Source organism: Rutidosis leptorrhynchoides, chromosome 5, assembly GCF_046630445.1.
Source record: "Rutidosis leptorrhynchoides isolate AG116_Rl617_1_P2 chromosome 5, CSIRO_AGI_Rlap_v1, whole genome shotgun sequence".
NCBI classification, from domain to species: domain Eukaryota; kingdom Viridiplantae; phylum Streptophyta; class Magnoliopsida; order Asterales; family Asteraceae; genus Rutidosis; species Rutidosis leptorrhynchoides.
Window position 1 is genome coordinate 399,293,104 of NC_092337.1, and position 72,089 is coordinate 399,365,192.

General features: G+C 34.1%; 3 protein-coding genes across 5 annotated transcripts; all 3 read right to left on the reverse strand.

The window, feature by feature from the left end:
- Window positions 1-27,242: 27,242 nt before the first annotated feature.
- Window positions 27,243-35,871, reverse strand: LOC139849865 (serine/threonine-protein kinase TIO-like). The gene is made up of 12 exons (XM_071839483.1): window positions 34,945-35,871; window positions 34,703-34,804; window positions 33,574-33,671; window positions 32,806-32,974; window positions 32,436-32,534; window positions 31,838-32,359; window positions 30,007-31,056; window positions 29,194-29,424; window positions 28,096-28,239; window positions 27,889-27,969; window positions 27,599-27,787; window positions 27,243-27,488 (listed from the first exon to the last, which is right to left on the reverse strand). The coding sequence occupies exons 1-12, from the start codon at window positions 35,869-35,871 to the stop codon at window positions 27,243-27,245; spliced, it is 3,858 nt and encodes a 1,285-aa protein (XP_071695584.1).
- A 4,612-nt stretch (window positions 35,872-40,483) lies between these two features.
- On the reverse strand, window positions 40,484-43,055 carry LOC139849866 (uncharacterized). The gene is made up of 12 exons (XM_071839484.1): window positions 43,022-43,055; window positions 42,879-42,955; window positions 42,566-42,760; window positions 42,347-42,436; window positions 41,830-41,970; window positions 41,675-41,725; window positions 41,519-41,592; window positions 41,319-41,433; window positions 41,135-41,223; window positions 40,866-40,946; window positions 40,803-40,828; window positions 40,484-40,643 (listed from the first exon to the last, which is right to left on the reverse strand). The coding sequence occupies exons 1-12, from the start codon at window positions 43,053-43,055 to the stop codon at window positions 40,615-40,617; spliced, it is 1,002 nt and encodes a 333-aa protein (XP_071695585.1). The 3' UTR covers window positions 40,484-40,614.
- A 25-nt stretch (window positions 43,056-43,080) lies between these two features.
- LOC139847685 (uncharacterized) lies at window positions 43,081-47,324 on the reverse strand. Of its 3 annotated transcripts, none has more exons than XM_071837407.1 (9): window positions 47,183-47,324; window positions 47,022-47,064; window positions 46,187-46,260; window positions 45,719-45,805; window positions 44,593-44,670; window positions 44,400-44,507; window positions 44,200-44,280; window positions 43,324-43,482; window positions 43,081-43,218 (listed from the first exon to the last, which is right to left on the reverse strand). In XM_071837407.1, the coding sequence occupies exons 1-9, from the start codon at window positions 47,213-47,215 to the stop codon at window positions 43,090-43,092; spliced, it is 792 nt and encodes a 263-aa protein (XP_071693508.1). In that variant the 5' UTR covers window positions 47,216-47,324; the 3' UTR covers window positions 43,081-43,089. The 3 variants fall into 3 exon arrangements, with proteins under 3 accessions (XP_071693508.1, XP_071693510.1, XP_071693509.1); XM_071837409.1 differs by having other exon boundaries at window positions 44,593-44,686; window positions 47,183-47,277; XM_071837408.1 differs by lacking the exons at window positions 46,187-46,260; window positions 47,022-47,064; window positions 47,183-47,324 and having other exon boundaries at window positions 44,593-44,686; window positions 45,719-45,940.
- Window positions 47,325-72,089: the final 24,765 nt, after the last annotated feature.

Sequence of the window (72,089 nt, forward strand, 5' to 3'; positions counted from 1 at the left end):
TATTTGTATTTTTAGCTCATATTTAATTTTAAACTTAGTTTTCGCTATAGTCATTTTTACTCCTAGATTTTTAGGCTTTGCCGTAGAATTCCTTAAGTGCTTTTTCTTTAGACTAAGATTTAGGTGCTTTAGAATTTTGCGATGCCTTTTTAAGTTTTAGTTTCTTTTTAAGTTATTTCCATTTGGGATTTAGTTTCTCCTGTAAGCTTTAATATTTTTAGACCGTTTACTATGTATCAATTATCATTCCAATTAGTAATTTCAATTTGCGATTATAATTTTAAGTTAGTTGTAGTAATAAGGTTAAATTAGTTAAGTATTTTTAAGTTTTGATAAGTTTCTTTTATTTTTCCGTCACCTTTTATTTTTCAACCATTTTTTTTTCTTTTTCGACCTTTTTCGACGAACTCTTTTTCTTTCTTATTTCTCGCTATTCTAGTTTTTAGGACTTAGAATTTTTTCTACTTCTTATCTAAATTTCTTAAAATTACGAAAATTTATTTTAAGTGGTTAAATTAATAGACATCAAAATTTTCTGGTTCGTAGTAATAGTTGGATTTGTACGTGGACCGGGTTATTGGAGCCAAACAGTCCTCAATTATATTGAGACCAAACGAATCCTGCCCCTCTGCTGCATCTTTTGGCTATTCGAAACGTGGGCAAAATCAGAAAAGTCTATTGATTGGATAACTTATTATAATTTTTCTTTCCTTTTTAAAAACTAATAGGATATTCAGTGAATGCACCGAGCAAGACGTTCATCACCTTTTGTACGTTCACCACCTGTAACTAGATCAAGACATCGTTTAACAAATATAACCGCCGTTGATTTTTCTTTAGAATCGTCATCCAGTCGACCAAGTGCTTCAGTTCAAATTTCCGATAATCCAATTTTTGAAACAAACCTCACAATTGAGAATCCAGAAAATATTCAGGAACGGTTCATAGATCCTGAACCATTAAACTTTCCTCCGGAACCACCAATCATTCAAACAGAGATTGTTGAGGAACGAACCATTAAATCAGAATCATCTAGTGATACCGATTCAACAAATTCAATTATGGAGAATCTGGAACCTTTAAGTATGGAAGACCGAATGAGAGCTAAACGCACTGGCCAAGGTCACGCAATTACTCATCCAGACATTAATGCGCCAGATTATGAAATCAAAGGACAAATTTTACACATGGTGACTAATCAATGCCAATTTAGTGGTGCGCTGAAGGAAGATCCAAATGAACATCTACGTACCTTTAATAGGATCTGCACACTATTTAAAATACGAGAAGTGGAGGATGAACAAATATATCTCATGTTATTTCCCTGGACTTTAAAGGGAGAAGCCAAAGATTGGTTGGAATCGTTACCTGAAGGGGCGATCGATACATGGGATGTTTTAATCGACAAATTTCTTAAACAATTTTTTCCTGCATCTAAAGCCGTAAGACTTCAAGCAGAAATTGTTACGTTCACACAGAAGCCAAATGAAACTCTATATGAGGCGTGGACAAGATATGGAAAGTTGTTAAGAGGATGTCCGCAACATGGTTTAGACACCTGTCAAATAGTACAAATATTCTACCAAGGATGCGACATCACTACAAGAAAAGACATAGATATAGCAGCTGGTGGTTCGATTATGAAGAAAACCGAAACTGATGCTTACAAAATTATTGATAACACTGCTTCCCACTCACATGAGTGGCACCAAGAAAAAGATATCATTAGATCATCTAAAGCAGCTAGAGCCGATTCTAGCCATGACTTAGATTCCATTTCCGCAAAGATAGACGCTGTGGAGAGACGAATGGAAAAGATGACTAAGGATATTCACTCAATACGAATTAGTTGTGAGCAGTGTGGAGGACCACATTTGACAAAAGATTGTCTAAGTATTGAATTAACAATGGAACAAAGAGAGAATATTTCATACATAAACCAAAGGCCTGGAAATAATTATCAGAATAATTATCAACCGCCAAGACCGATTTACAATCAAAACCAGAATTATAACCGAAATATTCCATACAACAACCAACAAGGTCCTAGCAATCAACAATTATCCAATAATACTTACAATCAGCAAAGACCGAATTTTCAAAATAAACCACCACAACAAACCGATGATAAAAAGCCAAATTTAGAAGATATGATGACGAAGCTAGTTGAAACTCAAACGCAGTTTTTCACATCTCAAAAACAAACTAATGAACAAAATGCTCAAGCATTTAGAAATCAACAAGCTTCTATTCAAAATCTGGAACAAGAAGTAAGTAACCTAGCAAGGTTAATAGGTGAAAGAAAAACGGGAAGTTTACCTAGTGATACAAATGCTAACCCCCGGAATGAAACAGCTAAAGCTATTACCACAAGAAGTGGTACAACACTTAAACCACCTGAAATACCTGTAACTTCTGATGAAACTATTCCTACTACACAAGAACCACAACCTGATCAAGATAAGGAAAAAGAACCGGTAGTTGAAAAGGTTAATGAAGATAACACAGTTAAGGATAAACCTTATGTTAAACCATACCAACCACCACTTCCTTATCCGAGTAAAATGAAGAAAGAGAAACTTGAAGCCGAGCAATCCAAATTCTTGGATATGTTTAAACAGATAAATGTAAATCTTCCTTTCATTGATGTGATTTCAGGAATGCCAAGGTATGCTAAATTCTTGAAAGATCTAATCACAAATAGAAAGAAAATGGAAGAACTCTCGGCTGTTACTATGAATGCCAATTGTTCAGCAGTGCTGTTGAATAAGATACCAGAAAAATTATCTGATCCAGGAAGTTTCACAATTCCATGTTTTCTGGGTAGTCTTAGTTCAATAGAAGCATTGGCTGATTTAGGTGCTAGTATAAATCTAATGCCGTATTCACTATACGCTAAACTAGACCTTGGAGAATTAAAACCAACCAGAATAAGCATACAACTAGCCGATAGATCAATAAAATATCCTAGAGGGATAATGGAGAACATGCTAGTTAAAGTTGGTACTTTAGTATTTCCAGTAGATTTTGTTGTTCTAGACATGGAAGAAGATTCTCAAGTTCCTCTCATATTAGGAAGACCATTCTTAAACACGGCTAAAGCAATGATAGACGTGTTCGGTAAGAAACTGACCCTAAGTATAGAGGATGAGAGTGTTACCTTTTCAGTTGATAGAGCAATGCAACAACCACAATCTGCAGATGATACATGTTATTATATTCAAACTATAGATGCACATGCAGAATTATTAGAAGAATTTCCAGAACTACAAGGAACAGGAGAATGTTCTTTAGGAGAAGTTAATGAACCAATTGATGAAGCTGAAATGTTAGCTACACTTATAGCTAATGGATATGAACCAACAACAGAAGAAATTCAAATGCTAAAAGAAGAAGACAGATATCGATATAAATCATCGATAGAAGAACCTCCGAAATTAGAGTTAAAGCCACTTCCAAACCATTTGGAATACGCTTATTTACATGGTGAATCTGAATTACCTGTAATAATATCGTCTTCTCTTACTGAAAATGAGAAATCACAACTCATTTCTGTGTTGAAAGCTCATAAACCAGCCATTGCATGGAAGATTCATGATATTAAAGGAATAAGTCCTTCGTATTGCACACATAAAATCCTTATGGAAGAAGGTCATAAAACGTATGTGCAACGCCAACGAAGACTAAATCCTAATATGCAAGATGTAGTTAAAAAAGAGATTATTAAACTGCTAGATGCAGGTTTAATTTATCCAATCTCTGATAGTCCATGGGTAAGCCCAGTTCAATGCGTGCCTAAGAAGGGTGGCATGACTGTCATCACAAATGAGAAAAATGAGCTTATTCCTACTAGGACTGTAACAGGATGGCGTGTATGTATTGATTATAGAAAATTAAATGACGCCACCAGAAAAGATCACTTTCCCTTACCTTTCATAGATCAAATGTTGGAAAGATTAGCCGGAAATAGTTACTATTGTTTTCTAGATGGATTTTCCGGATATTTTCAAATTCCAATAGCACCCGAAGACCAAGAGAAAACCACATTCACGTGCCCTTATGGTACTTTTGCTTACAAACGCATGCCATTTGGACTTTGTAACGCCCCTGCAACCTTTCAAAGGTGCATGATGGCGATTTTTCACGACATGATAGAAGAATGCATGGAAGTATTCATGGATGACTTTTCAGTCTTCGGTAATACATTTAAATCATGTCTAGTTAATCTGGAACGAATGCTAATTAGATGCGAAAAATCAAATCTAGTACTTAATTGGGAGAAATGCCATTTCATGGTTAAAGAAGGCATCGTTCTTGGACATAAAATTTCAAAAGAAGGAATTGAAGTGGATAGAGCTAAAGTAGATGTAATTGCTAAACTTCCACATCCCACCAATGTTAGAGGAGTTAGGAGTTTTCTAGGGCATGCCGGTTTTTACCGACGTTTCATAAAAGATTTTTCTAAAATTGCCACTCCTATGAATAAACTCCTAGAAAAGGATGCGCCATTCATCTTTTCAGATGAATGTATCAAATCTTTTAATATTCTTAAAGAAAAACTCACTAATGCACCGATCATGATAACACCAAATTGGAATCTACCATTTGAACTAATGTGCGATGCAAGTGATTTTGCAATGGGAGCCGTTTTAGGACAAAGGATTGAAAAACGATTTCAACCTATATATTATGCTAGTAAGACATTACAAGGAGCACAAACGAACTATACAACTACTGAAAAAGAACTCCTTGCTATTGTCTTTGCTTTTGACAAATTTCGATCATATCTCGTTCTAGCAAAAACGGTGGTCTATACCGACCATTCTGCTCTTAGATACCTATTTTCAAAACAAGATGCTAAACCAAGATTAATCCGTTGGATTTTACTCTTACAAGAGTTTGATATTGAAATCCGAGATAAAAAAGGAGCAGAAAATCTCGCCGCTGATCATCTTTCTCGTCTTGAAAATCCCGAATTAGAAGTTCTGAATGAATCGGCCATACAAGACAACTTTCCTGATGAATATCTATTGAAGATAGATTATAAAGAAATCCCATGGTTTGCAGACTATGCAAACTACTTAGTTTGTGGATTCCTTGAAAAAGGATTATCGTACCAAAGACGAAAGAAATTCTTCAGTGATATAAAACACTATTTCTGGGAAGATCCACATCTGTTTAAAAGTTGTCCCGATGGAATAATACGCCGATGTGTATTTGGAGATGAAGCGAGTAAAATTTTAAACCATTGTCACACAGGACCAACAGGAGGGCATTATGGGCCTCAACTAACAGCAAGAAAAGTTTATGAAGCTGGATTCTATTGGCCTACAATTTACAAAGACGCACACCTTCTTTGCAAATCCTGTGATGCATGTCAAAGGGCCGGAAAAATAAGTCAACGTGATGAAATGCCACAAAATGTCATCCAAGTATGTGAAGTATTTGACATTTGGGGTATTGACTTTATGGGTCCATTTCCAAAATCTCATAATAATTTATATATACTCGTAGCCATTGATTATGTATCTAAATGGGCGGAAGCACAAGCTCTCCCAACTAACGATGCACGAGTTGTAGTCAACTTTTTAAAACGTCTTTTTGCAAGGTTTGGAACACCGAAAGCTTTAATAAGTGATCGGGGTACTCATTTCTGTAATAATCAACTTGAGAAAGTTCTTAAAAGATATGGAGTAACTCATAAAATCTCCACCGCATATCATCCACAAACAAGTGGACAAGTTGAAAATACAAACCGAGCTTTAAAACGTATTCTTGAGAAAACCGTAGGATCAAATTCGAAGGAATGGTCCATTAAATTGGAGGATGCACTCTGGGCTTTTAGAACAGCCTACAAAACTCCAATTGGAACCACACCTTTTAGACTTGTGTATGGAAAAGCATGTCATCTTCCAGTAGAAATTGAACACAAAGCATTTTGGGCTTTGAAGACATGTAATCTTGATTTACATGAAGCCGGACGTCTACGATTAAGTCAACTAAACGAATTAGAAGAATTAAGACATGAAGCATACGAAAATTCGTTAATCTATAAAGAAAGAACGAAGAAATGGCATGATAAAAGAATCAGAAGATCAAAAGAATTCAAAGAAGGAGACAGAGTTCTTCTTTTCAATTCACGATTCAAGCTATTTCCTGGAAAATTGAAATCAAGATGGTCTGGACCATTTATAGTCAAAAGAGTTTTCCCATACGGAACGATAGAATTGATAAATTCAAATGGGATTGAATTTAAAGTTAATGGTCACAGAGTTAAACATTACATACATGGTCCGATGGAAGTCGACAACGAAGTTAATCACAATTTCGACACCACAGCTAACTAAGTGTGGGGAGAATCAAGTCTTTAAAGGATAATATATATTTCTGTTAGAGTTAGATTGTCTGTTTTCGTGTAGTTCTCGAAAATGGAACACGTATGGTCTTTCCCTAGCAGACCCTAAAGAACTAGTCTTCTCCCCCCATTCTGAATTTTTATTTTTTTTAGGTTTTTACGAAATGAAGACTGCCTGTGAACTAAACCATGGTCTAATGCTACACGCTTTGATCACTAAAAGAAATAATGACATACTACCGAGTGAATTAGTATCAGTAATCAGAGAAAGAATGGACGGAGTTAGAAAAGGATCCAGATGCGAAGATAATAAGTTACAATTTGGTAAAGGAAAATCAAAATCCGCAGCAAAAAGAAGAGCACGACACCTAGAAAAATGTCACAAATGCGGAAAATGGTCACATGGAGGTAAATGTTCAAATAATCAAACCTATTCAAATACCGAATTTGTTACTTTATGCAGAGACGGACCGTTCATATGTTTAGAAGAAAAGACAATGAATGCTCGAGGTTACGCCTATGCAGCCATGGAAGACCAACTAAACCGACTATCTTATGAATATAATAGGTCATATAACTAAGAAATCTATTTCACAGGTATGTCTGTACAGTTTTTATTTTTATTTTTATTTTTAACCTTTTGATAATAAACGCTAATTTGTTCGCTAAAAAGTATTAAATTGGTATTAAATAAAATTAGGTTTGGCGACCGAAATTATTGATATCGTTCAAAAATTTATTACATCACTGCGAAATTTAACGTTTATTCTTAAGGTATAAATATCTTTAATCAATCAAACCAAAATATTTCAAAAATTCGTCATGAGTTAAATTAGGTCTTGGAACCGAAATTACTTTACCGAAAAGAGGGGCGCATATTTTTGATAATATTTGATTGATTAAAGTGGGATAAAAAGACAAAAAGATTTTTAATTTTATTTTTACCATATTTTTAAAAATTAATATTTAAATCTTAAATTAATATTGTAAACTTTGTAAAAACAATATATTTAAATATTTGAAAAATTAATATAAGTTTGATATGAATTTATGAATTTTTAAATTAAGTTTGGTGTGAATTTTTAATTTTTAAAATATGAATTTTAATTTTATGCATTTCAAATTTTAAGTTTGGTGTGAATTTTTAATTTTTAATTTTTTAATTTTGAATTTTATATTTAAGTTGTGTGAATTTAAAAACAAAAATTTACTTTATCTCATTAAGTTAAAAATATGATTTTTAAAATTCGTCGTAAGTTGAAGACTAGGTCTTTGAACCGAAATTGCTTTACCCGAGGGAGGGACGAGAAATTTTATTATCATTATTTTTAATCTTATTGATTTAAAGTATGCCAAAAACATTAAAAAACCCAAAAATCTTAGCTTTTAAAACAATCACTACAAAAAGACAAATTTTAAAATTTTGTCGAGGGACGGACTAGGGCATCGTCCCGAAACGACTTCGTCTTAAAAAGAAACAAAATTTTTAAAATTTTATTTAATTATATGTTTTAAAAGTATAAGGTTTATAAAAAAAAAAAAAAAAAAAAAAAAAAAAAAAAAAAAAAAACAAAAAAATTCTGGAAAATACCCCCATGCGAGTCGCATGGGGGAAAGGCTTAAGCCATGCGACTCGCATGGCTGTTAAAAACTGGACAGGATCAAAAAGGCAGCCGAGTTCTGCTTCTTTCACAACACACACACATATACACGAAAACTCTCCCAAATCCTCTCAAAAATCCGCCATTTTTCACCAAATTTCTTGCAAAACTTCACAATAATCATGCCTAGATTCAGTAGTCTCAACCCCTTCAGGAGAAAGGTAAAGATTTCACCCCTAATCTCTTTAAATTCGAATTTTTGTGTTCTTGAGCTAGAAAATTTATATTTTGATTTTGTTAAATTTAGGTGTAATTAGAGCTAAATTGTTGTTATATTATGCATGTATATCCTAGATAGAAGCTATTTAACATAAATTGAAGCTAAAAACTTCAAATTTTTAAGAATCTAGGGTTTGTGTTCTTGAGCAATTTGGGGCTTTTTGTTATAAACAGGTTATGGCCGATTTTTGTCATGAATTGTTGCTAAATTAAGTAGTGTAACATGTTTAGGTAGTTAATTGATCCAAACTTTGAGCCTAAACATGTTTTTGAGAATTAAAGTGGACTTTTTAAGTCCAAAAATTCATGAACTTGGATAATTTGATATAAAGGCTATATGAAACTTGTTTCATTGCTAGTAGTGATTATTTTGGCATGTTATTTGAGATAAATGCTTATGAACTTGATTTACATTTTTCGTATAGGCTTATTTGACAAAGTGTAGACTTGACAAAAATATGAAAATGAACACTAGTTTGATTTGAATGCCATGTAACAAGTGTTTAATTGCTATAATGATTATTGTTGACATGTTTAAGAGTTTAAATGTGATAAAACATTGTACACATTTTCGTATGTAAAAGTGTAGAATTGTTATTGTTAAGAAAATGTGTATAAAATGTGTTATGAATTGAACAGGTCATCATAATTGTTTCAAGTTATTATTTTGCTAACACTAATGCATATTTGGATGCACAAATTTTGTGTTTAATGTGTTTTGCAGAAAGCCGATACTGGAGGTTCAGGAGCATCATCGTCCAGGCAACCAGAGCCCGAACCGGAAATGTTTCATGAACAGGAACAACATATGCAACAAGAAGAAGAAGAACAGGAGGAGCAACATATTCCTTATCACGATCAAGATCAATTATTCGTGAATCAGTTTCGTCAATTCGCTCCACATCAAAGGATTCTGAGTTTAGACATTAATGAAGATCAGTTACACCCAAATCTGAGATTTGATAGATGTTGGATAGAGTATCCAGATTATCAAAAGAACATGCACATTCTCTACTTTAAGGTTGTTGAAATGCCAAGGGCAATTGACTGGGTACCTTTGGAAACAGTTGACCTTGCCGAACCGATTCGGCAATTATTGGTGCAAAGGTATGGTAATTCTCAGTTTAACGATTGGATGCGCCTATTTTCCATTCGTAGAACCATATATAGGGAATGGTGTATAGAATTACTTAGTACTATTAAGTTAAACAGTGATGTTAGGAGGATAGATGATAGAAGCTTTATTAGGTTTCTGTTAGGTGGACGAATGTACAGAATGTCCATGATAGATTTAGCAAGGGCCTTACAGATTTACACCCCTGCTGAACTTTTGAGCCCCGACTGTAATAGCCTGATTGCCCAAGGAGAAAGGGTAGATAGGGAATTTGATGTTAACGCTGTCTGGAGGCGTATGTCACACTTTAATGAATTTCACGCCAGTGGAAATCATACATACTTAGATATAGACAGAGCTGAACTCCGGGTGATTCATAGATTCTTAGCAAACACAATTACACAAAGGGGTAGGAATAAGGAGAAATTGACCGTAAACGATTTGTTCTACCTTAAGTGTATTAGAGACCCGAGGAGTTTCGTTAACATTCCCTATTGTGTTGGTTATTATCTCGCTAATGTAGTTTCGGGGATGAAATCGGGGAGTATTATAGGTGGTGGTATTTTCATTACTCTCATTGGAGAGTATTTAGGTGTAGATAAGCACCAAGGGGGTCCAATGAACGAAATAGAGGATGGAGGTGAAACCATAAGTTCAAACCTTTATCACGGTGCAAGGGTATTATTGATGAGACGTGGTCGGGTATATCGATACGAGGGACCTCAGCGACAGGTAGAGAGAGGTTCGGATGACGAGATGGAGGAGGCGAACAACATTATAGGAGTTGTTCGGGAGACTGCTCTTGATTTAGGTATTCGTATGGAGGATGAATACATGACGAACTATGATAGGCATATGCAGTACGAGGCATGGCAACGCCGGAATGACTACGAGCATTCCCGGCAACGAGAGCATGGCCGATGGGATTATCATCAGCGCCAAATTATAAGCCAGTTGCAGCCTGGTGAGATGTATTATCCGACCCGACCCGCATACTATCCCGCACATCAGCCAGAGATGAGACCACCCTATGATTCATATGATTATGACGCAGCATACCAGTACACCTATAATCAGCCATGGAACCCGGACGCGAACATGAATTGGGATCCATATCCTAATTTTCCTCCTAACCCACCTCCTGATCAGTAGAGATAAGTGGTAATTTTTATTTTTATTTTAAACACTTAACATTTTATTATGTTTATGTAATGTTGGATATTTTATTATTATTGTGTACTAATATTTTTCTTATAGTTTTAAAGTGGGATGCCAAAGTTCCATTTCAAATTGCATGTATGATTATATTTGTATTGTATGTATTCTATTTTATGCACAAAACAGGGTAAAACAACGCGTTTTCAAAGACTGGCATTAAGTTCAGCAAAAGCAAGTAATTTTGACGACAATGATGCAAAATGTATGTGAAATAACAACAAGACGGAATGAACAAATGACGTGCACCATTTATCATTCAGCAAACAAACGCCAATATATTTGGAAACTTTGGTAAAAATTTAATCATTTTCACACAAATCACCCTCAATAATTTAAATTGTTACTGATTTCTTGCATATGAGGGCATTGCAAGATCTTAAGTGTGGGAAGGGGTTAAATTCTTTCGGATTTTAAAATTTTTATATTAAACACTTGGTTACCATTAAAAATACTAGTAAAGCAGTAGTTGTATTAGAATCTAGTGCTCTCTGATAAAAAAGAACAGCCCTAGTCTTATATACTGACTACCCAATTCTAGTAAAATTTTTCAAAATTTTCAATTAAATAAATTCAAAATCATGTTTATACATATTTATGAACGATAAAACTAGGTTTTAACACCGAAATTATTGTTACCTCGGAAAGGACATAAATTGAGAAACAAACTAAAATGTTAAAATTCATTTAAAATGGAATAGAGGACGATAAAAAGGAAAATAAAAGCCAAGTGTGGGAAAATTTACCAAGTTATTTTAAACATATGTCACATATATTTGTAACAAATAACTGAAAATACTTTTGCTTTGGACTAAACTAAACTGTTTTACCCGATGAAAGAAAAGAAGAGATGGATCTACACGATGAATCAATTCCATCATTAAAAGGAAGTAAAGTCTTCCGAAAAAGACACGCGCTTCTTGATTTAGGTCATGAAGTTGTCGCTCAGACCAGCTGTAGGTTGACGAAAAATCTAGAAAAGTCATCACTAAAATCAGCAGGAAATCCACGGACCTCAGCATTAAACAGGGTCGCCAAGTGGTCAGATTTATCCTAACCATGAGAAGGATTTATCTCGTACAATGGGGAGGCACCGTGCAAATTAGCTGGATAAGACTAATGAATCAGATCCCCAGAAAGGATAATCTCCTTAAAGATTAAAAATCAGCTTTTAAGACTGATATTACTCAATCCTAGAGATTGACCTTAAAGATTGAGAATTACAAACTCATGGAATTCGATGATATCTAAACTCGAGCTTGAACGAGAAAATATTTTGATCAAAATTATAAACCGATTTGTTTTCTGAAAAACCCATTTTCAATGCGTTCATTACCATTGAACGTAAAATCCTAGGAATTCACCTGGAATTCATTAGGTCACCTGAACTAAATCGGGTGTCAACCGTAAGAACGGTGGTTGCATAGCACGGTCAAAGACAGGACCTTGTGTCAAACCGAAAAATTATAAGGGTGAGCTTTACTATTGCTCCTACCAAGGATAGTAATTGCGTCCAACACGTTATAGACCATAATCAAAAGCATGTCACGGGACATTGCCTTAAACAGTTGCTTGTTCAACGCTTTCCTTTACAACCGGACGGTAGTTTGCCGAAAGGTAATATACGGGACAAGTAAACTGGACGTGTTGCTTTCCAAATACAAGGTTAGCAAGTGGGTGACACAAAACCGCAAGTTTTGAGCTAAAATTTTCAAATTTGAAACCCACCAAACCCACAAAAATATTTTGCAAACACCGGTAAAGGGTTATTCCGGAAAACTTATCTAGGGTAAAAACTAGATTTAATTTTCAAAAGATCAAATGTTTTCATAAAAGATCCAATTTCCTTAATGGATCTAAATTTTTATAGTCATGTGGGACTGTAAACCATATCGTCACTACCATTGTTTATACCGCCGTATAGAAATCACTGATGTACAAAGTATGAAGAATAAAGAAGTGATTCTAGTATTTCAAGACAATATTGCTTGAGGACAAGCAACGCTCAAGTGTGGGAATATTTGATAATGCTAAAAACGAACATATATTTCATAGCATTATTCCTCAAGAAAGACAAGCTTTTAGTTGCAATTGTTCTATTTACAAGTGATATTCGTTTAAATAATAAAAGGTGAAGACAAAAGGCAGATTCGACAAATTGAAGACAAAAAGGTCCAAAGAGCTAAAAAGTACAAGATACAATCAAAAAGGTTCAAAATATTGATGAGGAACGTCTCAAAATGACAAGAGTACAAGTTACAAGACGCAAAGTACACGATATAAAATAATACGCGAGGACGTCCGAAAATCCGGAACCGGGACCTGAGCCAAGAAGAAACGCCCGACGCAACGGACCAAAAATATCTAGTCTACTATGCACAAGAATATAATATAATATATATATAATTATATATAATTATATATTATATATATTATTATTATTATATTACGTCGGCAAGAAGAAAACAAAAGTAGTTGGCTGAATCCAGGGTGGCCATGCGACTCGCATGGCCAGAAGCACAAAACCATGCGAGTCGCATGGTGTGAGATTGCTGGTCAGGTCCTATAAATAGCCAGTTTTCTGACGAGTTTTAATTAATTTTTTTTTTCTTCTCTTCATACGAAGTAATATATTTATATTTATAATTTATATTTTAATTTTAATTATAATTCTAATAATAAGGGTATGTTAGCGAATGTTGTAAGGGTGTAAGTCGAAATTCTGTCCGTGTAACGCTACGCTATTTTTAATCATTGTAAGTTATGTTCAACCTTTTTATATTAATGTCTCGTAGCTAAGTTATTATTATGCTTATTTAAAACGAAGTAATCATGATGTTGGGCTAATTACTAAAATTGGGTAATTGGGCTTTGTACCATAATTGGGGTTTGGACAAAAGAACGACACTTGTAGAAACTAGACTATGGGCTATTAATGGGCTTTATATTTGTTTAACTAAATGAAAGTTTGTTAATGTTAATATAAAGATTTACAATTGGGCGTCCCTATAAATTACCATATACACTCGATCGGACACGATGGGCGGGGTATTTATATGTACGAATAATCGTTCATTTAACCGGACACGGGAATGGATTAATAGCCACTAGAATAATTGAAACAGGGGTGAAATTACATTCAAGGGTAATTGGTGTAATTGTTAACAAAGTAGTAAAACCTTGGTTTACACGCAGTCGATAACCTGGTGTATTCATTAAACAAAGTATTAAAACCTTGTTACAATTCGAATCCCCAATTAGTTGGAATATTTATCTTCGGGTATAATAATAATTTGACAAGGACACTTGCAATTTATATTTATGACTGATGGACTGTTATGGACAAAAACCAGACGGACATATTGAATAATCCAGGACAAAGGACAATTAACCCATGGGCATAGAACTAAAATCAACACGTCAAACATCATGATTACGGAAGTTTAAATAAGCATAATTCTTTTATTTCATATTTAATTTCCTTTATTTTATATTTAATTGCACTTCTAATTATCGCACTTTTATTTATTGTTATTTTATTTAATCGCACTTTTAATTATCGTACTTTTTAATTATCGCAATTTAATTTTATCGCATTTTTATTATTCGTAATTTCATTATCATTATTTACTTTAAGCTTTAATTTAAGTCTTGTATTTATTTTATATTTTACATTAGGTTTTAACTGCGACTAAAGTTTTAAAATCGACAAACCGGTCATTAAACGGTAAAAACCCCCCTTTATAATAATAATATTACTTATATATATATTTGTATTTTTATAAAAGTAAACTAATATAGCGTTGAGCTTTGTTTAAAGATTTCCCTGTGGAACGAACCGGACTTACTAAAAACTACACTACTGTACGATTAGGTACACTGCCTATAAGTGTTGTAGCAAGGTTTAAGTATATCCATTCTATAAATAAATAAATATCTTGTGTAAAATTGTATCGTATTTAATAGTATTTTCTGCTAAAATTTAATAGTATTTTATACCCCTCTGCTTTGACATCAATGTACCAAGTTATTCAATTAAAAACTATCTATCACATGTTTTTGTAAAGTTATTACAGGTGCTTTTACTTTGGACTAAATTAACTGGTTTACCCGATTTACTGTAAGAAAGATGGATCTACACGATGAATTAATTCCATCATTAAAAGGAAGTAAAGTCTTCCGAAAAAGAAACGCGCTTCTTAATTTAGGTCATGAAGTTGTCGTCCAGACCAGCTGTAGGTTGACGAAAAATCTAGAAAAGTCATCTCTAAAATCAGCAGGAAATCCACGGACCTCAGCATCAAACAGGGTCGCCATGTGGTCAGATTTATCCTAACCATGAGAAGGATTTATCTCGCACAATGGGGGGGGCACCGTGCAAATTAGCTTGATAAGACTAATGAATCAAATTCCCAGAAAGGATAATCTCCTTAAAGATCAAAAATCAGCTTTTAAGACTGATATTACTCAATCCTAGAGATTGACCTTAAAGATTGAGAATTACAAACTCATGGAATTCAATGATATCTAAACTCGAGCTTGAACGAGAAAATATTTTGATCAAAAATAAAACCGATTTGTTTTCTGAAAACCTATTTTCAATGCGTTCATTACCATTGAACGTAAAATTCTGAGAATTCATTAGGTCACCTGAACCAAATCGGGTGTCAACCGTAAGAAACGGTGGTTGCATAGCATGGTCGGAGACAGGACCTTGTGTCAGACCGAAAAATCATAGGATGATCTTTACTATTGCTCCTACAAAGGATAGTACTAGCATCCAACACGTTTTAAGACCATAATCATATGCATGTCATTAGACATTGCCTTAACAGTTTCTTGTTCATCGCTTTCCTTTACAACCGGACGGTAGTTTACCGAAAGGTAATATACGGAACAAGTAAACTGAACGTGTTGCTTTCCCAATACAAGGTTAGCAAGTGGGTAACACAAAACCACAAGTGTTGAGCTAAAATTTTCAAATCTGAAACCCACACAACCCACAAAAATATTTTGCAAACACCGGTGAAGGGTTATTCCGGAAAACTTATCTAGGGTAAAAGCTAGATTAAATTTTCAAAAAGATCAAATGTTTTCATAAAGATCCAATTTTCTTAAGGATCTACATTTTCATAGTCATGTGAGACTGTAAACCACCTTTCAAATGTGCACTTTGCTTTGGAAACCGAAAGTAAATCGTCTATTTGATTGCAAGTGTCGTTGACCTAAACCCGAGGCAACTGTGGATGACACACCCACCTTTAACCATGGTTCTATCGTTACTATCATTGTTTATACCACCATATCAAAATCACTAATGTACAAAGTGTGATGAATAAAAAAGTGATTCATGTATGTTTTTATTTCAAGTTCTGTATTGCTTGAGGACAAGCAACGCTCAAGTGTGGGGATATTTGATAAGGCTAAAAAGAAACATATATTTCATAGCAATATCCCTTCTAAATAATAGGTTTTCATATGTAATTATATTATATTTTCATTGTAATTGTTTAAATAAATAAGTGCGAAGACAAAAGGCGAAAACGAAGATTTGAAGACACAAACGTCCAAAAAGCTCAAATGTATAAGATACAATTCAAAAGGTTCAATTTATTGATGAGAAACGTCTAAAAATGACAAGAGTACAAGTTACAAAACGCAAAGTACAAGATATTAAATTATACGAAAGGACGTTCGAAAATTCGGAACCGGTACCCGAGCCAACTATCAACGCTCGACGCAACGGAGCTGAAAGTACAAGTCAACTATGCACAAGAATATAATATAATATTTAAATAATTCATAATAAGAATAATAATAAATAATAAAAAGTTGTTAATTGAGCATAGTTAAGGGGTCATAAGTGAAAATTTCAATTCAATATTTGCCTATAAAAGGCAATTCATTTGATCGATTTATGTACACCTTTTCTTCTTTCTTTCTCTTTACATGTAATATATATATATATTTATAATTATAATTATAATTTTAGTTTAAGTTTAATAATAATTGGGTTATTGTAAGGAATGTTTTACGGGTTTTAAAGTCGAAACTCTGTCCGTGTAACGCTACACGATTAATAATCACTGTAAGTTATGTTCTTCCTTTTTAAATTAATGTTTCGTAACTAAGTTATTATTATGCTTATTTAAGCCGAAGTAATCGTGATGTTTGACTAAATATTAAGACGGGGTTATTGGATTTTGTACCATAATTAAGGTTTGGGCAAAAGACCGACACTTGTGAAAATTGGACTATTGACTATTAATAGATGGGGGGTATTGTCTAATTGAGTGACAACTCATTGGAGTCTGTCGAACCTATCTTCAAATTAATTATCCTAATAATTAATAATGATTATGGTTGTCCTATTTAGTGACGTTCATATGGAATCTATTATAATCATTTAATTAATTATTCGGGTTGGGTAATTGATTATTCAAACTGATCAAGTGGGTAAATTAATATTCATATCTAATCAAAACAGGGGTGGATTACATACAGTGATAACTGGTGTAATTGTTGACAGAAGTGATAACTGCATCACAGTTTAAATCCTTAATTAGTTGGAATATTTGACTTCGGGTATAAGGGTAATTTGACGAGGACACTCGCACTTTATATTTATGACCGATGGACTATTATGGATAAAAACCAGATAGGTATCAAATAAACCATGACAAAGGACAATTAACCCGAGTAACAATTAATTAAAATCAAAACGTTAAACATCATGATTACGGAAGTTTAAATAAGAATAATCTTTTTATTTCATATTCTATCGCAATTTTATTTATTGTTATTTTATTTATCGTCATTTATATATTTTACGCACTTTAATTATTGTCATTTATCTTTACGCTTAAAAATATAAAATCGACAAACCGGTCATTAAACGGTAAAAAACCCCCTTTTATAATAATATTACTACTTATATATATATATATATATATATATATATATATATATATATATATATATATATATATATATATATATATATATTTATATAAATATAGTTTTATAAAAATATAGTACGTAATCACTAGCTCCCTGTGGAACGAACCGGACTTACTAAAAACTACACTACTCTACGATTAGGTACACTGCCTATAGTGTTGTAGCAAGGTTTAGGTATATCCCATCCGTAAATTAATAAAACTTGTGTCATATTTTGTAGTATTTTGTATTAAAAATAATACTATTTCGTACCCTCACGCTACATCATCAATTTGATACCAATCAAATTGGGAAGTTTTGATGTGATCGTCGGTATGGATTGGTTGAGCAAGATAAGGGCCGATATTATCTGTGGGGATAAAGCTCTTCGTATACCACAAGGAGAAGGTGAGCCACTGGTTATCTACGGAGAGAGATGTACCTCGAAGTTGAACCTCATTAGTTGCGTGAAAGCGCAAAAGATTATGAAGAAGGGACGTCTTGCTGTCCTAGCGCATGTGAAAACAGTAGAAACTGAGGTGAAGAGCGTGAACGACGTTCGAATTGTGAACGAATTTTTCGATGTCTTCCCTGAAGAATTGCCTGGATTACCGCCGCCAAGAGCAGTAGAGTTTCAAATCGATTTAGTACAAGGAGCTGCACCTGTAGCTCGCGCACCTTATAGACTCGCACCTTCCGAGATGCAAGAATTACAAAGCCAACTACAAGAACTACTTGACCGTGGATTTATCCAACCAAGTTTCTCGCCTTGGGGTGCACCCGTGCTGTTTGTGAAGAAGAAGGATGGATCCTTCCGTATGTGTATCGACTACCGTGAACTCAACAAATTGACTATCAAGAATCGGTATCCTCTTCCACGAATTGATGATCTTTTTGATCAACTACAAGGATTGAGCATTTACTCAAAGATCGATTTACGATCCGGTTATCACCAGTTGAGGGTGAAGGAAAGTGACGTGATGAAAACTGCATTCAGGACCCGTTATGGTCATTATGAGTTTCTCGTGATGCCATTCGGATTAACCAATGCACCTGCCTTGTTCATGGATCTCATGAATCGTGTCTGCAAGCCGTACTTGGATAAGTTTGTTATCGTCTTCATAGATGATATCCTCATCTACTCTAAGAGCGAAGAAGAGCATGAGCAACACCTCCGACTAGTACTTGAACTCCTGAGACAAGAGCAACTTTACGCCAAATTCTCCAAGTGTGAATTTTGGTTGAAGGAAGTACAATTTCTGGGTCATGTTGTGAGCGACCAGGGTATCAAAGTTGACCCCGTCAAGATTGAAGCTATCAGCAAGTGGGAGACCCCCACTACTCCAACGCATATTCGCCAATTCCTAGGTCTCGCCGGTTACTACCGAAGGTTCATTGAAGGATTTTCTCTGATTGCGCGTCCTTTGACCGCGCTGACTCACAAGGGCAAGAAGTTCATTTGGGAACCCGCACACGAATCAACATTTCAAACTTTGAAGAAGAAGTTAACCACCGCACCTATCCTATCACTTCCTGAGGGCAGCGACGACTTTGTTGTTTATTGTGATGCATCGAAGAGCGGTTTTGGTTGTGTACTGATGCAACGCTCAAAGGTAATCGCTTATGCCTCCCGACAATTGAAGATTCACGAACGGAATTACAATACTCACGACCTTGAACTTGGAGCCGTTGTCTTTGCACTTAAATTGTGGAGACACTATTTGTATGGAACTAAGAGTACTATCTTTACCGACCACAAAAGCCTCCAACACATCTTCGATCAGAAGCAACTAAATATGAGACAGCGTCGATGGATCGAGAAGCTCAACGACTACGATTGTGAACTTCGTTATCATCCTGGCAAGGCCAATGTTGTAGCTGACGCTTTAAGCTGAAAGGAGAGGATGGCACCTCTTCGTGTTAGGGCTCTGAACATCACCATTCATTCGAATCTCAACAGTCAGATCAGAGTAGCCCAAGATGAGGCTCTCAAGAAGGAGAATATAACTCATGAACATTTGAACATACTTGTCTCTCGATTCGAGGTTAGGGATACTGGACTCCGATGTTATGCCGGAAGAATGTGGGTACCTCTTTATGGAGATCTACGGAACCTTATACTTGATGAAGCACACAAATCGAGATATTCGATTCATCCTGGAGCGGGCAAAATGTACCACAATCTTAAAGAACAGTATTGGTGGCCGAATCTTAAGAAGGACATTGCAACTTATGTTGGGAAGTGTTTGACTTGCTCGAAGGTTAAATCCGAGCATCAGAGACCTTCTGGTTTACTTCAACAGCCGGAAATCCCGCAATGGAAGTGGGAAAGGATCACAATGGATTTCATTACCAAGCTGCCAAAGACGGTGGGCGGATACGATACCATTTGGGTTATTGTTGACCGCCTAACTAAATTTGCACACTTCCTAGCGATGAAGGAGACGGATACAATGGAGAGACTTGCTCAACTGTACATTAAGGAGGTTGTATCTCGTCATGGTGTACCTTTATCGATCATCTCCGATCGCGATTCCCGTTTTGCTTCTAGATTTTGGCGTTCTTTGTAAGAAGCCATGGGAACTCGTCTTGACATGAGTACTGCTTATCACCCTCAGACTGACGGGCAAAGTGAACGAACGATTCAGACCTTGGAGGACATGTTATGTGCATGTGTCATTGACTTTGGAAAAGCCTGGGAAAGGTATTTTCCACTAGCCGGATTCTCGTACAACAACAGTTAGCACTCGAGCATTAATGCCGCACCTTTTGAAGCATTGTATGGCCGCAAGTGCTAATCTCCTATTTGTTGGGCCAAAGTAGGCGAAAAGCAAATCACCGGACCCGAGGTAGTCCATGAAACGACGGAGAAGATTGCTCAGATTCAAGCTAGACTTAAGACTGTCCGTGATCGCCAAAAGAGTTATGCCGATCTTAAACGTAAAGACTTTGAATTCAACGTTGGTGATCGTGTAATGTTGAAGGTTGCACCTTGGAAAGGTGTGACCCATTTTGGAAAACGTGGAAAGTTAAACCCACGATACATTGGTCCTTTTGAAATTTTGGAGCGTGTTGGACCCGTTGCTTACCGTTTGGATCTACCAGCACAGTTGAGCTCAGTTCATCCTACCTTCCACGTGTCAAACTTGAAGAAGTGTCTTGCTGCACCTGAACTTATCATACCACTTGAAGAACTTACAATTGATGACAAACTCCACTTTGTGGAAGAACCTGTTGAAATTATGGATCGTGAGATCAAAACTTTGAAATGCAACAAGATTCCGATCGTCCAAGTACGATGGAATGCCAAACGAGGACCTGAGTTTACTTGGGAACGAGAGGATTAAATGATGCGGGAGTATCCTCACCTTTTCCCGACTCCTTCATCTACCTCAGCTTAAAATTTCGGGATGAAATTTTCTTTAACAGGTGGGTAATGTAACGACCCTGGATTTTCCAACGTTTATTTATTAATAATTATTATTATTAATACTTGTGATTAAACGAATGTATGTTATTACATTTACATGTTGCCATGATTAACCGTACATGACTTTTGAATGCCCGACACGTCTTTGTAACACACGAACTTACACGAATAATATTTTTAGAATATTATTTGCATTCATGATTAGTTTATTAATCATTTTAATTAACTAAGGTTATTAGTTAATTACTTGGGCTTTATTTGGACTTACTTGTTAATCACTTGAACTTGGGCTTTGATTAGTGTTATTGGGCTTATAAGCCCACCCTACTTCTTTAATGGACTATTTAGCCCATGTCTTTCATGTGTAAGTATCACTTAGAATGGAACTAGTTTGTTAGTTGCTTAAGAATCTTGTTACAACATAATCCCCATGCACATACCTCCATTAACCAACTTTTGTAACGCTTTTCATGCATGAGACTAGTGTGTAAAACTCTCCTCCCTCCCCCACTAGCAAACCGTCAGCCAAGGGTATTCAAAGGGATTCAAAAATCTTTTTTTCATTACTTGTTTACTCACATTCTCTCATTCTCAAAAACACTCTCAAACTTGCAACTTTCTTTCTCACTTTTTCTCTCATCTTGTAAGCAACTTGAACTTGTTCTTCTTCTTCTTCTTTTCTTTAACAAAACCGTAGCCCTTGGCTACACTCTCATCATCATCATCTTTTGTTCTTTGTTGTTTAATGACTTGTAATTGTTAGTTGTAGTTGTTTGTTACTTACTTACTTGGTTTCAAGAATCAAACTTACTAGTTTCATTCTTCTTTTATCTTGTAATTACAAGAACACTCAAGAACATAAACTTACTAGTTTATGATTCTACCTTATTTGTTTTAAAAGATTTAGAGTTCATGTATTGTAAAGCATACTTGTAATCCATGTTAGTAAACTTTAAAGTTTACTTTCTTAAAGATCAAACTTTGGTTTGAATCTTTAAAGTATGAACCACCATGAATTATTTACTTGTTTACTTAGTTTATTACTTCATATTATGCACTTTAAATTCATTTTGTTGTTGGTTAATATTGGTCAAATGTTACTAGTTAACTTTGATCTCATTAATCTTGAACTAAAGTTAACTTTAAAAGTTCAAGAACATGTAAGTAAGATTTCTTTAATTATAACTTTGTACACTTATGTTAGATCTAGACTTTTGAGTCTTGGATCTTCAAGATCAAACTAAGAACTATGTTCTACATCTTAAGATCTTGATTTCATAAGTTCATTTTCAAGTTTGTAACTTATTATTAGTTTTAAAGTTCATGTATGTGTTAGATCTAAGACTTTGATGTAACTTTGGTTTATCAAAACACTTGCAACACTTAAGTGAGTCGTGCTTCATGTCTTAGACTTACACTTGGGTTATGATGGTCAAACCTTGGTAAAAATGATGCAAACACATCAACGAGTTGTACACTTGAAGCTATATGCATCAAGGATGAGAACCATGATAAGCATCGAGCACCAAGAACCACCAGAACCTACTGACCCTACTATTTTACTGTTTCTGTGTCTGACCCGTATGACCTGGGCTACTGTAATTATGATTTTCAGATATCTCTGTTCGATTAGATAACTTTTCATATAGGACCCGTCTTAATCCGAGTTACGGTTTAGGATTTATGGCCCTCCGATCGTCACTACGTCCATTTACCGTTGTGCTGAAAATTCAGACCTACTCGCACTTAGACCGTCGCCACGGTCAAACGAAGATGAGTTTACTTCTGTAATATTTACCACACTTAAAGGACTCATAGACGGAGCCATGGCCACTGGTCTCACCTTATTTCAGTAGGTATAGAGGCCGTGGTGACTGACCAAACTCAGCCTTTGTTTTAAACTACTTTCATGAACGAAACTTTCTTTACACCTTTTGTTTGATGATGAATGATGATGACCCTTAAAACCTTATTTACATTTTAAACCTATTCGGACGATTTACTGACTTAGTACTATTTGACTTAGGTTGAGGACCCGTTTGGACAACCTTCATTACTTGCTTACTTTTCGAGTCATACTTTACCGCTACATTATCATTGTGAGTTATAGCATTTCCTTTTTACTTTAACTTATTTTGGGAACTGAGAATACATGCGGATTTTATGTTTTACATACTAGACACGAGTACTTAAACTTATATATGTGTGGATTATACAACGGCATAAACATTCCCTTTAGCTCGGTAACGTTTAATCATTGGTTTTTGAACCGTGAACGCGAATCTTAGATATGGATCCATAGGGTTTGACATCCCCACTTGGGCTAGTAGCGCTAGCATTTAATGAGTGTTTAATACTTCATAAACATACGCACTTGCCAAGTGTACTTTCAGGGGGTATAAACGTTAAGTTAGTTACCAAGTGTCCACGGTTAACATATACTTTATCATACTGTTTTGAAACGCTCTTTGTAGCACTGAAATCTCGTGGCCTACCTTACTTACTGGTATACTTAAACTATAGCTCACCAACCTTTGTGTTGACATTTTTAAGCATGTTTTTCTCAGGTGCTTAAGGTTATTTGCTTCCACTGTCGTGCTAGTCTTGCCGTAGACACCCGCTGCTCTAGTGTTATCACCGCATGAACTGTTTATCTTGCATTCAAACTTTAATACTTTGAACTATGTTTTGTAACGACCTAAGGGTCACATACATTTATTCATGCTTGCTATTCGTAGAAGCATACTGTTGGTGTAAAACAATTGACGTCGGTTATGATGTCATCTTTTTATCGTGAATGCAACTTCTTTTATTACAGCATGTAGTACTTAACCTTGTAATGATCCTGTTGTTGATGATTCGTACACGATGGTTTTGTACGGGGCATCACATTCTTACCTTGCCATTCTTCCTCGGGAATTCGGAAACTCAACGGTGTTGAGGGTCCCCTATTTATCAAATAAGCCACCGTGTTAACCGCATCCGCCCAAAACGTTTTAGGCAAACCGGCATGTAGTCTCATACTCTTAGCCCTTTCATTTAACGTACGATTCATACGTTCGGAGACCCCATTGTGTTGCGGTGTCTCCGGTACCGTTTTCAACATTCTAATACCGAGCTTTGCACAATGGTCTTTAAACTCAAGACTACCATATTCCCCTCCATTATCCGACTTCAAGCACTTGACCTTCAAGTTAGTCTCATTTTCTACCATAGCTTTCCACTTCACAAAAGTATTAAATACATCAGATTTAGATTTAAGAAAATAAACCCATACCTTTCGAGTGGAGTCGTCAATGAAGGTGACATAATAGCGAGAACCTCCATGTGATTCTACATTGGTTGGACCAAACACATCCGTATGAACGAGCTCCAATTTCTCCAACTTAGGTGCATTCCCTGATTTCCCAAAAGTCACCTTCTTTTGCTTCCCATATACACATGGTTCGCAAAACCCAAGTTCTACCTTTTTCAAATCCGGAATTCTCCCACTCGAAACAAGCATCTTCATACCCTTCTCACTCATATGCCCGAGTCTTCGGTGCCATAGAGTTGATTCGGACTCAACATTAACTGTAGCAACCACCGTGTCTTCATCATCTAATTGACCAACCGAAATAAGTTTCCTTTTTAATTTAGGAATGTACCTTACATTTTTCAAGGTCCAATTAGAGCCAAGAGTAGTCTTCAATACAACATCTCCAATGTCCTCTATATTGAGTTGTTTGTCGTCAGCCAATCTCACCTTGCCTTGATATGGACGAAAATTCTTCATCATGCTTTTGACATGAGTAGTATGAAACGAAGCTCCCGAATCCAAAATCCAAGACTCCATAGAATTTTCAACACTACATAAAAGTGCATCATCACTTTCTTCCTCGGTCAAGTTCACACCTTTCGCCGGACCATTTTTACAATTCCTTTGAAAGTGTCCTTTTTGATTGCAACCCCAACAAACAGCTTCACTTCTATCTTTCGATGGATACCTCTTCTTAGACTTCTTTCTACCCTTCTTCTCACCGCGATCAAATTTCCTACCACGGTTGTCGGTACTTCACAAAGAACTGGATGTCGATTCCCCCGAGTTTCTCCTACGAGTATCTTTACCAAGAATCAAATCCCTTATTCCTTCAAACGCTAGCTTAGTAGTTCCCGTAGAGCTACTAACTGCGGTAACCGTACCCAACCAACTTTCCGGTAATGATGAAAGCAAGATTAGTGCTTTTAGTTCATCATCAAACTTAATCTCTACCGATTCAAGCCTTGAAACGATATTATTAAATTCATTGATATGATCCGTTGCAATCGTACCTTCCTTCATCTTCGTATTGAACAATTGTCGCATGAAAAAAACCTTATTAGAAGCGATAGGTTTCTCATACATGTTAGAGAGTGCTTTCAAGCAAGCAAACGTCGTCTTCTCATTCACAACGTTGTATGCAACGTTCTTAGCAAGTCAAAGACGAATCGCACCCAAAGCTTGACAATCCAAAAGCGTCCAATCGGCATCGCTCATGCTTTCGGGCTTGGTCTCTAACATAGGTTGATGTAGCTTCTTTTGATACAAGTAATCTTCAATTTGCATCTTCCAAAAGCCAAAGTCTCTCCCATCGAATTGGTCGATTCTAAACTTTCCGTCTTCCGCCATCGTACCCAAAGTCGAAACCTTGAGCTCTGATACCAGTTGTAAGGATATTAGGACCTAAAACAACGCAAGTGATTCAACACGATTACTCACCGATAGTAATTCTACAAGATTACTAACCCACTTAATGAACGAAAGATTATAAATGCAAGAAATGTAAATCGACACAAGAGATAACGTGGTTATATGCAATCGTTGTGATTGCTTTAGTCCACGGACTAACTAGAGAATGTATTTACTGAATATTTGTGGTGTGTTTACAATGAGTTACAAAAGGGTCTATTTATAGAATGGTTTAAGGAGTAAGCTAAAAACAATTCCTTGAAGCTTCATGTGAGTTTCCTGACAGCTTCATGGAAGCTACATGTGAGTTTCTTGACAGCTTCGTGGAAGCTACATGTGAATTTTCTCACAACTTCGTGGAGGCTACATGTGAGTTTCCTGAAATCTTCCCTCTAATTGTTTAAAGTTCTCCATATCTCCAACACTAGATACATTTTATTGTGGTTGATTTGGAAATGGAGGAACAAACTCGTGCATAGTACAATGGAGCAAAGAAGTGTGGTTCTAAAAGAGGACATCATGGTAAACCTGAAGATCCTTTCGCATCTATGGCTCTTGAGCAGGGATAATATGATAAACGGCGAATTTGAAAGCTGGAAGGAAAACACCAATATAATCAAGTGATGTAAAGAGATATGTAGAAGGAGTGAATGGTGCCCAGATCAAATAGAGCAGGAGATTAGAAATGAAGGAGTGAGTAGTTGTTTTATTTTTATGGGTTGTCTTAGGTGTGTGGTTTTTTTGTATATTGGTCCTCATCTAGTGGGCCATCGAGCTGTATGGGTTGTAAAATTTTTTGTGGTGTTTAATAAATTAGCTCTTCAAAAAAAAAAAAAAAGGCTCAAAGGTTACCCTACTTTAGTCCTCCACATCAACGCTACATCATCACAAAACATGTCCATATCTTACACCAAATAATACCCACAAACATATCAATTAAATATAATGTGTACAATATATAAAGCATTAAGTACAAATAAAAAGATAGTGGGTCCCATTGTTTTTCGTGAGAGGCTCGTTGCAGGCCTCACTAACAACCTGCTTAACATTTTGCTATCTTTGTTAACTCCCGAAGCTCGTTAACGAGCTAGATGACTCCCACATAAGGAGTGGGCTTGGTGTTGGTGTATTAGTGATGATCTGACTTCTCATAAGAGAGGTCAGGGGTTCGATCCCCATGAGCTATAAGAGTATTTCCCTTAAGGTTACCCGCCTATTCCATGGGCCTCGGAGGTTGCAAACATCTTGCGTTCGGCCCTCACCCGAGGGGGTTTTACCACACGCGATGCCCGAATGAATTCCTCCTAAAGGGCGGTAGGACTTTAATGTTCGCCCCATGAAATGATCGGGTGAGTGGATTCCGACATTGCGTTCGGACCCCTGTCAGGAGTGACTCCTATCCGCCGTCCAAAAAAAAAAAAAAAAAAAAAAAAAAAATTCTAAAAGGGTATAAATGATGTTTCACATGTAAACCATTCTGAAATGCAATGGCTTATTTACATCACTTATGAATTTTATGATGAAACATGAAACAATCGAAACAATAGAACCTGTTTTAACAATTTATGTATAAAAATGGATATAAATAAGTTCCAGAAGCTTTAATTTTCAGAGGTTTTGTCGATAATTTTAGTAGCGTGGTTGGCAACGTCTTCAATTGGTGACTGGCGTAATTCTCCAATGGTTGGGTACACATTTGATGAACTGATGAACTTCTTACAAGGTGGATAATCACACATTTTAGCTAATGTACTAAGAGTTCTATCTAATGGGGTCTCAGTAATATCATCAATCTTGCTTGGGTCGAGTGCTACAACTGAGTAGTCTGATACCACCTTTAATAAAGCCTGCAAATGCATGCCAAAAAGATATATATAAAGTTAAAATGTCAAAAGTACAGTACTAAGTTTATGTATGTATAGTATCAAGATCAAGATGATGGTACTAATATACATACATCTATTGCTCCTTTGGAGATCATATCTTGACCAAGTTTATCGGAGTGGAAAGAAAGATTGTGAAGACAACTAGCAACATTTTGTTTTGTAGTGTAAAACTCTGCAGATAGCAACAGTTGTGCAAGTTGTGGTATACATTTCCTTAGTTCTTCATATAAAAAGTCACTATGGAACGCTGTATATAAAATCTGCAGAATGAATAATGTCACGGAAATTCATTTCATCCACTATATATAATAAAGAATAAAAATAAATAGAAAGTTGAGCTGAAAATAGAAAAGCATCTTACAGCCCTCACAGCAAATCCCAGGGGGTAGTTGTCTTTATCAAATAACAGATTAGCCAATACACTAATGATGTCGTGATGTGCCTATAATATATATAGCATCAATTAATATTGTTAGAAAATAGAGAAAACACACGTTTAATTGATCAATGATGTTAACAAAATATAATGATATATAGTTTTGCAAACAAAAAAATGGACAATACTTACCAACAAACCATAGAAATAGGAGCTATGTAAGCACATTTGTTTTATAGCATCGCACGCCCAGGCACGCACACTTGGTTTTACATGTGTAAGACATGTTCTCAACTGTTCAAAAATATCTGCTCCATTTATGTGTTCATAGAACTCCTACATGCATTCGTGTATATATAAATAAGGATCCAGAGAGAACTCAGAGAACCATGTCAGTATGTGTAATTTTTTTTTTTTTTCTAAACAAAAAGCCACATGCCAGTCTGCGCCACGTGTCAAAATCACACAGTTTGTGCCACGTGTCAGTCTGTGTAGCTTAGTCTGTGCCACGTGTCAGTCTACTTGACAACAGACTAAGCATACATGCAGGGGCGAATTTAGAGGGGGGGCAGGGGGCGCCCGCCCCCAGTCGATTTCGAAATTTTAGTGTAAAAATTTGGATTTTTTTTATTTTGCCCCAAACCCAAAAGCCATTTGCCCCAAACTCAAAAGCCATTTGCCCCAAAACCTACATATTTTGCCTCAAAACTTTCAAATTTTGCCCCAAAACCTCCAAATTTTGCCCACAAATCTTCAAATTTTATCCAAAAACCTCAAAATTTTGCCTAAAAACCTCCAATTTTTGTCCCAAAAACTCCGTGTTTTGCCCAAAAAAGTTGCTACGGTTTTAAAAAAAAATTTCGCCCCCGGTGAAGAAAAATCCTGCTTCCGCCACTGCATACATGTCAGTCTGTGTCATGCGATTCTAGGATCAAAATTATTGGGCCTTATACAATTTAAGTAGTAGTTTGTAAAAAAAAATAATAATAAAATTTAAAGAATGGCTATTATCTTTGAAAAAACATTAATTATATGGGGTCTTATCTTTAAATTTAGTGTTGTCCTATACAATTTAAGTGATAATTCATAAAAAAAAATATCCATAATAGTGGGGTCCAGACCCACACCTAATGCCTTGGATTCGCCACTGGTGTGTGTGTGTCGGTCTGTGCCTACATGACAGCCGTGTGGCATTGCCACTCAGACACGTGGACAGAGTGTGCCACATGAAAAAAAATTTATTAAAAAGAAAATTTCTTTTTATACAATACATAATAAGTAGGTACTAACCTTATCCATTTCTGCTAATTTTGTAAGTATTTCCAGAACGTCCACCTTGACATAATATGGTGATATATCATCAAGTAACTTTTTCATAATAATTGGATCTAAGAGATCGTCAACAAGTTCAACAACTAGTGACCGGTGAACTACCATCTTGGTTACAAGTGAAAGAGGTCTTGCCGTGTCGTGCACCTCCAAAAGTTGCAAACACTTGACTATTTTTCCAGGAACTCCTACCTAAAGATTTAGAAGTTATCATTAATTATATATATTCCCTAAATTAGTAAGTGACACACGTACAACATTTAAAAAAATTGCACCTACAGCTAGCTAACAACCATATTTGGCCTGTTACATGTTTTTTTAGTAAATCGGTGATGATATGTTTGTTTACTAGACCAAATTTATTATTTTCAAGCAAGTATACATTTTTTTTTTTTGCAAGGCGAGTATTTGGAATCAATGGCGGGAGAATAACCCACCCACCCGATCATTTTTCACGCACACACGCGCTTTCAAGCGGAAACCCGAACCGCACTATAGGGACCCGATTCTTAAACATCCCGAGGGGCAGGCGGAGCGGCCGAAATCCTGGAATACGGGTCGGTAAAACCTGCTAGGGGTCACTCCATAAATCGGGTAAATACCTTTAAATGTTACAAGGGAGGGGACTCGATTGAGACCTCTTACCCCCATCCAACACACAAGGTGTTGAGCGTACCACTAGGCCACAAGGGCGGGTCAAACAAGTATACATTACATGATAAAAGAAAAGAATAAAGAGACAAATGGACAGGATGTAACAAATTAATTATATACCTCCGAAAGGATTTGAACATACTTATCCATGTTTGTTTCTATGTCTTTAAGCATATCCTTCCTATTCCCAGACTCCATGTCTTGAAGAAGATTGCTCTCCTCAGAAGCCACAAATGGAAACTCCAAAATATCAACTAAAAGTTCAATTGTATATTTCACAATTTTATATTTATCACCGCCACCAGGTCCTTCGCACAAAAGAACATCCGATATTAAATCACACAATATTTTTACATGTTCCCTTGTAAGCAACACCTGGTGAAAAAAGGAGCTACCACCTTTAAGACACAAGAATAACAAGTAAATCGTTCTCAAAACCCCGACAGTTGACAAACCAATCTCATTTGATTGCTTGTTTCCTAACAGATCTATAAGAGTTTTAGGGATATGATCACTAGTACCCGAGTCCTCCAAATCTGAAACACCGACCCAATATAATCTGTAACACAATAAACCAACAAACCCGTCCCTAAATCCGTGCCAGTATGAGAACATGATTTTATTATCTCCTTGAGCATTTGTTGATAAGATTTTGAGGTAATCACAAAGTGTTGTACTCTTTGGAATTAATGGAAAGGCTTTCTTATGAATTGATCTTTGATTAGGAGCATCAATTTCTAGGTACAAAATGGATGCAAATGCTAGCATTGCAGACATAGAATGGGGTTGAATATTATGTACTACATCGCATAGAGAATAATGATGGGCCAGGTCAGAGAGGCGGGATTTTTGTCTTTTTGGTGAAGAGGTAAGCATAGAAAGTGCAGTTTTTACTCCAGTCGAATTTAAGGATTGTGCAACTGAAGCTAGAAGAAGGCACGCGTGGTGAATTAACGCATTTGGATTGGATACTTTACTTTTCAGGCTTATTGTGTCTCCTGTTTGTGGGTCTCTATCGAATGAAGCACAAAGAGATATTATTGAAAAAACCTCCGAAACTATCGTATTATCACCACTTCCGCTAATCGCTATGTTAACATGTAAGGTACTAGAGAGACCACATACAACAGTAGCAACTGAATTATTATGAATGCAGCACCTTGAGATAATCTGAAACAACAAATTGTTATATCACTCCTCAGGTAATAACAGAAGATTAGCAAATTACTACGGAAGTGGTAAAATTTAATACATTTACTTATTAATATGGGTAGGTTGGCCTATATTTTATACTTTTAAGCGGGTCGAAAGGTTAATATTAAAATAATTAAAAAAATAAGATGAAAAGAAAATGGGTCAAAGCAGGATCAAACGGGTCCGATGTCGCACACAATGCATAAAATTAAGGGTATTGATTTGTACACAACCAAAAATTTGACATACACCGTCAATTATGCATAACATTGTTGTAATGTACAACACCTTAAAGCAAAAATGGTTGTGTATGGCTAATATTTGATTGTGTACATATCAATTCTCTAAAATTAATCTCCTTAATTATATTCTTCAAACTAAAGTACACTATTATTGAAATGACGTAATTTTGTTAATCATATTTGACACATTAAATATATAAACGGATAAGGTTTCATGTTCAAATTACCAGGAAAAGGAGCGTATTTTTTTTACTCAGATATATGCGGCCATACCAGGTTATATCATTACCGTTTCTGACCCTTTTCCGTGACCACCCCGTGATATATGCTGCTAGTGAGGTTTGAACTTGAGATCTGTGTGAGGATATACACCAACCACTACGCTATCTTGAACATCAATAAAACCAAGAAGTTTTTGGACAAATAATGTTTTGGGTTAACCCAATCCGTTTTGACACGCACCAATAGTTTACCCATTTTGACCCATTATCCACTTAAAAAGCCTTAATTGTCACCTGAATTACAGAAGACCACGAGGCCTTTAAGCGTTGTCGAAGACAATAGAAAATAGCAACTTGCATAGGTTCGGATCCAAGGAATGCTTGTGTCACTAATTCCACAATTTTTTCTCTACCTTCACCCATCAACGGACCTCCTTTGATGCTAATCCGATCTGAAGCGATGGAATACTTCAAGCTTAATGGAAATACAAGTGCATTTTCTTTTGTATGTTGAATCTCAAAAGCATCTATTAAAGACCAAATAGGCTCACATGTTTCACAAGCCACAAGTAACAATTTTGAGGAGCCAGATATGAGACTTGTGCCGCAAGTCACTAAGCAAGAAAGCAAAGAATCTATAACACCTGATGCTTTAGCATGATCTAATATCTCTTGAGGACCGTTTGTCGCCACCTCAGCATCTTTGGTGGCCAGGGAGGCTTTGAGACCTTGAGCTACTCTAGATATAATTATCGTAACACAGGCAACAGATTCATAAACAAGTCTCTCGGGTGCATCTTTGATAAAACCAGAAACCTACATGTACCCAGAGTTATTTTGAGATAAAATTAATATGTAAGAAAGTTTATACATTTATTTGTTTGAGTATTACCTCTTTATAGAGATCTAATACGGCAACACAATGCCTGATATATGTATCATCGAACCCACCTCCATGGTTCTCTAATAACTTCTTTATAACTGAGAAACACTGAACGAGATGATAACGAGCACCATCTAATTAGGAATTAGGCGACATACAGGACGATGAACATTATAAAAAAAGATATAAGAATACATAGAAAATTGTGTTTCTGGTCAACCAAACCCTATGGGGCATCCATTGACTCGTTTCAGATGGAATCCTATTTAAACTGATAACCAACCTACCCATGTAGTCAACTCTACTAACATCGTGCTTCATTTTAGAAGGTTAAGTTGCTGGTAGCTAGCTCTGCAATTCTTAACAAAGAGTAACATACCTTAACAAGCAAGTCATCTAGTAAACCTGGCGGTCTAACATCATTATCTGACTTTTTATTGCAAAGAATATCGACAATCATGTTCACGTGTTCCGTAAAAATCTCATCTAGAACCGTTGAAGAACAATCTCTCAGCTCAGACTGATTTAACCAGGTATTATGTTGATCCCTGTTCTCATAATCCAAGAATCCAGTATGTTAAAACATTTTCTTTCAAACTAAAAACTGGTCAAAATCGGATTTGTTTGGTCAAATTTAGTCAAAGTCAAAATTGGTCAACACTTTAACATGTATTTAAACTAGAATTTAAGAGTTTTTGAACAAATGAACTATTATGTTTGTTTTTTAGACAATTATGTTCCCCTCGGGATGGTTTAAGGTTCGGATCCATGTAATGCGGTTCGGGTTCTGCCCGAAAGCGCGTACGTGCGTGGCAAATGAGAGTATTTGATGCCAACAACTTGCCTTTCAAAAAAAATGTTAAAGTTTGAGGTGACGTTTATGGTTTTCTTCTATATTTACACATATAATTGTGAAATTTATTGTTTATATGTATAAAAAATCCAATCAGAATAATCCCCGAATTGCCTTTTACTCCCTCCAAAGTCTCAACCGAGTACTCCCGAGTAAAAGTTGCAATCTTGTGCACAATACTTATGCACGACACGACATGTATTGATTCGCCATAGACAACATACTGAATTTTATTAATTTCTAAACATCAAACAAACTAGATTAAATTAAGTCGCAAAAGGGTAACGAGCTCACCATGATTCAGGTAAAGGGATAGGTGTCCAATTTCGTCGAAAGAAAGTCTTTTTTGATTTGATCTCACGATTTTTGTCTTCAGCACCACTAGAAAGTAACTGTAAAATAAAACCAATTGTTACTTGCTGTTATGTTAGAATTAATGAAATGTGTTCTTCCTTTCTCTATGAAATGGGTGGATTAATAAGAACTTAAATTGACCTCATAACTATCATATCTTTCAAAATACCAATCGAACGCACACACGCATGCGCACACGCGCGCGCACACATATATGGGGAGGGTTCAAGAGGGAAGTGAGTTTTTTTTTTTGGGAAGGGGGAAGTAAAAGATTATGTACAATAATGTTATTCTCTAAGCAAAAATTAGTGAAAATTAATTGGAAATATTGAATTTATGTGAAAAATATCAACTTTCAGAAAAAATAATATCATTTTAGAGTAAAAATGTTAACATTTTTGACAAAATCAAAAACACCACAACAACAATACACAATCCCGCATATGCGAGGTATAGGGAGGTGAGATGTAGACAATCATTCATCTCTCCTAGAATAGAAGAGAAGTCGGTTCTCTAGCCACGAGTCGAGAAAAAATTCTCTACCCATAGTAAGAGAAAGTCATCCCTTTCTTTACTCCAGAGCAAAGATTGCTTCCGTGAGGACCTCCACACTAAAAAAGTAGATAAATAAATAATAAATAAAATAAATAAATACATACCAATAAAAAAGACAAAAATAAAGCATAAAAATAATAATAAAAAATAAAAAAATAGCCAAAAAAGAAGAATACTAAAAAAAAGAATAATAAAAAATAAATAAAAATATATAATAAAAAATAATGATAATAATAATAATAATAAATAAAAAAAATGAGAAAAATATATTATTGTTCGTAAAAATATTTTTTTCACGTATATCATGAAACTGTATATAAATACAACGTTAAATATACAAATGAATGGTGAAATAATAACATTATTTATATAGAATGTTTTATTTCCCCCCATAAATAAGTTTCCTCCTGGATCAGTTTCATACATATATGTATGTATGTATGTATGTATGTATGTATGTATAGTATAGTATAGTATAGTATAGTATAGTTACAACGGTCAGTTTCGTAATTACCATGCTGCCCTTATTGAAAACGACATCCTTCGAGGGATGTATGTCGAGCTTATCTCTGGAAGTGATCGCAATAGGAGAATCTGACTTCTCATTCGTGTTCTCCTGAAATTCATGAATTTTAGATAAGGAGATCATTTCAAAAGTCAAAACATGACTATAATTTTGGGAAGAAGGGGTATTTACTATGCATATAGAAATCAATAAAATAACTTCCAAATGTAGAACAGATCATCATAACTTACCAGCATATCTAACGCCTTCTCAAGTTCTTGTAACACCAAATCCATTGAGGGCCGTCCTTTTCGATCTTCCAGCAAACACTGATACGCAATACGCGCAAACTTTTTAACCGAGTTTGATTCCACGTACTTGATCAAAGTAGGATCAATAATCATTTTCAGTTTTTCTTTTTTATAATATTTCTGTGCCAACTGAGGTAACAATTGCTCTTTACTATGTAAATTAGACTGAAAACACAGCCTTCCACATAAAACCTCAAACAATACAACACCAAACGAATAAACGTCTGACTCTTTAGTCAATATTCTTGTTTGTCTGTACGCAGGATCACAATAACCTTCTGTACCACAAGCATTCGTAACGAGAAAAGTATCACTTTCATTCGCACGTCCTAGTTTTGAAAGACCGAGATCCGCAATCATTGCTTTCCAATTATCATCCAAAAGAACATTAGCACTTTTAACGTCTCGATGAATTACTCGTTGATGATCTTCAACGTGGTTATGGAGATAATCCAAACCACGTGCTGCATCGATGCAGATTTTTAACCGTTGTTTCCATGTTAATTCACAAGTCGAATTATTTGCACTACGTAGGTATTTATCAAGGCTTCCACGATGTGCGTATTTATAAATGAGTACTTTTTCGTTGCGTTCTTCGCAATAACCGAGAAGTGAGACGAGATTCGGATGATTATAACGAGAGAGCAAATGAATCTCCGTTAAAAACTCTTTAGCTCCCTGACCCGAAAGGTTGTTAATTAGTAGTCGCTTAACAGCAACAGTTGTGAGTTCATTAGAGAGTTTAAGTTCTCCTTTATAAACTTCGCCAAATCCACCCTTACCGATTATTGTTGTGAAGTTTTTAGTGGCTGATTTAACAACTTGGAAGGGTAAACTGAGATGTTCTGATTCTTTAAGAGATGACATTTAGGAAAATTAATGATGTTTAAGTGAAAACTGAAATGAGATGATGGTCAGAAACACCACCAAATTATAGGAAAATTAAGATATTAATTAATATGTTTATGAATATGTATGAACAGAGAGATGATATGATGGCAACATGGTTTTAGATCTAGGATTACCTAATCGTGTTATATACATAATTAATTAAGCTACTTAGTATTCTTTTCATGTGGGATTGGTCAACGCCCAATGACATTAACATTTTAACATCTACTATTAAATTAAATAATTAAGTAAATCAGATTGCCAGTTGTTGAAAGTTTAAGGATACTCAGGAGACTTTCTTTAATTTGCTTCTACTAAATGAGCTAGGACTAGGTAAATTATTTTGAACTGAGAGTCCGGATATCATAACACCAACTGATAGCAGTTACTGGTTAAACGACAATGAAACCTAAAAAAACATAAAAGATCATGTGAACGCATTACGCATGTAAAGTTTCTTTGGAATTTAGTGGCTCATGATGTTTGAACATGAAAAATTTAAATAAAATACCGGAATAAAAGGGTTCATGGATACTGTCAAAAAGCATGTATAATTAGTTTGTAAGTTAGTATATATTAATTGTTTATTATCTCTATAAAAATAAGTGAATAACTACACAAGTGGTTGTCAAATAATTTAGTAAGAAAACTACATCTCAACTATCGAATAAGAAATGCTAAATACAACAAATTGACTTTAAGTATGTTTCACGAACAAGTGGTTGATTTTTAAATAATTTTTCTTTATATATGTCAAGAAAAAGACAAAAGTTTTCAACTTATGTTACCTATGTATCATGTAAACGCATGTAAGTTTTCAACCAAATCCATTTTGACGTTGTCATAATTCTCAATCACTTCGTGAGACTGGTTGAACCATCTACCATGGTGAATATAATGTTAGTCGTGGGACCGGTCTACGGTTTGAACCATCTACCATGGTTGAACCATTGTTGAACCATCTATGCCGCCTATGTAAACGCCCCACAAACGCCAGGAATGGAGCATTTGTGGGCGTTTGTCCCGAAAAAACGTTGCAAAAGCTTGGACGGTTTGTGACGTGTCATTGCTTGATTGGTGGGTCAAATTGATCCGTTGGGAGTGTCCAGATTTATAAACATATATATATATATATATATATATATATATATATATATATATATATATATATATATATATATATATATATATATATTTATTTATTTATTTTTATATATATACATATATGTATATGTATTGCGTGATATATGTATATGTAATATACATATCTTGTTTTTTTATGTATGTCATTTATTTGTGTAGGTTCATCAAAAAAAGGACATATACAAGAAAAAAAATGTAGGATTCCGAAGAGGAAGCATGGCTAGCAACATGTTGGATTGATTCGTCCAAAGATTCAAGAAAAGGAAACTCTCAAAAGTTTACGTCTTTGTGGGTTACGATTTATGAACGGTTTAACATCAATAACCGTGGGTGGTTTCGGGGAGATGATCAATTGACATCGAAATGGTGTCATATAAGTAAAAATTGTAAGGAGTTTAATGGTGTGTTCGAGGAAACGCAACGCAATTGGGGTAGTGGAAGGAATGATCGTGACTTAATGAAAACCGTGTTGCTTAATTATAAAAGAAAGACTTTTAAAGATTTTAAGACGACCGAAGCTTAGGATGTTTTGAAAAAACATCCAAAATGGTATGCACCACCATCGGTCGGGGGAGATGACGAAGGTGATGATGATGATGATGATGATGATGATGATGATGATGATGATGATGATGATGAATGATGCGCATTGATGCACATCAGTTGCGCTAGATGGAAATAGCGTCGCTATAGGAATGCTTGCTTGTGCTTTTGTGATGCTTGAATGCTTTTGGGTAGTTGTTAAATATTGGGTAGATATTCCTAGAACGCGCCCTTGTACTTATGTCGATATGGTCGTTTGTCGCATTTGGGTCAAGATTATCATCTTTTGTTGTGAACTAGTTTACGAACCCTCGCTTCGCGCCGGGAGTTCGGTTTTAAATGTATTTTATTGCGTTTAGTTTGTAAAATTATATCGTGGCTAACGATGATGTCGTTGAAGCGCAACTCAAGTCGAACTAAAAGGTATAATGCGTGAAAGATTTAAATGTTATTTTAAATTAAATATATATGTGCATCTCCGCTTTTCGCTATGAAATTGTCGAATTTTAAAAATTTAACGCAAAATCAACGTGTATGAAAAGTACCTCAAATATTTAGCGTTTTTTAAAAAGCGTTCGTTTTGCGTATAGTTAGTGACATTGTGTTCCTAAAATTATTTCGAGTTAAACGATGGTGCCGAAAAAATTTAACTCGTTGCGAGCGAGAAGATACGACCCGTTAAATATTTGGGTGGAGTTTATTTAAGTTTTTTTATGAAAATAGGTGTTTGACACTTTACCCCCTGTGTGGGGGGTCGATTTTAATTTTTGGAAAAAGTGTGAGGTTGTTTTTGGAAAATTTTAAAAAGGTGGGAAAAGGGAAAAAAAAAATTAAAGGGCGAAAATGCCCCTGATGCTATTCATAAGTTTTATCTAATAGTTAATATGTTAATATGGGTCAAGTAAACCAAATGGTTAAAAGTACTTGTAATGTAAGTTGAATTGTTGTTAGTGATAAACATTGGGTCAAAAGGTATCAATTTGGGCAGAATGAGGACTGATGTAGTTTACCCGCCGGATAATATGTGTACCTGTTGGGTAAAGCTTGGGCAGAATGTTGGTTAAAAAGGTTTACCCACCGGGTAAATAGTGTGCCCACCGTGTATAGATGATTTCACGGCATTCGAGATGCTAAGGGGGTTTGAATCATGATGAGATGGTCAAACCTCGGGATGACACGAGTTGCCCTTGGTTGATACGAGATTTGATGGAGATTGACGATATGCATAAATGTATATATTTGTTGTTCTCACTAAGCTTTGCTTACTCCGTTGTTGTTACTATTTTTGTAGGATTGAATCCCGCCACAGGAAAGGGTAAGAGCGTGGTGACGATAGAACAAAGGAATGCTTGCTTGTGCTTTTGTGATGCTTGAATGCTTTTGGGTAGTTGTTAAATATTGGGTAGATATTCCCAAGAACACGCTCTTGTACTTGTGTCGATATGGTCGTTTGTCGCATTTGGGTCAAGATTATCATCTTTTGTTGTGAATATGGGTCAAGTAAACCATATGGTTAAAAGTACTTGTAATGTAAGTTGAATTGTTGTTAGTGATAAACATTAGGTCAAAAGGTATCAATTTCAAAAAAATGAGGACTAATGTAGTTCACCCGCCGGGTAATATGTGTACCAGGCTACCAGCTGGGTAAAGCTTGGGCAGAATGTTGGTTAAAAAAGTTTACCCACCTGGTAATTAGTGTACCCGTCGGGTAATGTAAAAAAAATGAATTGTGGTCGTTTCACTATAATCACTATATCTCTTGAACTACCAATATGATGTCAACCCCTTCACATTTTAGCGCAAGAAAAAAAAAAAAAAAAAAAAATCATTCACGTAGTTCATCAAACAACGATACTTATTACAGGAAGCTAAAATTTTGTACTCCGTAACTAATTTTCCATAGAAACATTAACAAATTCATATCACGATCAACAAAATAGAATGAATAAAAAAATCACAATTGAAAAAAAAAACAATACTTTTACCTTTATAGTTGAACCTAACAGAGCTGGCCAAAATCAGAATCCTATCGTAATAACCATTTTGAAAAAAAATAATAATAATGAACTAAAATTCAGCAATCAGGTACCCAAATTAATTGGAAAAACCAATGTAACCGGCAGTACCTTCTACAGCTTTATGGAATAAAATGACAAACGGATGTGCTCTGTCTCATTAAATGGGACAAAAGGATAACGGTACTAACCTATAAATAAATACGATATGACATCTCAACACAACTGAATATCCATTATGAAACACAACATAGCAATCGTATTCATCATCTCCAAAGATCCATCACCCGTGCTACCGAAATACATATATAGCATTTAACTTACGATTTCAGGTAACGTTTCTTGAACATAAATCCTAACACCGTCCTTGAGCCACCGATTCTGGCTCGTTTAACTACCCATGCTAAGATCTTCATTTCACATTGGGTTATTCACGATGACCGAACCGGAGACTTAAACTCAAGAGACCCTTAAATCTCCCAAATACGTTGACCAAACAAGTGTAGACTGAATTGATAGGATTAATCTACGCCTGATCAAATGGCGTTATCTGTGGGACATAGTAAACGGTTTGTTTAATCTTTTTTCTTAATGTCTGTTTCGTTCAGATATTCTTTCTTGTGTGATATTTCAATTGCATGTAGTCTAGGTGTTCTGTAAAAAAACAAAAGATGACAATTCAACCAGAAGCTTCCAAGGAACTACAAACTCGACCTCAGACACCACGAGTGTCAAAAGCACTACGAGTGATAAATGCGCTTATTACTTTAGTAAATTTATGCATAACTATTTTAATAGAAGCACTACGAGTGATAAAACTAGAGGGGCACAAAGCAAAGGCATCAGACTTTTAGTAAAATATAGCATCAGACTTCAGTAAAAAAAGAAACAAGAAACAAACAATGTATTCAGTTTAAGTTCGAGATAAAACATAAAAATAACCAAAACTATTACATAATAAACTTAACCATCTTAAAAAGGTAGTAGACAACAGGCTACATACAAGAACTCTCAATTCTTAATCATCACCAAAAGTCGTCTTCTTTCCTGCAACATCAACAAAGAAACAATGTAAGATTCAAATAACCAATGAATAATAAATAAACAATGAATAACAAATAAACAATGAATAAGATTCAAATGCAGTAAACAGTTGAAAAAAAACGTTGGATATATGAAGAAATAAAGTAAAGATAAAACATATACCAGTACCGAGGGTTGCAATGCTCGGCCTGCTAGGTCCACGACCTCTGGGTTGCAATGCTCGACCTGCTAGGTCCACGACCTCTACCACGTCCACCACCACCATCTCGGCCACCGAATCTACCACCACCACGACCACCGCTAAACCTACCGCCACAATGTAAGATTCAAATAATAACCAACGAATAATAAGTAAACAATGAAAAAGATTGAAATGCAGGAAACAGTTGAACAATAAATAATAAAGTAAAGATAAAACATATACATGTATGATTTCAATCAGATATCAAATTTCGTAACAGGATTAGAAAACCCAACTTTTAAAAAGTTCTTACCCGCCTGGAGTGTACGCACCCCCCCTTTCCTTAGCAAAATCGAGTTTAACAGCACGTCCAACTAAATCTTCACCATTGAGTTTGAGTGCCTAACAATAAAATTACACACAAAATAGTGGTCTGATTAACATTTAGATAAAGGATAAATAATAATCAAAACCAGATATATATATTATATATATACCTTTTGAGCTGCATCAGGGGTAGCGAATTCAACGTGTCCATAACCTGCAAAGCAATTATCTCTCATTGCAAAACGAACCTGAACTACTTCACCAGCATCCTTGAAAAAGTTAATACTGCAGAAATCACCAATTGTCAAATTTTGTCAAATAAATAAAAAAGATATTAACTTTACAAGTCTAGAGTAAAGGTGAAACTTACACATCATTTTCTTCAATGGAGAAACTTAAGTTGCCCATAAACAAAGTTTTCGATCCAGTAGCAGGTGTTTGAGGCTGCACGATAAAAACTTAAAGTTATTAATGCAATTATTAAGTACCATATAAACGAGTAAACGAAATAAGATAAATCACTAACGGCTTTCTTAGCTGCTGCTGATGGAGCATCAACCATTTCAACATCAGTAACCTACACAAACTTCAATCATAAGCCAACACACATACATAGTAGATACATAATCACTCACATACAAGTACACAAATTTATGGCAATAGATCAAAAACACTTCTTACTTTCTTCTTCTTCACAGTTTTAGGTTCATCTTCCTCATTAGAACCTTCTTCTTTTTCAGATTCTTCCTCCTCAGATTCACTGCTCTCTTCAACATTAGCGGCTGGTTTTGCAGAAGCAGTCTTTACTGGGACAGGCGTATCCTGAACAAAAAAAAGTAAGAAGTTTTATAAAACATGAAGTGTATTTAAAAGTTGGACAAATACAAATACTTGGTTTGGTGTTGTCACTTGCTTCTATGAATTTTGGAGCTAAATTTCGTTTAAAGTACTTGGAATGGTGTAATCAAGTGTAGCATTATATGCTAATAGCTAGTTTGATTAGAGTTATGAATTTCAGTTTTAAGCGAAACCAAACCGAAGTTGCTTTCAGTTTTAAATACGGTTTTCAGTTTTGCTATAAAAAAAATTATAAAACCAAATACACTGAAGATCAACACCACTGAACAATCACAAAAACAAACATACTTATCATATTCAAATTTGACAGGTGCCATAAAGTTTAGTAAGTCTGACTCACTTCATCATCATCCAAAGATTCATCATCATCTGAACTTTCCTTACTTTTGGTGCTATCCTTACTAACCCGTTTACTAGAAAAAGATTTTAGCTGCAAATATATGTTAAAAAAATTAGTTTGTAGAAAGAAATCATAATTACATTATATATATATATATATATATATATATATATATATATATATATATATATATATATATATATATAAAAGATTCTCTACCATCTCTTCCTCAGAATCATTATCCACATATTCTGCTAGCATTGCTGCTTCCAAGCTACTAATTTCCGAGCTACTTCTTACATCTTGTGAAAAAACACTTTCCTCACTAGTTGTGGGAGCGATGTCATCAATATCAGCACCTTCGATGCGTTCCCCCCTAATAGGTTCCCCCCTAATAGTAGTAGGTTTCGGTTCCTGCAAACACGTTAAAATAATCATTATCATTAACATATACAACTACACTACAATAACATTATTAATATAAACAAAAAGACAAACTAAATCAGCGACAATATCTACTTAACAACCTTACCTTCTGAGGTTTGACTACCTTTTGTTTCTTACAAATCCCAACTTTTTCCTCGATTGCCTTCTTTGCATCTCTCTTGCCTATATACACAACCCAAAATAATATTCAATAAAAACATAACATCTACTTTGTCAAATATAATAAACTTACTTTAAACAGCAAAACAGTTACTATTATCATATTTAATATCTCTAAAAAAAAAGCCGTTTCACAATCAAAACTCAAAAAAATTTAACCCATCTTTACAGCAAAATCGCATACATATATATAGCATACAACGATTAACAATTAAAGGTAAAAAGATGTTACCTTTTTTAATTGATTTGGTAGGCTCAGCATCAGCCTGAAACAACATTGAAAGAAACGAGGAAAAAAATCATTAATACAACTATATATATATAGATATAGAATATAGATATAGATATAGATATTAAAAAAAAAATTATACCATCTCTTCCTCAGAAGAATCAATTTGTTTTGCATAATATGCTAGCAAAAGTGCTTCAGAGCTAGTGGTATCATGTGAAGAATCACTTTCTTCTGTAGATGTGTCAGCGATATCATCATCTGCAGCTCCTTCAATATATTGCCTAGTACGTTTGGGTCCCTGCAAACATGTTAAAATGGGTTTGTATTAACAAATCATCATTAATACAACTATACTACATACCTGGCAATTGAGAACCATACTCTAAAAGTTTGGTCAATTGGGTCAAGCATTCGGGTCAATTCGGTCATGAAATAAATTAGGCGTAATCAAAATCTAAAAAAATGCCCAATAGGTTTCCCTTCAACCTATCGAGTCCATTACGAAATATAAAGGAACGGGTCTAATGGGTATCAATTCCCAAAGTTCAATAAATAGAAATAGGTCAATTGGGTCTTGTGAATGGGTCAAATGGGTTGAGCTTAAAAAATTTCGTCCGCCAAACATATATGAAAGCATTCATGGTTATATCATTTATTATGTATATTATTATTTTCATTATGTACAATAAATAATAATAACCAAAATAATATAATAAATGTAACAAAATCAATGGGAAAAGTACATGACCCATTTAACCCATTTGACTTGTGACCCGTTTCGACCAGGTACCCAACCCAGCCCATCCCGACCCATTTGGACCTGTTTAAATATTTGACCCTTTTGACTCACGACCCATTTCAACCCAAAACCATTTTGACCCGTTACCCAACCTGACCCGTTTGCCAGGTATACTATACTACAATAATAAACAAAAAGTCTAATGTCTAAAACATACATACATAGACATATGTCATAACCTCATGTATAAAGATGTAGATGTAATAAAGATTATACCTTTTCTTCCTCAGATTCAGATGAGCTACTGGAATCATGTGAATCACTTTCCTCGATAGATTTCCTAGTAGGTTTGGGTTCCTGCAAACATGTTAAAATGGGTTTGTAAAAACAAATCATTATCATTAATACAACTATAATAATAATAATAAATAATAAACAAAAGACAAACTAAATCAGTGTCCATATCTACTCACAACCTTCTGTTTCTTAACATCCTTCTTTTGTTGAGTTTTAGCACCCCTTCCCTTGGGCAAATCAAGTTCGACAGGACGGCCTACTAAATCTTTGCCATTAAGTTTGAGTGCCTGCCAAATCAATTACATAAATTAGTGTCTGATTAGATCCAACAAACAGTTGAAAAAAAAATGATAATCAAAACCAGATATATACCTTTTGAGCTGCATCAGGGGTGGCGAATGTAACATGTGCATAACCCACAAAATTAACTTCAACAACTTTACCAGCATCCTTGAAAAAATCAATACTGCAAAAGTCAACAATTGTCAGAAATAAATAAGAGATTAAATTTAGAAGTCTTAGAGAGAAAGAAAAACATAGTTGATAGGTTTATCAAAGGAGTGTGTTTCTTTGTGAGGCCGAGAGTTTATTCTTGTAAGGATTGTAAAAGAGTGTACGGGAGTATAAGTAGCACTTACACATCTTGTTTTTCAGCAACGAAACGTAGGTTACCCAAATGCACAGTTTTGGATCCAGTGGTTTGAGACTGCATGATTACTTTACGTTAGTAATGCAAACAACAACCTTAAGAACAAAATAAATAAATAAATAAATCTTTTGGATCAACCAACCCAACATGTTTTCACACATTTTACCCAACCAGTCCAAATTGCTATCTCTACTAACTTAAAAAAAAAGGGAAAATCAAAACAGAACATTAATACCAAAGTTTGTGCCGCTTCGGGAGTTTTGGAATTCACTGGATCAATAACTGTGGATGATAAACATTCAAAAATTTGTAAATAGTTGCATTTTCATACAGATTAGAAAAAAATAACTAGGTTCAACCCCTAAATACGCATATATATACATATACTTCATGTATTACATACCAACATAAAGGATTACAACAATAAATAATATTAGACACTAAAAAAAATGCTACCTTTTTTTACAGCAGGTGCCTTTATTACAGCTGGGACAGGTTTCTTTGCAGCTTCTTCTTCTTCCTTAGAACTTGACTCAGCCTTCTTTTTTGCAGCAACAGTGCCATTCTTGGCTGCAGCCACTGGCTTCTTTGGTTCATCCTGCATATTTTAGAACCATCATTAAAAAAAACAACAAAATAAGTATCAACTAGTATACAGAGAACATGAAATTAGTCAGAGAGTATCCAGGTGGCTCACAAAATTAAAAGTCTTAACTCACTTCATCATCTGATGAATCACTTTCATCAGAAGATTCAGATTCATAACAAATCATTATTATTACAACTATACTGCTATAATAAACAAAAAAAAAATGCCTAAGACAAAATAAATCAGTGACCATATTTTACATCATCAGATGAAGAATCAGATTCGTCACTGGTTGACTCCTTGACTGGCTTGTTAACCACATCAGCTGCTGCTTTTTTGGGCACAACCTATACAACAACATTAATAACATCAACACATATTGAGAAAACATAAACCAGGCTGTCAGATTTGATCGAAATCAAACACGTTAAACTGTGCAAAGATTTATGAACAGTATATTTATCACTCTAAATTAGAGTTGAATATTACAAAGTATAGTTTTATGTTCTAAATGGCAATACAGTCCGTGTAGGAACTTTACAGATATTAATGAGATAGTAACAGACACTAAAAACCAAATAGAAACAATGCTCAATAGCTTATAAGTAGTATGAGACACTTAGCATAATGTAAGCATATATATATATACACACACACACACACACAAAGACTTATGTCATAACCGTAACCATATATATAAAATGTAGATATAAAAAAGATTATTATACCTTCTTAACATCCTTCTTCTGTTTCTTACTACTCGCAGCATGTTTCTCAATTATCTCCTCTGCATCTCTCTTGCCTATATCCAAAAACACGTTCAATTAAAACATACAAAAACATCCACTTTGTAAGAAAACCAACTTCCATCAATGTCAAATATGACAAAAGTAGGTAGCCAAATCAATAAAACAGATATTATCGTCTATTTCAATATCTAAAACATGCAGTTTCACATTCAAAACTCAAAGGCAACACCTTTTTTAGAACAAGAAATGTCAAAAATGCCACCATATAATATAACTTAAACAACACAACTTTATTCAAGGTTGCTCGCAAGGGAGATGATATTTCCAACATCCAATTTACTTGTTCCACCAAAATTTACTAAAACACCCTTAATGATAAGTTTACAAAAATTATTTAAAGTTTTTTGTTAAATTATATGTAGGGATATTTTGGGAACAAACCATGATTCAATGGTGGAACAAGTAAAATGGAGTGTGGATATATCATCTCATTCAACCCTATTACCATCAAACAATTTTACACAGCTTAATATCATCATCACCATAACCACCAAAACAACAACTATTATCAATTCAAATATCTAGACGTATTCAACTATTTCACATTCAAAACACAATAACCTTTTAAAACAAAAAATAACCTACTTTCACCATATAATACAAATACAAAATTATAACCTCAATATCTAGGAAAGTTAATACAACAAAGAAACAGCACCTAACTACACAAATACATACATATACATATACAGCATAAATTACATACAAATATATCATAACACGATTAAAAATTTGAATGGTAAAAAGCTGTTACCTTTTTTTATTGATTTGGTTGGCTCAGCAACAATAGCATCAGCCTAAAACAACATCAAAACAAACAAAAAATCAAATAATATACACGCACGAATATATAATTACAAATATAGATTTATAGATACACGAAAACACAAAGTAAAAATTGAATGAAAACAGTACCTTGGAGGCAGACTTCTTACTTTTCGCACCCATTCGGAAATGAAAATTAGGGTTTAGAAAAGAGAAAGGTGAAGACGAAGGCTTTGGTGGTAGTAGCAGCTGCGGTGGAGAGCGATTACAAAAACCCTAGACGAAATTAGGGTTTTAGTAAATAAAGTAGGCTGGAAAGAGGAACGTTTAAGTGAATATATAGTGAAACACCGAGTGGAGATTTAACGTGCTTTAACGTGCGGCTTTTTTCCGTTTTCGACTCGTGAAGGCCATAGTTTTATTGACATACTAGTGAAATTGACCCGTGAAATTACGGGTTTGTTTAAACGGAACAGTTTAATAATATTTTTAGGTATTAAGTGAACGTAAATGCTAAAGTTATAGTTTAATGACTCGTGGAACCACAGAGTCCGACTAAGAAACTCGTCGGCTGAATATTTCATCAAACACCTAAAATGCATATTAAACAATCTACATCTAATCATATGAGATAATTTTGGTTGTCATTTTATTTATTTTAAAATTGTAAATTAAAATATAAATTTGGAATTGGTTTCCTTCTGCGGATTTTTATACCTTCTCATACTCAATTCAAATTCAAAATAATTAATTAAAATAACTAAAAATTATTTAATTTTAATAATTAAAATACTTATTAATAAGATTTAATAATAATAATTAATTAATAAAATTTAATTTTAATTCAAAATTATTTAGATTAATGACATCACCCACCATGCTTAGATTTTTTTGTTTTTCTTTTTGATTTTTTCTTAACAAATGAAATAGACTAATAATGGCATTATCATTATAGCATTTTAATATTAACTATAGATAAGTTAAATAATTTTGAGACTCAACTTATATATGTTTTTGATGAAAACATTAAATAAAACTCTAAATGAGTTTCAAATATTAAAATTGATGATTTTAAAATAAGTTAAATTCTAACGAGTTTAATGTTAATTTTTTTTTTTTTTTTTTGAAACTCAAATAATATATATGGACAACATCTTTTAAAACTGTGTTAAAACGATACACGTTTGTGTATTTGTTATTTTTATGCTAGAAATTAAATAACAAACTAGACACATAAACACGATCGACGTGTATAATTGGTTAAAACGATTTTTAACAAATAGTGTAGCGAATCTTGTGTGCATCCATTATTCGTTAACACAAACGTTTTCAAATACCCGTCAAATTAAAGTCATGTCATCCAATGAGCTTGCAAACACTCCTCGTTATTTTTCTAACCTAGTAAGACTAGCATGAATTATAACCACGAGGTGAAATTTCTAATCTAGTAAGACTGGAGTGAATTTTCACTGTTTCCAAATTGGACGACTTAATCGTATTCACGGTGAGACCTGAGTTCGAGGCAAGGATGGGACAAACATGCCAGTTGATAATAGTAGTTTGTTGGACTACACATATCTCTAGGTCCCATAAAGAACTAAGAGTTGCACTTGTGATGCAATTGGTACTCGCTACCTACCAATAGACTCCATAACTGCTAACTGATCAACAGATGTGGCTATGGAACCTCTATGTGGATCTTAGGCTTTCGTAAAATATATATATGATGTATATATATTACTCAAGTAACAAAATAGTAAATCGAAATTAATTCATTTATTATTCATATGAATAGTAAATGAAACGAAATTAATTAATTTACTATTCACATAAAAGCGACATGATAGAAATTATTAATTATAAGTTACATAACCCTAAAGTATTTGAGAAATACAACTTTTTAAAACCAAATCAAACGAAATATGATATTACAGACAAAGAAATCGAAAACAAGATATTCTTTTGATTTACTTTATGCTACCAAACAAACGGGGTATATCATATATTCATATATATATATGTTCGTTGGGTTATGAGATGAGAAAGAGAGAAAGTAAGAAAATAAAAAACATTGTTTCATACAGAGTATTATTTTGGGTTCATAATATTAATCAAAGGTTGATTAATTATTACTTGGTTTGGACTAGCATCCATTGACGTTGTTTGAAGTGTAGTGTGGACTATCCAAAGAGACGGTCATACTTTTGATCGTAGGTTTCTCTCCGTTCACCAGTTTCTTCAAGAAAGGTATATCGTTAACTCATCTTATGATTTAATATTTATGACAATTATTATGGTGTAACTGGATCGTTGGGAAAGATTAATCATGTGCATATTTCGTTAAATATATAAATATTTAATCTTGTAAATGTTTTATGAAATAATAAAAGATTATTATTTTAACTATCCGTTGCGTTAATCTGAATTGCTAAAAGTACACATGGTTTTCCAACAGTGGTATCCGAGCCGCTTTTATACCGTCTTAATTGTCGCGTGATTTTCTTTAGATTTAGCTTTGTGGTGAATTGGTAAAAGTCAAAACCTTTATGGTTTTGAAAGTCAACTTTGTTGATTACCTCATGACGCACGAATAAGATCTGAAAAAATCACTGTTATAAATTTTGAATTTATTTATTATGGCTTGAATAATTGTTGTTTATTTCATTTCATGGCTGTACACATGCATTGTAACCATGAACAAGCCATATGTAGGTTTTAATAATGTAGTTATTAAAATTGTGATTGTACACATAGCCCATAATGCCCCGACCTATGTATGATTGTTGTGATTGTTGATTACGGCAATATTATGTCATGTTAATTATTTATTTTATTAGAAAGACCATTTTGAAGCCAAAGTTGTATTGTATTTATGTTTCATTTTCATAGTATTGTATTTAAGTTTATTTTAAATTGTAAAAGTATTAGATTAGTTGTATTTTTCAAATTTAAATAAATGTAATAAGATGAAGATTAAAGATAAAGATACGACATGGAGTTTGACTTAGAAGATGGCGAACAGGTCAAGTTGACAACGATGGCGTTTGTCAAGTTTTCACTTGATTCTTGAATTAAGTGGGAGCTACGATATTACCCTTAGTTTGACCTCTTGATCCCATATTGGCTCATGGGATCAAGCATTGAATTTTTTGGGCTAGGCTATGTGTGTGTGTGATGCATGGTTGTGTTTTAATTTTACATTTATATATAATTGTTGATTAGAATATATATGCTAAATGTTTTTGATGAAAACATTAAATAAAACCGGTAACGAGTTTCAAATATTAAAATTGATGATTTTAAAAGGTTATACTCTAACGAGTTTAAATATAAATAATTTTGAAACTCAACTTATATATGTTTTTGATGAAAACATTAAATAAAACTCTAAACGAGTTTCAAAGATAAAATTGATGATTTTAAAATAAGTTAAATTCCAACGAGTTTAATGTTAAATGTTTTTTTTTAAACTCAAATAATATATATGGACGACATCTTTTAAAACTATTTTAAAACGATACACGTTTGTGTATTTGTTATTTTTATGCTAGAAATTAAATAACAAACTAGACACATAAATACGATCGACATATATAATTGGTTAAAATGGTTTTTAACAAATAGTGTAGTGAATCTTGTGTGCAACCATTATTCGTTAACACAAACGTTTTCAAATACCCGTCAAATTTAAGTCATGTCATCCAATGAGCTTGCAAACACTCCTCGTTATTTTTCTAACCTAGTAAGACTAGCATGAATTATAACCACGAGGTGGAATTTCTAATCTAGTAAGACTGACGTGAATTTCCACTGTTTCTAAATTGGACGACTTAATCGTATTCACGGTGAGACCTGAGTTCGAGGCAAGGATGAGACAAACATGCCAGTTAATAATAGTAGTTTGTTGGACTACACATATCTCTAGGTCCCATAAAGAACTAAGAGTTGCACTTGTGATGCAATTGGTACTCGCTACCTACCAATAGACTCTATAACTGCTAACTGATCAACAGATGTGGCTATGGAACCTCTATGTGGATCTTAGGCTTTCGTAAATTAATTATTTTAAAAAATTATAAAAACTTGGGTAGTTAATTTATTAAAGCTCAATATCGAAAATACTAAATTGAATCTTATTTCTGGTTGTACATGTTAAATAATCAAAACGTAAACCAAACACACTTCCTTATTTGTTGGAGAAGGATAAACTCAATTGTTCAAACTTTCCAGACTGGCACTGTAATCTGAGAAATGTTCTCAAACATAAATGGAAGTTGAACAAAATTTAGAACCATATCCGTTCTTCATGCTGTGGCAGTTGCTGCTGCTCAGCAAAATGCTTATCAAAAGTTGTTCGATAAGCTGGATAAGTAGGATGAAAAGGTGAAAAATAATAAGCTGAATACTTTATGGAAGGAAAATGACAAATAGTTTGCTAGGAAAAATATTCCACCTTCCAATAAGAAAAGCCCAACAAAAGACGCCGAATGTTTTCATTGTGGAAAAGTTGGCAATTGGAGAAGGAAGTTGTCCTATCTACCAATCTGAGCTGAGAAAAGGCAACGCTAGTGAGACTAGCAAATCAGGTATATTTCATATACAGTTATATACTTCTTCTAGTGATTTCTGGATCTTTGTTAACTGGTTGTGGCCTTCACACCTGTAACAATATGAAGGGAATGAGAAGAAGTAATAGACTGAAGAAAGACACACTGGATTTACGAGTAGGCAATGGGGATCAAGCTTTTTTCAAAGCTATTGTTACCTCTGAACTGAAATGTCCCGTTCTTATTGATTAAAAACGTTCCATATTAATTGATTTCGTTGCGAGGTTTTGACCTCTATATGAGACGTTTTTCAAAGACTGCATTCATTTTAAAACAAACCATAACCTTTATTTCATCAATAAAGGTTTAAAAAGCTTTACGTAGATTATCAAATAATGATAATCTAAAATATCCTGTTTACACACGACTATTACATAATGGTTTACAATACAAATATGTTACAATGAAATAAGTTTCTTGAATGCAGTTTTTACACAATATCATACAAGCATAGACTCCAAATCTTGTCCTTATTTAAGTATGCGACAGCGGAAGCTCTTAATAATCACCTGAGAATAAACATGCTTAAAACGTCAACAAAAAAATGTTGGTGAGTTATAGGTTTAACCTATATATATCAAATCGTAACAATAGACCACAAGATTTCATATTTCAATATACATCCCATACATAGAGATAAAAATCATTCATATGGTGAACACCTGGTAACCGACATTAACAAGATGCATATATAAGAATATCCCCATCATTCCGGGACACCTTTCGGATATGATATAAATTTCGAAGTACTAAAGCATCTGGTACTTTGGATGGGGTTTGTTAGGCCCAATAGATCTATCTTTAGGATTCGCGTCAATTAGGGTGTATGTTCCCTAATTCTTAGATTACCAGACTTAATGAAAAGGGGCATATTCGATTTCGATAATTCAACCATAGAATGTAGTTTCACGTACTTGTGTCTATTTTGTAAATCATTAATAAAACCTGCATGTATTCTCATCCCAAAAATATTAGATTTTAAAAGTGGGACTATAACTCACTTTCACAGATTTTTACTTCGTCGGGAAGTAAGACTTGGCCACTGGTCGATTCACGAACCTATAACAAATATGTACATATATATCAAAGTATGTTCAAAATATATTTACAACACTTTTAATACATTTTGATGTTTTAAGTTCATTAAGTCAGCTGTCATCATTAGTAACCTACAACTAGTTGTCCAAAGTTAGATGTACAGAAAAAATTGATATATATTATCTTGAATCAATCCACGACCCAGTGTATAAACGTCTCAGGCTAGATCACAACTCAAAGTATATATATTTTTGGAATCAACCTCAACCCTGTATAGCTAACTCCCACATTACTGCATATAGAGTGTCTATGGTTGTTCTAAATAATATATACACATGGGTCGATATGATATGTCAAAACTTTTGCATACGTGTCTATGGTATCCCAAGATTACATAATATATTAGAATACATGTATAATACAATATAAGTTAGCCAGGATACGATTAATATAGATTTGTTACCAATTTTCACGTAGCTACAACAAGAAAAATTATCCAATCTTGTTTTACCCATAACTTCTTCGTTTTAAATCCGTTTTGAGTGAATCAAATTGCTATGGTTTCATATTGAACTCTATTTTATGAATATAAACAGAAAAAGTATAGATTTATAGTCGGAAATATAAGTTACAAGTTATTTTTGTAAGAGGTAGTCATTTCAGTCGAAAGAACGACGTCTTGATGACCATTTTGAAAAACATACTTCCACTTTGAGTTTAACCATGATTTTTGGATATAGTTTCATTTCATAAGAAAAATCATTTTCCCAGAAGAACAACTTTTAAATCAAAGTTTATCATAGTTTTTAATTAACTAACCCAAAACAGCCCGCTGTGTTACTACGACGGCGTAAATCCGGTTTTACGGTGTTTTTCATGTTTCCAGGTTTTAAATCATTAAGTTAGCATATCATATAGATATAGAACATGTGTTTAGTTGATTTTAAAAGTCAAGTTAGAAGGATTGATTTTTGTTTGCGAACAAGTTTAGAATTAACTAAACTATGTTCTAGTGATTACAAGTTTAAAACTTCGAATAAGATAGCTTTATATATATGAATCGAATGATGTTATGAACATCATTACTACCTTAAGTTTTCTGGATAAAGCTACTGGAAATGAGAAAAATGGATCTAGCTTCAAAGGATCCTTGGATGGCTTGAAAGTTCTTGAAGCAGAATCATGACACGAAAACAGTTCAAGTAAGATTTTCACTCGAAATAAGATTGTTATAGTTATAGAAATTGAATCAAAGTTTGAATATGATTATTACCTTGTATTAGAAAGATATCTTACTGTAAATAAGAAAGATTTCTTGAGGTTGGATGATCACTCTACAAGATTGAAAGTAAGCTAGCAAAGTTGGAAGTATTCTTGATTTTATGAAACTAGAACTTGTAGAATTTATGAAGAACACTTAGAACTTGAAGATAGAACTTGAGAGATATCAATTAGATGAAGAAAATTGAAGAATTAAAGTGTTTGTAGGTGTTTTTGGTCATTGGTGTATGGATTAGATATAAAGGATATGTAATTTTGTTTTCATGTAAATAAGTCATGAATGATTACTCATATTTTTGTAATTTTATGAGATATTTCATGCTAGTTGTCAAATGATGGTTCCCACATGTGTTAGGTGACTCACATGGGCTTCTAAGAGCTGATCATTGGAGTGTATATACCAATAGTACATACATCTAATAGCTGTGTATTGTACGAGTACGAATACGGGTGCATACGAGTAGAATTGTTGATGAAACTGAATAAGGATGTAATTGTAAGCATTTTTGTTAAGTAGAAGTATTTTGAAAAGTGTCTTGAAGTCTTTCAAAAGTGTATGAATACATATTAAAACACTACATGTATATACATTTTAACTGAGTCGTTAAGTCATCGTTAGTCGTTACATGTAAGTGTTGTTTTGAAACCTTTAGGTTAACGATCTTGTTAAATGTTGTTAACCCAATGTTTATAATATCAAATGAGATTTTAAATTATTATATTATCATGATATTATGATGTACAAATATCTCTTAATATGATATATATATACATTAAATGTCGTTAAAACGATAATCGTTACATATATGTCTCGTTTCAAAATCATTAAGTTAGTAGTCTTGTTTTTACATATGTAGTTCATTATTAATATACTTAATGATATGTTTACTTATCATAATATCATGTTAACTATATATATATAACCATATATATGTCATCATATAGTTTTTACAAGTTTTAACGTTCGTGAATCACCGATCAACTTGGGTGGTCAATTGTCTATACGAAACCTATTTCAATTAATCAAGTCTTAACAAGTTTGATTGCTTAACATGTTGGAAACACTTAATCATGTAAATAACAATTTCATTTAATATATATATAAACATGAAAAAGTTCGGGTCACTACATGAACTTACTTCTCTAAGTGGTCTTATTGTTTTGTTAGAGCAATAGCATTATTCTCTCAATACTGCGAGCGACGTAGTTTGAAAGGTGCTAGTTTTGAACTTGCATTTACACACTTAGGTATTTCAGTTTCTAAGGATAATATATTTATCTTAATGCCTATCCACGTGATGGTATTTTTGAAATTGATATGCATGGTGTGATTTCAAATAATAATTTTGTATATACTTGTATTGCCAAACGATTTAAGCGAGACTTGAACGAGACATATCTATGGCATTGTCATATTGATCATATATACAAACAATGCATTTTAAAACTCCAATCTAATGGACTTTTGGAATCAATTGGCTCTGAGTCAATTGATGTATGTGTTTCATGTTTAGCTACATAGATGACAAATGCTTCTTTCTCCGATTTAGGTAAAAGAGCTAAAGATCTTTTATGACTAATACATACTGTTGTATGTAGCCCTTTAAGAACAATGTATAGATTTAGTTAATTTTACTTTATTACATTTACTGATGAGTACAGTAGCTATGATTATGTTCATGTAGAGACCTGTCCTAATCCATAAGGACGAATACAATAACATATGGATACATTGCGAGGCATTTGACCTCTATATGATATATTTTACAAACATTGCATTCGTTTTTAAAAGACGAACTTTCATTTCACGAAAGTTGACAAGTATGCATACCATTTCATAATATTCAAACTATAAATGACCTAATCTGTCATTTACTTAATAATAATCTTTATTGAACTCAACGACTTGAATGCAACGTCTTTTGAAATATGTCATGAATGACTCCAAGTAATATCCTTAAGATGAGCAAATGCACAGCGGAAGATTTCTTTCATACCTGAGAATAAACATGCTTTAAAGTGTCAACCAAAAGGTTGGTGAGTTCATTAGTTTATCATAATCATTCATTTTCATCATTTTAATAGACCACAAGATTTCATATTTTTAATTGTACACGTACCCCGAGTACAAAAATGATACGCGTAACCCGCGAATTAGAAATCATTCATATGGTGAACACCTGGTAATCGACATTAACAAAACGCGTCTAGAATATCCCCATCATTCCGGGACTCTCATCGAACATGATAAAATCGAAGTACTAAAGCATCCGTAACCCGGATGATGTTTGTTAGGCCCAATAGATCTATCTTTAGGATTCGCGTCAATTAGGGTGTTTGTTCCTAATTCTTAGATTACCAGACTAAAAAGGGTGATATTCGATTCGATAATTCAACCATAGAATGTAGTTTCGATTACTTGTGTCTATTTCGTAAAACATTTATAAAAGCAGCGCATGTATTCTCAGTTCCAAAAATATATATTGCAAAAACATTTAAAAATGTAGTAAATGAAACTCACTATACGATATTTTGTAGTAAAAATATTCATACGACTGATCTGAACAATGCAGGGTTGGCCTCGGATTCACGAACCTATGTCATTAATATATATATATTAACACATATAATAATATCTAAATAAGTTTTAATATTATTAATAAGTTAATTATAATTATTTTATATATTTTAGTATATATATATTAGATTCTTAATAAAATATTTTGATTAGAATATATATATATATATATATATATATATATATATATATATATAAATATATAATATGTTATTCATTATAAATATTATATATTAATGCTTAAAGTTTTATATAATGTATTATAATTTATATTTATATATATGATTATATTAAAATATGTTTTTATATCACTAATACTTTACTTGGTAAAATAATATTAATAATAGGAAGTTACGATATTTTTATAATACTAATAATAGTAATAATAATAAATAATGGTATTGATAGTAAAAATAATGATAATAATATATACAAATCTTAATATTAATAATAATAATAATAATAAGTTATTTTATAAAACAATAATATTGATAATAATACCTAATACTAACAATGAGTAATATTAATACTAATTATGATAATAATGATAAAAATAATAATTTTATTAATAATGTTAATCTTAATTAAATGATAATTTTTAAATAAAAATAATAATAATAATAATAATACTTATATTCCTAATAATAATAATAATAATAATAATAATAATAATGAGTAGTAGTAATAATAATAATAATAATAATAATAATAATAATAATAATAATAATAATAATAATAATAATGAGTAATAAGTAAACTACCTCAAAGAAGTATCCCTTAAAAAAAAATGCCCAAGTCCGGGTTTGAACCCGCGACCTCTCGCTCACCCATAACACCACTAAACCATTCAGCTATTATGATTCTTCTGATTTAAACCCAACCAAAATAAATATAACCTGTATCTGCTTATCATCTCGGCCCAAGTGAAAAACCTGGTGGCCCAACATATCATTAAGTATATATATATATATATATATATATATATATATATATATATATATATATATATATATATATATAGTTAACATGATATTATGATAAGTAAACATATCATTAAGTATATTAATAATGAACTACATATGTAAAAACAAGACTACTAACTTAATGATTTTGAAACGAGACATATATGTAACGATTATCGTTGTAACGACATTTAATGTATATATATCATATTAAGATATATTAATACATCATGATATCATGATAATGTAATAATTTAACATCTCATTTGATTTAATAAACAATGGGTTAACAACATTTAACAAGATCGTTAACCTAAAGGTTTCAAAACAACACTTACATGTAACGACTAACGATGACTTAACGACTCAGTTAAAATGTATATACATGTAGTGTTTTAATATGTATTCATACACTTTTGAAAGACTTCAAGACACTTATCAAAATACTTCTACTTAACAAAAATGCTTACAATTACATCCTTATTCAGTTTCATCAACAATTCTACTCGTATGCACCCGTATTCGTACTCGCACAATACACAGCTATTAGATGTATGTACTATTGGTATATACACTCCAATGATCAGCTCTTAGCAGCCCATGTGAGTCACCTAACACATGTGGGAACCATCATTTGGCAACTAGCATGAAATATCTCATAAATTACAAAAATATGAGTAATCATTCATGACTTATTTACATGAAAACAAAATTACATATCCTTTATATCTAATCCATACACCAATGACCAAAAACACCTACAAACACTTTCATTCTTCAATTTTATTCATATAATTGATCTCTCTCAAGTTCTATCTTCAAGTTCTAAGTGTTCTTCATAAATTCTACAAGTTCTAGTTTCATAAAATCAAGAATACTTCCAAGTTTGCTAGCTTACTTTCTGTTCATGCATATTTTTTCCAAGGGAAAACCTACACACGGACATAAATGCGAAAGGGTTTTTTTAGGCGTCAACGTCGTTGATCTCCGGTCCGGTTACCGTGATAACCCGTACCCGAGATGATGATCTCGGGAGGGTGGCCAACGAATTGCTCGCCGGTTGATAGTCGGAACCTATCGACGGCAAAGGGAGAAAAAACCCTACAAGACCCGTAGGAAAAAACCCTAGTGTTGCGATCGTGAAGACGATCGTGGAGAAGATCCGGCGATGACTGCCGAGTGCTTTCATTGAGAGAGTGAGAGGTGAGATCGAATGACCGTATGAGGTGTGTTTTGTGCAGGGAGAGAACCCTATATTTATAGGGGAAAGACTAGGGTTAAAGGGAAATTAGGGTTTATAGCTTATGGGCCAAACGTAAATATAACCCTAATGGACCATACCCGATCAAGTCCCCCCAGTTCGGTATGATATCTTTTGTTAAGTATCGTATCGAATTATCCATTGCAATACAGTAAGAACAAAACAAGTGTGCGCAATAGCTACACGAGAGATACGCGGACAGCCTGCGGAAAACCAATTCCGCGTTAAGCTGCGCAAAAGTTGTGCGGGTAGTTGCGCGGATAGCTGTGCGAAAAACCAATTCCGCTTGAAGCTACGCGAGTTTGCTGCACGAACGCTATGCGGAAAACTAATTTCGCATATGTGTGCGTGAAAGATCGTAATGATAGTTGCGCATATTGTTTTCTTAAAGCCGCATACAAATAAATAATTCAATAAAACAAAAAACAAAACTTCACAAACCGAACGGATTTTGTGTTCTTTATTTATTCAACCAAGATTGCATAGAATTGTAGTAACCCCTTTGTTCTGATAGTGCATGAGAACGACGAAGCTTATTATCGCGGCCCCACGGTGGGCGCCACTTGTTCATGCATATTTTTTCCAAGGGAAAACCTACACACGGACATCAATGCGAAAGGGTTTTTTTAGGCGTCAACGTCGTTGATCTCCGGTCCGGTTACCGTGATAACCCGTACCCGAGATGATGATCTCGGGAGGATGGCCAACGAATTGCTCGCCGGTCGATAGTCGGAACCTATCGACGGCAAAGGGAGAAAAAACCCTACAAGACCCGTAGGAAAAAACCCTAGTGTTGCGATCGTGAAGACGATCGTGGAGAAGATCCGGCGATGACTGCCGAGTGCTTTCATTGAGAGAGTGAGAGGTGAGATCGAATGACCGTATGAGGTGTGTTTTGTGCAGGGAGAGAACCCTATATTTATAGGGGAAATACTAGGGTTAAAGGGAAATTAGGGTTTATAGCTTATGGGCCAAACGTAAATATAACCCTAATGGACCATACCCGATCACTTTCAATCTTGTAGAGTGATCATCCAACCTCAAGAAATCTTTCTTATTTACAGTAAGATATCTTTATAATACAAGGTAATACTCATATTCAAACTTTGATTCAATTTCTATAACTATAACAATCTTATTTCGAGTGGAAATCTTACTTGAACTTGTTTTCGTGTCATGATTCTACTTCAAGAACTTTCAAGCCATCCAAGATCCTTTGAAGCTAGATCCATTTTTCTCATTTCTAGTAGCTTTATCCAGACAACTTGAGGTAGTAATGATGTCCATAACATCATTCGATTCATACATATAAAGCTATCTTATTCGAAGTTTTGAACATGTAATCACTAGAACATAGTTTAGTTAATTCTAAACTTGTTCGCAAACAAAAGTTAATCCTTCTAAATTAACTTTTAAAATCAAATAAACACATGTTCTATATCTATATGATATGCTAACTTAATGATTTAAAACCGGAAAACACGAAAAACACCGTAACACCGGATATACGCCGTCGTAGTAACACCGCGGGCTGTTTTGGGTTAGTTAATTAAAAACTATGATAAACTTTGATTTAAAAGTTGTTCTTCTGGGAAAATGATTTTTATTATGAACATGAAACTATATCCAAAAATCATGGTTAAACTCAAAGTGGAAGTATGTTTTCTAAAATGGTCATCTAGACGTCGTTCTTTCGACTGAAATGACTACCTTTACAAAAACGACTTGTAACTTATATTTTCTACTATAAACCTATACTTTTTATGTTTAGATTCATAAAATAGAGTTCAATATGAAATCATAGCAATTTGATTCACTCAAAACGGATTTAAAATGAAGAAGTTATGGGTAAAACAAGATTGGATAATTTTTTCTTGTTGTAGCTACGTGAAAATTGGTAACAAATCTATATTAATCGTATCCTGGCTAACTTATATTGTATTATACATGTATTCTAATATATTATGTAATTTTGGGATACCATAGACACGTATGCAAATGTTTTGACATATCATATCGACCCATATGTATATATTATTTGGAACAACCATAGACACTCTATATGCAGTAATGTGGGAGTTAGCTATACAGGGTTGAGGTTGATTTCAAAAATATATATACTTTGAGTTGTGATCTAGCCTGAGACGTTTATACACTGGGTCGTGGATTGATTCAAGATAATATATATCAATTTTTTCTGTACATCTAACTTTGGACAACTAGTTGTAGGTTACTAATGATGACAGCTGACTTAATGAACTTAAAACATCAAAATGTATTAAAAGTGTTGTAAATATATTTTGAACATACTTTGATATATATGTACATATTTGTTATAGGTTCGTGAATCGACCAGTGGCCAAGTCTTACTTCCCGACGAAGTAAAAATCTGTGAAAGTGAGTTATAGTCCCACTTTTAAAATCTAATATTTTGGGATGAGAATACATGCAGTTTTATAAATGTTTTACGAAATAGACACAAGTAATTGAAACTACATTATATGGGTGAATGATCGAAGCCGAATATGCCCCTTTTGCTTGGTAACCTAAGAATTAGTAAACCGATCTACTAATTGACGTGAATCCTAAAGATAGGTCTATTGGGCCTAACGAACCCCATCCAAAGTACCGGATGCTTTAGTACTTCGAATTCATTTTTATCATGTTCGAAGGATTTCTCGGAATGATCAGGGATATTCTTATATGCATCTTGTTAATGTCAGTTACCAGGTGTTCACCATATGAAAGAATTTTATCTCTATGTATGGGATGTATATTGAAATATGAAATCTTGTGGTCTATTATTATGATTTGATTATATATAGGATAAACATATAACTCACCAACATTTTTGTTGACGTTTTAAGCATATTTATTCTCAGGTGATTATTAAAAGCTTCCGCTGTTGCGTACTAAAATAAGGACAAGATTTGGAGTCCATGCTTGTATGATATTATGTAAAAACTGCATTCAAGAAACTTATTTTTGATGTAATATGTTCTTATTGTAAACCATTATGTAATGGTCGTGTGTAAACGGTATATTTTAGATTATCATTATTTGATAATCTACGTAACGCTTTTTAAACCTTTATTGATAAAATAAAGGTTATGGTTGTTTTAAAAATGAATGCAGTCTTTGAAAAACGTCTCATATAGAGGTCAAAACCTCGCGAAGAAATCAATTAATATGGAACGTTTATAATCAATATGAACGGGACATTTCAGTTGGTATCAGAGCGTTGGTCTTAGAGAACCAAAAAATTGCATTAGTGAGTCTGGACTTCGACCGTGTTTTTCTTTAAAAAAAACGATTGCTTAACATATTTTTTTGTTGGAAACTATATATTGTTAATATGTAAATATTATGTGATATATTAATCTCTTAACGTGTTTGATATTGTGTGATAGATGTCTACCTCTAGTACAAATCCCTTTGATTCACCTAATAATAATGAAGAGTCGAATATATTTTGGGAAGATTCACAAATTCCCGAAGAGGAACCGGAAGAGGAGGAACCGGAAGAGGAGGAACCGGAAGAAGAGGAACCAGAAGATGAGGAATCGGAAGAGGAGGAACCAGAAGAAGAAGAGGTTCTGGAGGAAGAAATATTGATACCTATAGTAAATCGATTAAATAAAAGAAAATTCTCAACCAACGGACCAAAGTTAATAATGGTCAATGGTGTTTCCGCCGAGGAAGCAAAATATTGGGAAGATTACAAATTTTTCGATGAATCGGATCCCGATGAGGATTCCGATGATGTTATAGAAATTACCTCGACCCAATTTAATAAAGCGAAAGAAAATAATAAGGGAAAAGGTATAAAAATAGAGAAACCCGATTCCAACCCCGACGAACTTTATATGTATCGACAACATCCGTATTTCCTAAAATGTAACAATGACCCGGGAACCTCTAAACCACCAGGTTTTTCTAAACCATTATATAAAACGACGGCTCGTATTAGAGGAACACCATATATTCCTAGAAAATTAGGAAAACGAACCAAGTCCGAAGAAGAAGAAACCAGTGATTCAGATTAAAGGGTTGTAATCATATTGTGTATTATATGTATTGTAGTGTGCTTGTACTTTTATGTTCTATGTAAAAATTACTTGTATTGTTTGTTAATTATCTTTTATGAATCTAATCCTTGTCTATTTTACAGTATAAAAACAAAATGGACGTTAAGGGTAGACGACCGAATATTTTAGAAGACCTACCAGAGGATATGATTGAGGAAATCTTGTCTAAAGTCGGTCAGAATTCATCAGCACATTTAGTTATGGCGAAATTAACTTGTCAAACATTTGAAAGACTTTCCGAAAATGCCTTAGTTTATAAAAGGCTTTCCTTTGATAGGTGGGGTATATCACATTGGGGAGACCGTAAGTTACGCCGTGTTTTCTTTAAAGCGTTAAATGCGGGGAACCCAAATGCAATTTTACGCTACGGGTTAAGAACCTATTTTGACTCAACATATCCCAACATAGGATTTCGTGAATTAGAAAGAGCTTCTAACATGCAACATAAAGAAGCATGTTATGCTTACGGGTTAGTGATGTTCGCTTCTTACCAAAGTGAGAAAAAGAACATCGGATTGCAGCTTTTAAATAAAACTTTCCCACAAGTGACGGATTCAGTAGTTGGGGTGAGAAACAAGGTTTTTAGATTATTACAGGGCTGTTAGACATTACGAAACCCTCGTCCTTTTGACGACGTTACAACATGCTGCCTAGCCAATGGTCATAACGGTTATTTTCCACAAGACCAAGGATGGGAAGTCGTCTTAGTAAAACCAGAATGCATGACTTGTTTATGGACTTATGAACTACGTGTCTTTATTTCCTTTGTTGAATAACTTGCGTATTAACTAGGTTTATCTTCAAAACTGTCCTGTATCAAAGTGTACTATATTTCATGTTATATGTAATATAACGATGTTGTAAGTTTGAAGAATATTTATATGTGATATATTATTATAATCAGTTTTTCATATGGAATTGTAGTAGTTGAATTGTATATTAGCTACTAAGTATGGACTTAACGGGTAGGTAGTACCCTAATTTAAACTTATAAAATGCTATTATGAAGAAAAAGCTTTTATAAATGAGTTCATATTATGCTACGAAATACTATTGACTACTCTTAATATTTTGTATGATTAACTCGATTCAGTTGGCTATTTTGAAGGAAATGGCACCGACGACTCGACAAACCATGAATATGAGCGAAGAGGAATTTCGTACCTTTCTTGCTGCAAACATAGCCGCAGTACAGGCTGCGCTACATACCAACAATAACTCTGAATCTAGCAATGCAGCTAACGGCGCAAGAAATCGTGTAGGATGCACCTACAAAGAATTCACTGCATGCAAACCTTTGGAATTTGATGGAACCGAAGGACCAATTGGATTGAAACGGTGGACCGAAAAAGTCGAATCGGTGTTTGCCATAAGTAAGTGTACTGAAGAGGACAAAGTTAAGTACGCTACGCATACCTTCACAGGTACTGCGTTAACGTGGTGGAACACCTATCTTGAACAGGTAGGACAAAATGCTGCTTACGCACTACCGTGGTCGGCATTCAAGCAATTAATGAACGAGCAGTACCGTCCTAGAAACGAAGTCAATAAACTCAAGGCAGAACTTAGAGAGTTACGAACACAAGGGTTCGATGTTACCACATATGAACGACGATTCACATAGTTGTGCCTATTGTGTCCGGGAGCATTCGAAGAAGAAGAAGAGAAGATCGACGCGTTTGTAAAAGGGTTACCAGTAAGGATTCAAGAAGATGTAAGTTCACACGAGCCCGCTTCTATACAGAAGGCAAGTCGAATGGCTCATAAACTCATAAATCAGATTGAGGGAAGAATTAAAGAGCAGGCGGATGAAGAAGCCAACACGAAACAACTCAAGAGGAAGTGGGAGGAAAACGGTGACAAGAGTCACCAGTACAACAACAATAACAATTACAACCACAATCGCAACAACTATCCCAACAACCGCAACAACAATCGCAACAATAACCGCAATCCTAACAATAAATACAACAAACATCCCAATAACAACAACAACTACAACAACCATTTCAACAACAATAACAATCCCAACAACAACCTCAATAACAACAACGGCAACAAAAACCAAAAACAGCCATGTCATAGGTGTGAAGAAAATCACCAGGGGTTTTGCATGACATTTTGCAACAGGTGTAAGAGAAATGGTCATAGCGCGACAAAGTGTGAGGTCTACAGACCAAAGTTTAACAGAACTAAGGGAGCAAATAATGCCGGAACAAGTAATGCCGAAACTAATAGTTTCGGAGCAAGTAATACCAACGCTGTTTGTTATAAATGTGGAAAACCGGGCCACATTATTAGAAATTGCCCGAATCAGGGGAATACTAATGGGCAGGGCCGTGGAAGAGTTTTCAATATTAACGCGGCAGAAGCACAGGAAGACCCGGAGCTTGTTACGGGTACGTTTCTTATTGACGATAAATCTGCTTATGTTTTATTTGATTCGGGTGTGGATAGAAGCTATATGAGTAGAGAATTTTGTGCTAAATTAAGTTGCCCATTGACGCCTTTGGATAGTAAATTTTTACTCGAAATAGCAAATGGTAAATTAATTTCAGCAGATAATATATGTCGGAATCGAGAAATTAAACTGGTTAGCGAAACATTTAAGATTGACTTGATACCAGTAGAGTTAGGGAGTTTTGATGTGATAATCGGTATGGACTGGTTGAAAGAAGTGAAGGCAGCGATCGTTTGTTACAAAAATGCAATTCGCATTATACGAGAAAAAGGAAAACCCTTAATAGTGTACGGAGAAAAGAGCAATGCAAAGTTAAATCTTATTAGTAACCCGAAGGCACAAAAACTAATAAGAAAAGGTTGCTATGCTGTGCTAGCACACATCGAGAAAGTCAATTCCGAAGAAAAGAACATCAATGATATTCCCGTCGCAAAAGAATTTTCCGATGTATTTCCGAAAGAATTACCGGGACTACCTCCACACCGATCCGTTGAATTTCAAATAGACCTTGTACCGGGAGCTGCACCAATAGCTCGTGCTCCATACAGACTCGCACCTAGTGAAATGAAGGAACTTCATAGCCAATTACAAGAACTTTTAGAGTGTGGTTTCATTCGACCAAGCACATCACCATGGGGAGCTCCTGTTTTGTTTGTCAAGAAGAAAGATGGTACATTCAGGTTGTGTATCGACTACCGAGAGTTGAACAAACTTACCATCAAGAACCGTTACCCATTACCGAGAATCGACGACTTATTTGATCAACTACAAGGCTCGTCTGTTTATTCGAAGATTGATTTACATTCTGGGTATCATCAAATGCGGGTGAAGGAGGATGATATTCCAAAGACTGATTTTAGGACGCGTTACGGTCATTACGAGTTTATGGTTATGCCGTTTGGATTGACTAACGCACCAGCTGTGTTCATAGACCTCATGAACTGAGTGTGTGGGCCATATTTTGACAAGTTTGTCATTGTTTTCATCGATGACATACTTATTTACTCGAAGAATGATCAAGAGCACGAAGAACATTTGAGAAAAGTGCTAGAGTTGCTGAGGAAAGAAAAACTGTACGCTAAGTTTTCAAAGTGTGCATTTTGATTGGAAGAAGTTCAATTCCTCGGTCACATAGTGAACAAAGAAGGTATTCAGGTGGATCCAGCAAAGATTGAAACCGTTGAAAAGTGGGAAACCCCGAAAAATTCGAAACACATACGCCAATTTTTAGGACTAGCTGGTTACTACAGAAGGTTCATCCAAGACTTTTCCAGAATAGCAAAACCCTTGACTGCATTAACGCATAAAGGGAAGAAATTTGAATGGAAGGATGAACAAGAGAAAGCATTTCAGTTATTGAAGAAAAAGTTAACTACGGCACCTATATTGTCATTACCTGAAGGGAATGATGATTTTGTGATATATTGTGACGCCTCAAAGCAAGGTCTCGGTTGTGTATTAATGCAACGAACGAAAGTAATTGCTTATGCGTCTAGACAATTGAAGATTCACGAACAAAATTATACGACGCATGATTTGGAATTAGGTTCGGTTGTTTTTGCATTAAAGACTTGGAGGCACTACTTATATGGGGTCAAAAGTATTATATATACCGACCACAAAAGTCTTCAATACATATTTAATCAGAAACAACTGAATATGAGGCAGCGTAGGTGGATTGAATTGTTGAATAATTACGACTTTGAGATTCGTTACCACCCGGGGAAGGCAAATGTGGTAGCCGACGCCTTGAGCAGGAAGGACAGAGAACCCATTCGAGTAAAATCTATGAATATAATGATTCACAATAACCTTACTACTCAAATAAATGAGGCGCAACAAGGAGTTTTAAAAGAGGGAAATTTAAAGGATGAAATACCCAAAGGATCCGAGAAGCATCTTAATATTCGGGAAGACGGAACCCGGTATAGGGCTGAAAGGATTTGGGTACCAAAATTTGGAGATATGAGAGAAATGGTACTTAGAGAAGCTCATAAAATCAGATACTCAATACATCCTGGAACGGGAAAGATGTACAAGGATCTTAAGAAACATTTTTGGTGGCCGGGTATTAAAGCCGATGTTGCTAAATACGTAGGAGAATGTTTGGCGTGTTCTAAGGTCAAAGCTGAGCATCAGAAACCATCAGGTCTACTTCAACAACCCGAAATCCCGGAATGGAAATGGGAAAACATTACCATGGATTTCATCACTAAATTGCCAAGGACTGCAAGTGGTTTTGATACTATTTGGGTAATAGTTGATCGTCTCACCAAATCAGCACACTTCCTGCCAATAAGAGAAGATGACAAGATTGAGAAGTTAGCACGACTGTATTTGAAGGAAGTCGTCTCCAGACATGGAATACCAATCTCTATTATCTCTGATAGGGATGACAGATTTATTTCAAGATTCTGGCAGACATTACAGCAAGCATGAGGAACTCGCATAGACATGAGTACTGCCTATCATCCACAAACTGATGGGCAGAGCGAAAGGACGATACAAACGCTTGAAGACATGCTACGATCATGTGTTATTGATTTCGAAAACAGTTAGGATCGACATCTACCGTTAGCAGAATTTTCCTACAACAACAGCTACCATTCAAGCATTGAGATGGCGCCGTTTGAAGCACTTTATGGTAGAAAGTGCAGGTCTCCAATTTGTTGGAGTGAAGTGGGAGATAGACAGATTACGGGTCCGGAAATAATACAAGAAACTACTGAGAAGATCATCCAAATTCAACAACAGTTGAAAACCGCCCAAAGTCGACAAAAGAGCTACGCCGACATTAAAAGAAAAGATATAGAATTTGAAATTGGAGAGATGGTAATGATTAAGGTTGCACCTTGGAAAGGCGTTGTTCGATTTAGTAAACGAGGGAAATTAAATCCAAGGTATATTGGACCATTCAAGATTATTGATCGTGTCGGACCAGTAGCTTACCGAATTGAGTTACCTCAACAACTCACGGCTGTACATAACATTTTACATGTCTCGAATTTGAAGAAATGTTTTGCTAAAGAAGATCTCACTATTCGGTTAGACGAAATCCAAATCAACGAAAAACTTCAATTCATCGAAGAACCCGTCGAAATAATGGATCGCGAGGTTAAAAGACTTAAACAAACAAGATACCAGTTGTTAAGGTTCGATGGAATGCTCGTAGAGGACCCAAGTTCACCTGGGAATGAGAAGATCAGATGAAGAAGAAATACCCGCACTTATTTCCAGAAGATACGTCAACACCTCCAACTGCTTAAAATTTCGGGACGAAATTTATTTAACGGGTAGGTACTGTAGTGACCCAAACTTTTCCATGTTTATATATATTAAATGAAATTTATATTTACATGATTAAGTGTTTCCAACATGTTAAGCAATCAAACTTGTTAAGACTTGATTAATTGAAATAGGTTTCATATAGACAATTAACCACCTAAGTTGACCGGTGATTCACGAACGTTAAAACTTGTAAAAACTATATGATGACATATATATGAATATATATATAGTTAACATGATATTATGATAAGTAAACATATTATTAAGTATATTAACAATGAACTACATATGTAAAAACAAGACTACTAACTTAATGATTTTGAAATGAGACATATATGTAACGATTATCGTTGTAACGACATTTAATGTATATATATCATATTAAGATATATTAATACATCATGATATCATGATAATGTAATAATTTAACATCTCATTTGATATAATAAACAATGGGTTAACAACATTTAACAAGATCGTTAACCTAAAGGTTTCAAAACAACACTTACATGTAACGACTAACGATGACTTAGCGACTCAGTTAAAATGTATATACATGTAGTGTTTTAATATGTATTCATACACTTTTGAAAGACTTCAAGACACTTATCAAAATACTTCTACTTAATAAAAATGCTTACAATTACATCCTCGTTCAGTTTCATCAACAATTCTACTCGTATGCACCCGTATTCGTACTCGTACAATACACAACTTTTAGATGTACGTACTATTGATATATATACACTCTAATGATCAGCTCTTAGCAGCCCATGTGAGTCACCTAACATATGTGGGAACCGTCATTTGGCAACTAGCTTGAAATATCTCATAAAATTACAAAAATATGAGTAATCATTCATGACTTATTTACATGAAAACAAAATTACATATCCTTTATATCTAATCCATATACCAACGACCAAAAACACCTACAAACACTTTCATTCTTCAATTTTCTTCATCTAATTGATCTCTCTCAAGTTCTATCTTCAAGTTCTAAGTGTTCTTCATAAATTCTACAAGTTCTAATTTCATAAAATCAAGAATACTTTCAAGTTTACTAGCTTACTTCCAATCTTATAGAGTGATCATCTGACCTCAAGAAATCTTTCTTATTTACATTAATATATCTTTTTAATACAAGGTAATACTCATATTCAAACTTTGATTCAATTTCTATAACTATAACAATCTTATTTCGAGTGGAAATCTTACTTGAACTTGTTTTCGTGTCATGATTCTACTTCAAGAACTTTCAAGCCATCCAAGATCCTTTGAAGCTAGATCCATTTTTCTCATTTCCAGTAACTTTTCCAGACAACTTGAGGTAGTAATGATGTCCATAACATCATTTGATTCATACATATAAAGCTATCTTATTCGAAGGTTTGAACATGTAATCACTAGAGCATAGTTTAGTTAATTCTAAACTTGTTCGCAAATAAAAGTTAATCCTTCTAACTTGACATTTAAAATCAAATAAACACATGTTCTATATCTATATTATATGCTAACTTAATGATTTAAAACCGGAAAACATGAAAAACACCGTAAAACCGGATATACGCCGTCGTAGTAACACCGCGGGCTGTTTTGGGTTAGTTAATTAAAAACTATGTTAAACTTTGATTTAAAAGTTGTTCTTCTGGGAAAATGATTTTTATTATGAACATGAAACTATATCCAAAAATCATGGGTAAACTCAAAGTGGAAGTATGGTTTCTAAAATGGTCATCCAGACGTCGTTCTTTCAACTGAAATGACTACCTTTACAAAAATGACCTGTAACTTATATTTTTAACTATAAACCTATACTTTCTCTGTTTAGATTCATAAAATAGAGTTCAATATGAAACCATAGCAATTTGATTCACTCAAAACGGATTTAAAATGAAGAAGTTATGGGTAAAACAAGATTGGATAATTTTTTCTTGTTGTAGCTACGTGAAAATTGGTAACAAATCTATATTAATCATATCCTAGCTAACTTATATTGTATTATATATGTATTCTAATATATTATGTAATCTTGGGATACCATAGACATGTATGCAAATGTTTTGACCTATCATATCGACCCATGTGTATATATTATTTGGAACAACCATAGACACTCTATATGCAGTAATGTGGGAGTTAGCTATACAGGGTTGAGGTTGATTCTAAAAATATATATACTTTGAGTTGTGATCTAGCCTGAGACGTGTATACACTGGGTCGTAGATTGATTCAAAATAATATATATCATTTTTTCTGTACATCTAACTTTGGATAACTAGTTGTAGGTTACTAACGATGACAGCTGACTTAATAAACTTAAAACATCAAAATGTATTAAAAGTGTTGTAAATATATTTTGAACATACTTTGATATATATGTAAATATTTGTTATAGGTTCGTGAATCGACCAGTGGCCAAGTCTTACTTCCCGACGAAGTAAAAATCTGTGAAAGTGAGTTATAGTCCCACTTTTAAAATCTAATATTTTGGGACGAGAATACATGCAGTTTTATAAATGTTTTATGAAATAGACACAAGTAATTGAAACTACATTATATGGGTGAATGATCGAAGCCGAATATGCCCCTTTTGCTTGGTAACCTAAGAATTAGTAAACCGATCTACTAATTAACGCGAATCCTAAAGATAGATCTATTGGGTCTAACGAACCCCATCCAAAGTACCAGATGATTTAGTACTTCGAATTTGTTTTTATCATGTCCGAAGGATTTCCCGGAATGATAGGGGATATTCTTATATGCATCTTGTTAATGTCGGTTACCAGGTGTTCACCATATGAATGAATTTTATCTCCATGTATGGGATGTATATTGAAATATGAAATCTTGTGGTCTATTATTATGATTTGATAATATATAGGATAAACCTATAACTCACCAACATTTTTGTTGACATGTTAAGCATGTTTATTCTCAGGTGATTATTAAGAGCTTCCGCTGTTGCATACTAAAATAAGGACAAGATTTGGAGTCCATGCTTGTATGATATTATGTAAAAACTGCATTCAAGAAACTTATTTTTGATGTAATATGTTCTTATTGTAAACCATTATGTAATGGTCATGTGTAAACGGTATATTTTAGATTATCATTATTTGATAATCTATGTAATGCTTTTTAAACCTTTATCGATTAAATAAAGGTTATGGTTGTTTTAAAAATGAATGCAGTCTTTGAAAAACGTCTCATATAGAGGTCAAAACCTCGCGAAGAAATCAATTAATATGGAACGTTTATAATCAATATGAACGGGACATTTCAACATTCTTCAAAAGTTTGACTACATTCATTAAGTCATTAAGAGGAATGATATTAGTACTCTTAAAGGTTCATGCAGATGATAATGTAGCTGACCCGTTCACGAAACCCATGACACACAACAAGCATGATGATCATGCTAGTAGTATTAAACTTCGTTATGCTGCTGATATTTTTAATTTGTAATTTAGTATTTGGATATTTTTGGAAC

Bases quoted from the DNA above. Each gene is read 5' to 3' on its own strand.
- LOC139849866 (XM_071839484.1), bottom strand. From the start codon at position 43,055: ATGATAATAGTAACTGTTTTGCTGTTTAAAGTAA. The intron at 42,761-42,878 runs GTAAGGTTGTTA...ACGTGTTTGCAG, and splicing joins AGGTAGTCAAACCTCAGAAG to GAACCGAAACCTACTACTAT. The intron at 41,726-41,829 runs GTAAGAAGTGTT...AAGTTTGTGTAG, and splicing joins AAACTGTGAAGAAGAAGAAA to GTTACTGATGTTGAAATGGT.
- LOC139849865 (XM_071839483.1), bottom strand. From the start codon at position 35,871: ATGTCATCTCTTAAAGAATCAGAACATCTCAGTTTACCCTTCCAAGTT. The intron at 34,805-34,944 runs GTAAGTTATGAT...CATGAATTTCAG, and splicing joins AGAAGGCGTTAGATATGCTG to GAGAACACGAATGAGAAGTC. The intron at 32,535-32,805 runs GTATGTTACTCT...CATCTCGTTCAG, and splicing joins TAGATGACTTGCTTGTTAAG to TGTTTCTCAGTTATAAAGAA.
- LOC139847685 (XM_071837407.1), bottom strand. From the start codon at position 47,215: ATGGGTGCGAAAAGTAAGAAGTCTGCCTCCAAG. The intron at 45,806-46,186 runs GTATAATAATCT...GTTGTTGTATAG, and splicing joins AGAAGAAGGATGTTAAGAAG to GTTGTGCCCAAAAAAGCAGC. The intron at 44,281-44,399 runs GTTGTGAGTAGA...ACATGTTTGCAG, and splicing joins AGGATGTTAAGAAACAGAAG to GAACCCAAACCTACTAGGAA.